At 42.6% G+C, this 72,089-nt stretch overlaps 3 protein-coding genes across 5 annotated transcripts; all 3 read right to left on the reverse strand.

The window, feature by feature from the left end:
• Nucleotides 1–11,300: 11,300 nt before the first annotated feature.
• LOC115768413 lies at nucleotides 11,301–12,805 on the reverse strand. Of its 2 annotated transcripts, XM_030712983.1 has the most exons (3): nucleotides 11,820–12,805; nucleotides 11,536–11,732; nucleotides 11,301–11,482 (listed from the first exon to the last, which is right to left on the reverse strand). In XM_030712983.1, exons 1-3 carry the CDS (start codon nucleotides 11,897–11,899, stop codon nucleotides 11,427–11,429), a joined length of 333 nt encoding a protein of 110 aa, XP_030568843.1. In that variant the 5' UTR covers nucleotides 11,900–12,805; the 3' UTR covers nucleotides 11,301–11,426. The 2 variants fall into 2 exon arrangements, 1 of the variants encoding a protein (XP_030568843.1); XR_004018539.1 differs by having other exon boundaries at nucleotides 11,301–11,708.
• Nucleotides 12,806–24,810: 12,005 nt separating this feature from the next.
• On the reverse strand, nucleotides 24,811–26,315 carry LOC115768414. Of its 2 annotated transcripts, XM_030712984.1 has the most exons (3): nucleotides 25,330–26,315; nucleotides 25,046–25,242; nucleotides 24,811–24,992 (listed from the first exon to the last, which is right to left on the reverse strand). In XM_030712984.1, exons 1-3 carry the CDS (start codon nucleotides 25,407–25,409, stop codon nucleotides 24,937–24,939), a joined length of 333 nt encoding a protein of 110 aa, XP_030568844.1. In that variant the 5' UTR covers nucleotides 25,410–26,315; the 3' UTR covers nucleotides 24,811–24,936. The 2 variants fall into 2 exon arrangements, 1 of the variants encoding a protein (XP_030568844.1); XR_004018540.1 differs by having other exon boundaries at nucleotides 24,811–25,218.
• A 6,919-nt stretch (nucleotides 26,316–33,234) lies between these two features.
• Nucleotides 33,235–33,769, reverse strand: LOC115768421. The gene is made up of 2 exons (XM_030712989.1): nucleotides 33,385–33,769; nucleotides 33,235–33,317 (listed from the first exon to the last, which is right to left on the reverse strand). The coding sequence occupies exons 1-2, from the start codon at nucleotides 33,752–33,754 to the stop codon at nucleotides 33,286–33,288; spliced, it is 402 nt and encodes a 133-aa protein (XP_030568849.1). The 5' UTR covers nucleotides 33,755–33,769; the 3' UTR covers nucleotides 33,235–33,285.
• Between the last annotated feature and the right edge of the window lie 38,320 nt (nucleotides 33,770–72,089).

Genomic DNA, 72,089 nt, shown 5'->3' on the forward strand with positions numbered 1-72,089 from the left:
GAAAAATTAATAAAATAAAGTATTTAAATAAATCAAAGACGGCCAATCAGCATTTTTAAATGCTAAACAATAAAATAAAATAAATAAATAAAATATATAAGAAATTATAAATTGTGTGCTGTATATAGACTTATATACAGCAGAGCAGCAACATATTGTTAATTGTATTAACAAAAGAAGCCAACACGGACGAGATACCTGACGACAGCGAGGGAAAACTACGCCAAAAACCCATAAATATATACATAATGCTATGTATATAAGGCAAAAAGGGCAAGTACATAAGGAAAAAATGCGCGAAACGGCGGCGTCCAAGCCGGCGGCCATTGCTGCATCCAAAGCTACAAAAGCTATAGCCCCCCCCCATACCCCGGCACCTGTTGCTGAAAATGTCGCCATTGGCGCACCAATACAGCTGCAGCATCAGCAGCAGCAGCTTATAGCTCAACACCAGCAACGGCACCAGCTATCCAAGCAGCAGCAACAACATCAACACCAGCTGAAACGGAGAAAGCCGAAGCCGAAGCACAAGAGAGCGCCAATGCTCTCTACGGCTCAGTCGCTGTCGGCGCTTGCGTCGGCAGAAGCGCCAATCGAGCGTTTGAGTGTCGGCAGCAGAGCGGCATCGAACTTGAGCAAATTCAGCAGCAGCAGCAGCAGCAGCTATGAACGTAGTGAGAGCGATCATGGCAACATGTTCGTCTCGAGCTGCGAACAAAATGTTGAGAGCAATAATATGGGGCTACAGCAACATGTTGTTAGAGCGCAAGTTCATAGCAACATGCTTGCTGATAGCCCAACCAATTCTGACTCAGAATTTATCTGTGTCACAAATAGCCAGGAAATGGAGAAAATTAATAAAAATAAAAATAATAATAAAAATAATACCGATGCTGCTCCATCGGCTAGCCAATTAATTCCTAATAATTATGCGGGAATGATGCCAGCTGAAATTATGCAAGTTTCAGAAAATGAACTAGAGGCGAGTGGGCAACAATCACTACCAATAAATGAGTATATGTTGGGTACTAGAATCTGTGGATCACCCAAAGTCAATACGGTCATTAAACGACCTATTAAGCGCAAAATTTCACCAACTATGCCAGCGAATAAGAGTGACAAGCGTGCTCTATTATTAGCGTACGCTGAGTATATTACGAACGCAGACAGTGTCAGGGATACTCCTTCGTATTCTGATTTCTTTAAAACAAATACAGCCATTAAAGTATCGGACAATCAGCCAAGCGACAATAATATACCAGCAGCAAAAGCTAGAAAGAGCACAGAGACAAATAATGGCACGAATGTTGGCAATACCAACAATGCTACATTCGCTGCTAACGACAACAACAACGAGGACAGTGATGACACTGACATCATGGAAGTTGAAGATGAGGCAACAGATTGCAATCCAAATGCAATCTCTGGTCAGACAATGCAGCTGAATCTAGCTCAACGGGTCAAGGTGCCCACTATATACCTGCCCAATATTGATGATATCCAACGAGTTATCAAAGATATCACAAATAATGTGGGTGCCAATAAGTTTGCTACTAAAAGTACGCAGACAGGTGGTGTGAGAGTGCAATGTGTGGACATTGAGGCATACAATGCAACAATTGCGTTGCTTGATGCCTCCAATGTTCACCGGCACACCCATCAAATGCGCAATGAGCGCGGATTTAGAATAATTATTCGCCATTTACACCACACAACTCCATGCGACTGGGTACGCATGGAATTGCGAAGATTGGGGCATCAGGTTAGGTATGTGGGCGTGATAAAACAACGCTTTACTGCCAAACCGATCAACACGTTCGAAATTGAGCTAGAGAAAAACGAGAATAACACTAAGATACTGGAGTTGAAACAACTAGGCAGCCAGGAAATCAAAGTGGAGAAACAGCGGAAGCGCACTGATCCTGTCCAGTGCCACCGTTGCCAGGCATACGGGCATAGTAAAAACTATTGCCGACGACCATTTGTATGCCTTAAATGCGGACAAGGACACCCGACCACGACATGCTCCAAGACAAGAGGCGCGCCTCCAAAGTGCGCCAATTGTCAAGGTCAGCATGTAGCCAATTATAAGGCTGCAAAGCTTTTAAAGATGAGCGAGCTAAGCTATCAGCAAACCGGGCACGAGTCATGCCCATCCAGCACGAGCAACAGCAGCCATCAGTCAATAAGCGTCAACATGGAACGCTAAACGTGGTGTCCAAGCAGGACCGACAAACATCAGCAGCAGAAGAACCAGAAGATGCAAAGCAACATTGCCAACTCGACTATGACTTATAGTCAGGTGACCAGCGGGCGAGTCAATACTGGTCGGGTGCATAATCCGGCCATGCAACACCTACTCAAGTTCCAGAAGAAGCTTCAGATGGAACAAGAGGAAGAGCGCCAGAAAAAACAATCAGGAGCAGCGGCCCAATTGAATATTATGTATTCTTGCCATTCACACGACAGCATTGCCAGCTGATCGTGCAGAAATTTCCCCCAGCTAACTGACCTACGACAAAATGCTAATCGAACAGAGTCTGTTATGTTATGTTTATGTTTAAATGTAGGTCAGTCGAGATTAAATGTTAAATGTATCTCTTGTCATGTCCCAAAAAATGTTCTAAAATTTCTGTTTGCAAAACCAATATGTAGAAATGAGCAACAATAAAAATCTCTCTGTGGCGGTCGAGGCGAGCGGACGTGTTTGCGGACGGCGCCCGGTCGGACTACAGACGAACAACTAAAAAAAAATGCGTCAGCGGCCTGCTCAGCACAAATGGAAGCCAGCGAAACGTCATCCACTCGACGCCGAGTGGCCAGACACAGCGCCACCCGTACGTGCAAAAATGATGCAGCGCAGGCTGCATATCACTCAGCCTTCGGGCATAAACAGGCGTGAAAATACGGCGATCCGCTATCCATGCATCCTGGGTGTGTGGTTAGCGTTGTCCATTGCCAGTCATCCGCTCCAGCAGCTAAAGTTATGCCCATCCAAAGCGATGCAAACTCCAGCAGATGTAGCGGCAGCCATCACACAATGCAAATTGCAAATTTATGCGACATTAAGTCGGCCAGGTAGCCGGTGGAAGCCAATTGTCCACCGGAAGGCCAGAGGCAGACGGCCAGCGCATCGTAAGGCGGTGCGATACAAAATAAATTAATTTATTAGTTATACTTAGCCACAAAATTGTTAAATTTAAAATAATTTTCCACTTACATGTCTTTAGCGTGCCCAATTGAATATTATGTATTCTTGCCATTCACACGACAGCATTGCCAGCTGATCGTGCAGAAATTTCCCCCAGCTAACTGACCTACGACAAAATGCTAATCGAACAGAGTCTGTTATGTTATGTTTATGTTTAAATGTAGGTCAGTCGAGATTAAATGTTAAATGTATCTCTTGTCATGTCCCTCTCCACCTTGCAAACTGGAGAACGTTGCATATTTTTAAGTGCTCCCAAAAAATGTTCTAAAATTTCTGTTTGCAAAACCAATATGTAGAAATGAGCAACAATAAAAATCTCTCTGTGGCGGTCGAGGCGAGCGGACGTGTTTGCGGACGGCGCCCGGTCGGACTACAGACGAACAACTAAAAAAAAAAATAAAGGCTGCAAAGCTTTTAAAGATGAGCGAGCTAAGCTATCAGCAAACCGGGCACGAGTCATGCCCATCCAGCACGAGCAACAGCAGCCATCAGTCAATAAGCGTCAACATGGAACGCTAAACGTGGTGTCCAAGCAGGACCGACAACAACATCAGCAGCAGAAGAACCAGAAGATGCAAAGCAACATTGCCAACTCGACTATGACTTATAGTCAGGTGACCAGCGGGCGAGTCAATACTGGTCGGGTGCATAATCCGGCCATGCAACACCTACTCAAGTTCCAGAAGAAGCTTCAGATGGAACAAGAGGAAGAGCGCCAGAAAAAACAATCAGGAGCAGCGAATGCTTCAAACACAACAGGCGCCAGGTATCAACAACAGCAGCAGCAGCAAAAGCAACAGAAAAACAAGCAACGGCAACAAAAAGAAAGCCAAGAGCCTGTCGATAATGCAGCCATTGATGCTTTAAATAGCAACATGGCTGCAATTATGCAAATGACCATGAAATTGGATCAAGTAGTTGAACTACTTTTGAAAATAGTGGCCAAAAATAATACTAATGCATATCCTGCAACTAAATTGCCCGGAACAGCCACTAGGACGCTAGCTAGATTAACTGCTAGTAGCTCCTCAGACGCCAATGATACTCGAAATGATTAAAAAAAAAAGAGACACAATGATAAACGGCCAGCGAGTGAGGGGGTACATGAAAAACTCTCGGAACATACAAACAGTCACTAATTTAGAAACAGACATAGCCGCAATCTATCCCTTAAAACAAGGTAATCGGCTACCTGCGTTTAATTTTGCAAACATCGGCAATTATGCCAACGATCAACAACTGGCTATCGGCCAGCCCACCAATAAGGCGAACAATAAAAAACGCTATCTAGAATATACAGAATCAATCGACGAAATAAACAATCATATATATAATGATATGCAAGCAGCCTTGGAGTTCGAATTTGATTTCAACTCTGAGGATGCAATCGAATTTTTAAATGATTTATTTAATCATAATCAACATGCCACTCCCCCACTCAGCCGTAGCCAAAAAGGCAAATCATATGTCAAACAATATAGAGGGCACACGCTGCTACGCGCACCTATAGCGCGTAGTAAAAATAAATACAGCGTGCCCAAAACTAATAGGCAGTCTACTCAGGTGTCCAACTTAGAATGGACACCGAAAGATAACAAAGTTCAACTATCAACTACACAACAGACACTCATGCACAATTTGCAACAAAATCTACTGACTGATGACCTAGTAATTGACATGCAGCCAGCTGACCCACTAGTCGAACATATCTTTAACGTCTTAGAGAAAAAACTTGTACGGGACGTAGATAATACGGACCCGCATGAAATACTATTGCTAGAGAACCTGTTGCAGGGTATGATGCAACTAGGCAACAATGACGAAGCTAAACGACCACTAACTGATAGCGAACACTGTCGGACAGAACAATACAAACTGACAAATTCGGACTCGACCACGGACAGAAACTCTAATTCAAATTTGAAAACATTTCAGAATCCACTTACCCAATATTGGCCTATTCAGCGGCCTGAAGGGCATCCACATCACCAACAACTCCATTCGGCGAAGCAGCAGCCGATAGCATCCGCCATGCCCTCCTTTGGTCACCAGCAGCAGCCGCAAAATACGCAGCCTCTCCTATGGGGGCAGCAGAACTTGCAGCGCTGGTCAAATGGAGCCACCATGCCCTCCTCTGGGCACCAGCAGCACCCGCAAAATACGCAGCCTCTCCTATGGGGGCAGCAGAACTTGCAGCGCTGGTCAAATGGAGCCACCATGCCCTCCTCTGGGCACCAGCAGCATCCGCAAAATCCGCAGCCTCTCCTATGGGGGCAGCAGAACTTGCAGCGCTGGCCAAATGGAGCCACCATGCCCTCCTCTGGGCACCAGCAGCAGCCGCAAAATACGCAGCCTCTCCTATGGGGGCAGCAGAACTTGCAGCGCTGGCCAAATGGAGCCACCATGCCCTCCTCTGGGCACCAGCAGCAGCCGCAAAATACGCAGCCTCTCCTATGGGGGCAGCAGAACTTGCAGCGCTGGTCAAATGGAGCCAACATGCCCTCCTCTGGGCACCAGCAGCATCCGCAAAATCCGCAGATTCTCCTATGGGGGCAGCAAGCACAGCAGCGCTGGTCAATTGAAGCCACCAGTGCCTCCTGTGATCACCAGCAGCAGTTGCAAAATCCTCAGTCTGTGCCATGGGGACAGCTGAGCAGGCAGCAACAGCCGTTGATAGCCACCATGCCCTCCTCTGGGCACCTGCAACGCCCGCTAAATCCGCAGCCTGTCCTTTTGGGGCAGCAAGCACAGCAGCGATGGCTAACAGGATCCTCCGATGCCCCCTATGGTCACCAGCAACGCCTGCCAAATCTGCAGCCTGTCCTGCGAGAGCAGCCGAACGCGCAACAGCAGCCGACGACAGCCGCCACGCCCACCTACGAGCACATACACGAGCTGCAAATTGCACAAACTGTACCTGAGTACAGGCAGGCACAACAGCATCAGCCGACGGCGTCCTCGCTGGACTCCATTGGCACGAAAAAGCAGCCTCTTATTGAGCATCCAGTCCTTAAGGGGCAGCAGCTTCTCCAGCAATGGGACAATGTTGTCAAAACGGCCTCCCTTGGCCAGACGCAGCGACTCCAAATTGAGCAGAATGCCCAGCCGGACATTCAGCTGCATAACATGCACCGCACGACGGTGGTCACTACGGCAAATAAATGCCACCAAATCCAGCTGAAAATGGCGCAAACTGCCAAATTGGAGCGGCGACGAAGATGCAGGCGAAGGATGGCTACCCAGAGGCCATCTATCCAGCCCAGCATACGCCGTACCTGTAAGCAATACAAAAACTTAAAAAAATGCAAATTACAAAAAATTCCACGCACCAACTTACCTGCACAACTGGACCAGCGAATGCGTCAGCGGCCTGCTCAGCACAAATGGAAGCCAGCGAAACGTCATCCACTCGACGCCGAGTGGCCAGACACAGCGCCACCCGTACGTGCAAAAATGATGCAGCGCAGGCTGCATATCACTCAGCCTTCGGGCATAAACAGGCGTGAAAATACGGCGATCCGCTATCCATGCATCCTGGGTGTGTGGTTAGCGTTGTCCATTGCCAGTCATCCGCTCCAGCAGCTAAAGTTATGCCCATCCAAAGCGATGCAAACTCCAGCAGATGTAGCGGCAGCCATCACACAATGCAAATTGCAAATTTATGCGACATTAAGTCGGCCAGGTAGCCGGTGGAAGCCAATTGTCCACCGGAAGGCCAGAGGCAGACGGCCAGCGCATCGTAAGGCGGTGCGATACAAAATAAATTAATTTATTAGTTATACTTAGCCACAAAATTGTTAAATTTAAAATAATTTTCCACTTACATGTCTTTAGCGTGCCCAATTGAATATTATGTATTCTTGCCATTCACACGACAGCATTGCCAGCTGATCGTGCAGAAATTTCCCCCAGCTAACTGACCTACGACAAAATGCTAATCGAACAGAGTCTGTTATGTTATGTTTATGTTTAAATGTAGGTCAGTCGAGATTAAATGTTAAATGTATCTCTTGTCATGTCCCTCTCCACCTTGCAAACTGGAGAACGTTGCATATTTTTAAGTGCTCCCAAAAAATGTTCTAAAATTTCTGTTTGCAAAACCAATATGTAGAAATGAGCAACAATAAAAATCTCTCTGTGGCGGTCGAGGCGAGCGGACGTGTTTGCGGACGGCGCCCGGTCGGACTACAGACGAACAACTAAAAAAAAAAACAGGCGCATTCAACAAATGATTGAGGCCAAGAGGCTGATTAAACGCCACATACAGGCATACCACAACCCGGCTGCTAGGCAAGCACACAACAGATTAGCCAACAACATTAGCCGGGAAATCAAGCATGCCAAGGCGAGAAGACTTGATGAGTTGCTGGAATCTATCGATGCAAGGGATAGATACAGTATGCAAAAGTTATGGCGGCTAACGGGGAACATCAAAAGGCAGCCCGCACCTAATTTACCAGTGAGGAAGCACACTGAGGGAGCTGGGACTTCCCAGTGGTGCAAGACCACCGAAGAAAAAGCCGAAGCCTTTGCGCAGCACCTTGAACAAAGGTTTAGGCCAATGATCACCACGCTGCCCTCTGACAAGAGCCATGTCGAGATGCAAGTATCGCTACCTGTGGCCCAAGGTGAACTCTGCTTCCCTCCAGTCACGCTAGGGGAAGTACAAGCTATAATCAAAATGCTGCAAACAAAAAAGTCTCCGGGGATTGACCGAATCGATAATCGCACGATCAAGGAACTGCCACAGTCAGCTGTACTGTACCTAGTGCTTATTTTTAACGGTATCCTACGCTTTGGACACTTTCCTTGCAAGTGGAAATGTGCCAAAATAACAATGATCCAAAAGCCAGGCAAGCCCTCTGATCAGCTTGGATCATACAGGCCAATAAGCTTGCTCGCTGGCTTTTCAAAAATCTTTGAGCGACTGCTGCTGCGCCGGATGTTCCAATTGGACAACATCATCAATGCAATTCCGAGCCACCAATTCGGTTTCAGACGTGAGCATGCTGCTGAACAACAATTGGGTCGAGTTACGCAGTTTATACTAGAAGCGTACGAGGACAATAAATACTGCTCTGCGGTCTATATGGACATACAGGAGGCGTTTGATCGTGTCTGGCATGACGGACTGCGATTCAAGCTCAAACAGCTATTGCCGGAAGTCCTCTACCGAGTTATGAATAGCTATCTAAGCGAACGCACATTCATTGTGGACTGCTGTGGAGGTACGCATTCCAGCCTAAAAGAAATCTGCGCCGGCGTTCCGCAGGGTAGTGTTTTAGGGCCTGTACTGTACACCCTATACACATCCGACATGCCCCTACCTGCACCGCTACGACACGGCAAACTGATGCTGGCAACTTATGCCGATGACACGGCCATCTTGTCATCGGCAAACTTGCAAGAAGATGCCATTGCCAATTTGGATCTGTTCCTTGCCACCATTACAACATGGACACAAAAGTGGAGCATTAGCATCAACATTACCAAAACCAAGCACATAATGCACACTTGGAGAAGCTTGCAGATGCCAATTCTTTCCCCAAGAATTTTGGATCAACGGCTCACCACAGAAGAAAGGATTTCATACCTGGGAGTGCAAGTCGATAAAAAGCTTCTTTTGAGCAGCCACGTCACCACCATTGTCGCCAGGGTTAGAGACAGGGCCAAAAAGCTGCACTGGCTAATATCAGAAAGGAGCAAGCTACCATTAAAATGCAAAGTATCACTCTACAAGCAGCTCATAGCCCCAATATGGCAGTTCGCACTTCCGGTCTGGGGATCACTTCTAGGCGAAGGCCAATTTGAACGGATTCAAGTTGCGCAAAACAAGATATTGCGAACCATTGCTGGAGCACCTTGGTACGTGCGAAACCAAAGCATCCACACTGATCTGAAGGTCGTGCCGGTGGAAAAAATGTATCAGGATGCTTGCTCCAGGTACTGGGCTCGGCTCAGCAACCACAGCAACGATGAAGCCAAAAATATTGCCCTTAAAGCAAGACTCCCACAACGTCACCTAGGTGTCAGAAGAAGATACGCTGAAATGCTTCGGAAGCACCTACCTCTGGGTCGCCTAGCACAGCAGCAGCGGTCACAGCAGGGCCAGCTACCTTCTCATGGGCAGCCACGTCCGCTCCCACGACCACCCAGTCTCAGAGACTACCTTGTATTTGACATACAAGAACTGCTAAGTCAAACAGTGGTGCAGCCCAACTACCTCCAGGATAGACGAAACAGCCCGTCTCATATACAGCTGTGCTCAACTCTCGCTACCACTACAAGGCCAGGAGCTCTCATTCCTCCCAGTCCAGAGACACCAAGCTCGCATCCAAATCCACAGACGCAGCGGGACGTGGCCACCAGTGCGGATCAAGAAGCAGTGTGCAACACCATGTGCACACTTGCTACACTGTTCATGATGGCAGCCAACCTCTATGTACTTGTACCACAGCGAGGGCCTAAGACTAGGACTACTTGCAGGACACGGCAACTCATCCAATTGCGACTGGCTGAAAGGCAGATAAAGCAAAGATTGCGTTACGCTAACGAACCAATCAGATGGCTTCATACAACTCGTTGCCAAAGGGTTGCCTACTTACAGAAATTCAGACTGCGACATCCCATACAATGGAAAAAGGCCTTGATGCTACGTCTCTCAAGCACCCACACCAATGGCATCTGGCGGCAGGATCAACGGTGGTCACGCTGGCGGCTCCAGCTCATCCAGATGCAACGGCTATCAGACTGGGTAGCTTCCAGACAATTGGGGATTTTCCCAATCCTCAAATAATTAATTTGACAGCAATCCCCATGCCAAGGCTGGGAAACTTCACTTGAATTGTATATAACATGTCACTTAATTCATTGTAAGTACTCTAGGTATTAAATGAATAAAAAAAAAAAACAGTCTGGATCCCAGTCCCCACTTCTCTGTCTGTCAACCAGGCATGGAGCTGGGCTCTGGAATCCAGACCGACATTGCGTTTGTTCCCTTGTGTCGAACGGTAAACAAAAAATCTTATATATATCATCGCAACAGGCAGATATATATTGTAAAAAAAAAAAAAACAACGTCACCTAGGTGTCAGAAGAAGATACGCTGAAATGCTTCGGAAGCACCTACCTCTGGGTCGCCTAGCACAGCAGCAGCGGTCACAGCAGGGCCAGCTACCTTCTCATGGGCAGCCACGTCCGCTCCCACGACCACCCAGTCTCAGAGACTACCTTGTATTTGACATACAAGAACTGCTAAGTCAAACAGTGGTGCAGCCCAACTACCTCCAGGATAGACGAAACAGCCCGTCTCATATACAGCTGTGCTCAACTCTCGCTACCACTACAAGGCCAGGAGCTCTCATTCCTCCCAGTCCAGAGACACCAAGCTCGCATCCAAATCCACAGACGCAGCGGGACGTGGCCACCAGTGCGGATCAAGAAGCAGTGTGCAACACCATGTGCACACTTGCTACACTGTTCATGATGGCAGCCAACCTCTATGTACTTGTACCACAGCGAGGGCCTAAGACTAGGACTACTTGCAGGACACGGCAACTCATCCAATTGCGACTGGCTGAAAGGCAGATAAAGCAAAGATTGCGTTACGCTAACGAACCAATCAGATGGCTTCATACAACTCGTTGCCAAAGGGTTGCCTACTTACAGAAATTCAGACTGCGACATCCCATACAATGGAAAAAGGCCTTGATGCTACGTCTCTCAAGCACCCACACCAATGGCATCTGGCGGCAGGATCAACGGTGGTCACGCTGGCGGCTCCAGCTCATCCAGATGCAACGGCTATCAGACTGGGTAGCTTCCAGACAATTGGGGATTTTCCCAATCCTCAAATAATTAATTTGACAGCAATCCCCATGCCAAGGCTGGGAAACTTCACTTGAATTGTATATAACATGTCACTTAATTCATTGTAAGTACTCTAGGTATTAAATGAATAAAAAAAAAAAACAGTCTGGATCCCAGTCCCCACTTCTCTGTCTGTCAACCAGGCATGGAGCTGGGCTCTGGAATCCAGACCGACATTGCGTTTGTTCCCTTGTGTCGAACGGTAAACAAAATTATCAGGAGCGAGAAACTCGGCAAGTGATAGCACATCCTGCAGAAGCGCGCCAGCAACACAGGAGCCGCAGCCGCAGCTCACCGCGAACTGCATACCCGCGAGATGACCTCAGCCGAAAACTTGATCAGCTGATCAACATAATGGTTGAACAACAAAGGAGCGCAATTGCCCCTGCCAATAACAGCAACCTGGAAAGTAAAATTGACAGATTAGTTGATCTAATGACGAGTATGATGGCTACCGTAAGCACTCTCATGTCTACCATGGAGCGCGTCAATGGTAACCAAAATGTCTAGCCACGACGCCAACTCCATCACTTCCTCCTCAGAGAGAAATGGGCATAACATATATGCCAGACTCAACACCAACGCCCTTAAAATTGTAGCCTGGAATGCAGCAGGACTACACAATAAACTGGAAGAGATGGAGTTATTTATGCTGCAAAACGAAATCGACATAATGTTAATAGCTGAAAGCTACCTACGGGATGCAGAAACTATTGATATAAGGGGATACCACACTTACCTGGCAAACCACCCATCTAACAACCGCCGTGGAGGTGCAGCCATCCTAGTAAAGCGCACAATCCAACACATAGCGCTCATGCCGACAACCCTGGAGAAAATTCAGTGTGCGCCAGTTGCAATTACACTGCTAAATGGCTCAGTCATTAATGTTGCGGCCATATACTGCCCCCCGCGGGAACATTGGCTGGTTCAAGACTTCAACTACGTATTTAGACAGCTTGGTGCTAAATTTATTGCTGCTGGTGACTGGAATGCCAGAAGTTATTGGTGGGGCAACAGCAGATCAAATCGCAGGGGTAATATACTCCTTGAAAGTGTGCAGCAGCAAAACCTTGACATTCTGGCAACTGGCTCGTCAACGCGCTTTCCAAATAATGCGCGGCAGTCCCCGACAGCCATTGACTTCGCAGTATATAAAGGTGTGCAGTATGGTCTGCTAAAAATAAGCACATCCAATGACTTAGGATCGGATCACCTGCCGCTGCTGATTGAACTACTGAGTAAGCCAGCAGAAGGCGAACCCAAGTGTCATCTTCTTCCAGCAAATGCGAGCATACCCAAATTTCAATTGTGGCTAAACATGCACATCAATTTGAACACTGAGCTTCACTGTGGCGAAGATATTGACGATGCGGTAGACATACTGGAAAATAATATCCACTCTGCAGCGAAATTTGCAACAAACCTAACTCACCAGCCTTACCGAGGGCAACCAAAATATAACTACACAATCAACAGGCGCATTCAACAAATGATTGAGGCCAAGAGGCTGATTAAACGCCACATACAGGCATACCACAACCCGGCTGCTAGGCAAGCACACAACAGATTAGCCAACAACATTAGCCGGGAAATCAAGCATGCCAAGGCGAGAAGACTTGATGAGTTGCTGGAATCTATCGATGCAAGGGATAGATACAGTATGCAAAAGTTATGGCGGCTAACGGGGAACATCAAAAGGCAGCCCGCACCTAATTTACCAGTGAGGAAGCACACTGAGGGAGCTGGGACTTCCCAGTGGTGCAAGACCACCGAAGAAAAAGCCGAAGCCTTTGCGCAGCACCTTGAACAAAGGTTTAGGCCAATGATCACCACGCTGCCCTCTGACAAGAGCCATGTCGAGATGCAAGTATCGCTACCTGTGGCCCAAGGTGAACTCTGCTTCCCTCCAGTCACGCTAGGGGAAGTACAAGCTATAATCAAAATGCTGCAAACAAAAAAGTCTCCGGGGATTGACCGAATCGATAATCGCACGATCAAGGAACTGCCACAGTCAGCTGTACTGTACCTAGTGCTTATTTTTAACGGTATCCTACGCTTTGGACACTTTCCTTGCAAGTGGAAATGTGCCAAAATAACAATGATCCAAAAGCCAGGCAAGCCCTCTGATCAGCTTGGATCATACAGGCCAATAAGCTTGCTCGCTGGCTTTTCAAAAATCTTTGAGCGACTGCTGCTGCGCCGGATGTTCCAATTGGACAACATCATCAATGCAATTCCGAGCCACCAATTCGGTTTCAGACGTGAGCATGCTGCTGAACAACAATTGGGTCGAGTTACGCAGTTTATACTAGAAGCGTACGAGGACAATAAATACTGCTCTGCGGTCTATATGGACATACAGGAGGCGTTTGATCGTGTCTGGCATGACGGACTGCGATTCAAGCTCAAACAGCTATTGCCGGAAGTCCTCTACCGAGTTATGAATAGCTATCTAAGCGAACGCACATTCATTGTGGACTGCTGTGGAGGTACGCATTCCAGCCTAAAAGAAATCTGCGCCGGCGTTCCGCAGGGTAGTGTTTTAGGGCCTGTACTGTACACCCTATACACATCCGACATGCCCCTACCTGCACCGCTACGACACGGCAAACTGATGCTGGCAACTTATGCCGATGACACGGCCATCTTGTCATCGGCAAACTTGCAAGAAGATGCCATTGCCAATTTGGATCTGTTCCTTGCCACCATTACAACATGGACACAAAAGTGGAGCATTAGCATCAACATTACCAAAACCAAGCACATAATGCACACTTGGAGAAGCTTGCAGATGCCAATTCTTTCCCCAAGAATTTTGGATCAACGGCTCACCACAGAAGAAAGGATTTCATACCTGGGAGTGCAAGTCGATAAAAAGCTTCTTTTGAGCAGCCACGTCACCACCATTGTCGCCAGGGTTAGAGACAGGGCCAAAAAGCTGCACTGGCTAATATCAGAAAGGAGCAAGCTACCATTAAAATGCAAAGTATCACTCTACAAGCAGCTCATAGCCCCAATATGGCAGTTCGCACTTCCGGTCTGGGGATCACTTCTATGCGAAGGCCAATTTGAACGGATTCAAGTTGCGCAAAACAAGATATTGCGAACCATTGCTGGAGCACCTTGGTACGTGCGAAACCAAAGCATCCACACTGATCTGAAGGTCGTGCCGGTGGAAAAAATGTATCAGGATGCTTGCTCCAGGTACTGGGCTCGGCTCAGCAACCACAGCAACGATGAAGCCAAAAATATTGCCCTTAAAGCAAGACTCCCACAACGTCACCTAGGTGTCAGAAGAAGATACGCTGAAATGCTTCGGAAGCACCTACCTCTGGGTCGCCTAGCACAGCAGCAGCGGTCACAGCAGGGCCAGCTACCTTCTCATGGGCAGCCACGTCCGCTCCCACGACCACCCAGTCTCAGAGACTACCTTGTATTTGACATACAAGAACTGCTAAGTCAAACAGTGGTGCAGCCCAACTACCTCCAGGATAGACGAAACAGCCCGTCTCATATACAGCTGTGCTCAACTCTCGCTACCACTACAAGGCCAGGAGCTCTCATTCCTCCCAGTCCAGAGACACCAAGCTCGCATCCAAATCCACAGACGCAGCGGGACGTGGCCACCAGTGCGGATCAAGAAGCAGTGTGCAACACCATGTGCACACTTGCTACACTGTTCATGATGGCAGCCAACCTCTATGTACTTGTACCACAGCGAGGGCCTAAGACTAGGACTACTTGCAGGACACGGCAACTCATCCAATTGCGACTGGCTGAAAGGCAGATAAAGCAAAGATTGCGTTACGCTAACGAACCAATCAGATGGCTTCATACAACTCGTTGCCAAAGGGTTGCCTACTTACAGAAATTCAGACTGCGACATCCCATACAATGGAAAAAGGCCTTGATGCTACGTCTCTCAAGCACCCACACCAATGGCATCTGGCGGCAGGATCAACGGTGGTCACGCTGGCGGCTCCAGCTCATCCAGATGCAACGGCTATCAGACTGGGTAGCTTCCAGACAATTGGGGATTTTCCCAATCCTCAAATAATTAATTTGACAGCAATCCCCATGCCAAGGCTGGGAAACTTCACTTGAATTGTATATAACATGTCACTTAATTCATTGTAAGTACTCTAGGTATTAAATGAATAAAAAAAAAAAACAGTCTGGATCCCAGTCCCCACTTCTCTGTCTGTCAACCAGGCATGGAGCTGGGCTCTGGAATCCAGACCGACATTGCGTTTGTTCCCTTGTGTCGAACGGTAAACAAAATCGAGAACTAATCGCTCTCAACAATAAACTCCAAGAAACAGAACGACTACTAGCATCCTTTCCTGCGCAAGCTGAGAGTGCACCCCAGCAGCAACAAAAACCGCTTACACAGCCACAACAAATTTCTGTGCAACCAGCACTTAGCCCCCTAGATGATACACTACCACTAACACTATAATCTAACCAATCTAACCAACAACAATAACCATAAAACTGCATACACCATATAAGTATGCTATGCTTAATCTATATAAACACCAAGCCATACTCACCAGTAACACAGTTAAAACTGCCTAGCCTAATTAACAAATATATGGCAAACTAAAAACCAAAATAAAAACACATCATACTTACCAGTAGCACAATGATAACAAACCAAGAAAACTGCCTAGCCTAGTGGGTCAGCATATAGTGATGAAATATAATGATAAGAGCATCTCACGCTATCACTATCATTATCTCTGACAATGCTGACCCATACCCCCCCTGGCCTGTTCACCAATCAGAACCCCCCCCTAATAGCACTAACAAACAACCAACTGCTCGACCTAAGTGAGCTTAAACAAAACCTAGCCAAGTCATACTGTGAGCCAAATAAAAGTGCCACATATGAATAAGTTGCTTAGACCACAGAAACCAAGCCACACTCACCAAGAAACACATAAATATTAACTGCATACACCAACCACAAATGCCAATCACTAACACAACTAACACAACCAAGACAAGGCACCAATGCTTAGCACAAACAACAAATGCCAAACTCTAAGCCACACTCACCAATGACACTACAGTCCCAACACCCCAACCCGGGAGACTGGCCAAAGAATGCAAATCCAAAAAGAAAAATCCAAAAATACTGCCTAGTCAAATGGATCAGCATAAAGTGAAGAAATATAATGATACAAGCACCTTGTGCTTCACTATCATTAACCCTGATCTTGCTGATCCAAACACCATGGCCAATCCAATTACTCAATTTAAAATAACTAACTCAAACCAAATAACAATTATATAAATATTAACTGCCAAACCAAACAATGGCCAAATAAAGAACAACCAAACACACAACCAAATTACACTGTGTATTAATACCATAATCCAATAGTCTATGCAAACATGCAACAAACTTCAAACTGCTGAACAAACTTAACCACCAAAATATCCAGCCATAGCATATTGTGCACTTACAATTCGCACAAACTGCACTCCCAATTCTCAGTGCCAGAATTACCATATGACCAATTCAACTAACAATAATACTAACCCATTAATATGCAAGTCATTCAGTTTGTCAGAATAGAGACTGAGAAGAGACCCTAAAGTGTATGTTCTTAGACAAGCAGACGACAACCAAGTTGCATGTTAACGTTCATACCAGACAAACAAAAACAAACCCAATTTGCTCAATAGCAACAGGAGACCCATACACACCAAAAGTGACCCAAACAACAATCCAATATTCGGATATATCACACCCCTAATAAATCTGCACCGCCTAAATTCCAGTGCCTAGAACAGTCATATCAGACTTCTAAAAACTGCTTAGCTTGGGTACCTGGAGCTCTGTCCTTCCGGACATGTGTAAACCAGGTGAGTGAGCAGTTATAGATTAAAAACAGCACAACAATATCCCAGTGCCTAAACTGCTTTGCTTGGGTGCCTGGAGCTCTGCCCTTCTGGGTATGTGTAAACCAGGTGAGTGAGCAGTGATAAAGAATCAAATCTGCACAACCTCAGTGCCTTAACTGCTTTGCTTGGGTGCCTGGAGCTCTGCCCTTCTGGGTATGTGTAAACCAGGTGAGTGAGCAGTGATAAAGAATCAAATCTGCACAACCTCAGTGCCTTAACTGCTTTGCTTGGGTGCCTGGAGCTCTGCCCTTCTGGGTATGTGTAAACCAGGTGAGTGAGCAGTGACCATGAAACCCCAAGAAAACAATGCTAGCCGGCACAACTCCTATGCCAAACAGCTCAACAAACCTCAAAAACCTGAACTGTCCCACCAGACTTCAAAACTAATCCACAACTAACCACCAACCTGGCGCAAACACTAACCACAACTAACAACCTCAATATGCTCTACACTTCCAAGGCTAGCCACCAAAGCCACAATAGCGTATTGACCAACCACCAATAAAAACAATCCGTGCTTCACCCAGCGCAACAAGCTCCAACCTGAGCAACACCTAAGCGCCAAAAACAAGAGCTATACCTAGCCATAATCTGCAATACCAACAATTGCCTCCCAAGAAAACGACCGATTCCGCGTGGTCCGCTAAGCGGCGCAGTGCGGTAAACTTGTCCAGATCCAGCCATTACACGGATCTGGGCCACCAGCCGTATGTACTGAGTAATAGACCAGTACATACTACAAAAAAAAAAAAAAAAAAAAACCAATCAGAACCCCCCCCTAATAGCACTAACAAACAACCAACTGCTCGACCTAAGTGAGCTTAAACAAAACCTAGCCAAGTCATACTGTGAGCCAAATAAAAGTGCCACATATGAATAAGTTGCTTAGACCACAGAAACCAAGCCACACTCACCAAGAAACACATAAATATTAACTGCATACACCAACCACAAATGCCAATCACTAACACAACTAACACAACCAAGACAAGGCACCAATGCTTAGCACAAACAACAAATGCCAAACTCTAAGCCACACTCACCAATGACACTACAGTCCCAACACCCCAACCCGGGAGACTGGCCAAAGAATGCAAATCCAAAAAGAAAAATCCAAAAATACTGCCTAGTCAAATGGATCAGCATAAAGTGAAGAAATATAATGATACAAGCACCTTGTGCTTCACTATCATTAACCCTGATCTTGCTGATCCAAACACCATGGCCAATCCAATTACTCAATTTAAAATAACTAACTCAAACCAAATAACAATTATATAAATATTAACTGCCAAACCAAACAATGGCCAAATAAAGAACAACCAAACACACAACCAAATTACACTGTGTATTAATACCATAATCCAATAGTCTATGCAAACATGCAACAAACTTCAAACTGCTGAACAAACTTAACCACCAAAATATCCAGCCATAGCATATTGTGCACTTACAATTCGCACAAACTGCACTCCCAATTCTCAGTGCCAGAATTACCATATGACCAATTCAACTAACAATAATACTAACCCATTAATATGCAAGTCATTCAGTTTGTCAGAATAGAGACTGAGAAGAGACCCTAAAGTGTATGTTCTTAGACAAGCAGACGACAACCAAGTTGCATGTTAACGTTCATACCAGACAAACAAAAACAAACCCAATTTGCTCAATAGCAACAGGAGACCCATACACACCAAAAGTGACCCAAACAACAATCCAATATTCGGATATATCACACCCCTAATAAATCTGCACCGCCTAAATTCCAGTGCCTAGAACAGTCATATCAGACTTCTAAAAACTGCTTAGCTTGGGTACCTGGAGCTCTGTCCTTCCGGACATGTGTAAACCAGGTGAGTGAGCAGTTATAGATTAAAAACAGCACAACAATATCCCAGTGCCTAAACTGCTTTGCTTGGGTGCCTGGAGCTCTGCCCTTCTGGGTATGTGTAAACCAGGTGAGTGAGCAGTGATAAAGAATCAAATCTGCACAACCTCAGTGCCTTAACTGCTTTGCTTGGGTGCCTGGAGCTCTGCCCTTCTGGGTATGTGTAAACCAGGTGAGTGAGCAGTGATAAAGAATCAAATCTGCACAACCTCAGTGCCTTAACTGCTTTGCTTGGGTGCCTGGAGCTCTGCCCTTCTGGGTATGTGTAAACCAGGTGAGTGAGCAGTGACCATGAAACCCCAAGAAAACAATGCTAGCCGGCACAACTCCTATGCCAAACAGCTCAACAAACCTCAAAAACCTGAACTGTCCCACCAGACTTCAAAACTAATCCACAACTAACCACCAACCTGGCGCAAACACTAACCACAACTAACAACCTCAATATGCTCTACACTTCCAAGGCTAGCCACCAAAGCCACAATAGCGTATTGACCAACCACCAATAAAAACAATCCGTGCTTCACCCAGCGCAACAAGCTCCAACCTGAGCAACACCTAAGCGCCAAAAACAAGAGCTATACCTAGCCATAATCTGCAATACCAACAATTGCCTCCCAAGAAAACGACCGATTCCGCGTGGTCCGCTAAGCGGCGCAGTGCGGTAAACTTGTCCAGATCCAGCCATTACACGGATCTGGGCCACCAGCCGTATGTACTGAGTAATAGACCAGTACATACTACAAAAAAAAAAAAAAAAAAAAATCACCACGCTGCCCTCTGACAAGAGCCATGTCGAGATGCAAGTATCGCTACCTGTGGCCCAAGGTGAACTCTGCTTCCCTCCAGTCACGCTAGGGGAAGTACAAGCTATAATCAAAATGCTGCAAACAAAAAAGTCTCCGGGGATTGACCGAATCGATAATCGCACGATCAAGGAACTGCCACAGTCAGCTGTACTGTACCTAGTGCTTATTTTTAACGGTATCCTACGCTTTGGACACTTTCCTTGCAAGTGGAAATGTGCCAAAATAACAATGATCCAAAAGCCAGGCAAGCCCTCTGATCAGCTTGGATCATACAGGCCAATAAGCTTGCTCGCTGGCTTTTCAAAAATCTTTGAGCGACTGCTGCTGCGCCGGATGTTCCAATTGGACAACATCATCAATGCAATTCCGAGCCACCAATTCGGTTTCAGACGTGAGCATGCTGCTGAACAACAATTGGGTCGAGTTACGCAGTTTATACTAGAAGCGTACGAGGACAATAAATACTGCTCTGCGGTCTATATGGACATACAGGAGGCGTTTGATCGTGTCTGGCATGACGGACTGCGATTCAAGCTCAAACAGCTATTGCCGGAAGTCCTCTACCGAGTTATGAATAGCTATCTAAGCGAACGCACATTCATTGTGGACTGCTGTGGAGGTACGCATTCCAGCCTAAAAGAAATCTGCGCCGGCGTTCCGCAGGGTAGTGTTTTAGGGCCTGTACTGTACACCCTATACACATCCGACATGCCCCTACCTGCACCGCTACGACACGGCAAACTGATGCTGGCAACTTATGCCGATGACACGGCCATCTTGTCATCGGCAAACTTGCAAGAAGATGCCATTGCCAATTTGGATCTGTTCCTTGCCACCATTACAACATGGACACAAAAGTGGAGCATTAGCATCAACATTACCAAAACCAAGCACATAATGCACACTTGGAGAAGCTTGCAGATGCCAATTCTTTCCCCAAGAATTTTGGATCAACGGCTCACCACAGAAGAAAGGATTTCATACCTGGGAGTGCAAGTCGATAAAAAGCTTCTTTTGAGCAGCCACGTCACCACCATTGTCGCCAGGGTTAGAGACAGGGCCAAAAAGCTGCACTGGCTAATATCAGAAAGGAGCAAGCTACCATTAAAATGCAAAGTATCACTCTACAAGCAGCTCATAGCCCCAATATGGCAGTTCGCACTTCCGGTCTGGGGATCACTTCTATGCGAAGGCCAATTTGAACGGATTCAAGTTGCGCAAAACAAGATATTGCGAACCATTGCTGGAGCACCTTGGTACGTGCGAAACCAAAGCATCCACACTGATCTGAAGGTCGTGCCGGTGGAAAAAATGTATCAGGATGCTTGCTCCAGGTACTGGGCTCGGCTCAGCAACCACAGCAACGATGAAGCCAAAAATATTGCCCTTAAAGCAAGACTCCCACAACGTCACCTAGGTGTCAGAAGAAGATACGCTGAAATGCTTCGGAAGCACCTACCTCTGGGTCGCCTAGCACAGCAGCAGCGGTCACAGCAGGGCCAGCTACCTTCTCATGGGCAGCCACGTCCGCTCCCACGACCACCCAGTCTCAGAGACTACCTTGTATTTGACATACAAGAACTGCTAAGTCAAACAGTGGTGCAGCCCAACTACCTCCAGGATAGACGAAACAGCCCGTCTCATATACAGCTGTGCTCAACTCTCGCTACCACTACAAGGCCAGGAGCTCTCATTCCTCCCAGTCCAGAGACACCAAGCTCGCATCCAAATCCACAGACGCAGCGGGACGTGGCCACCAGTGCGGATCAAGAAGCAGTGTGCAACACCATGTGCACACTTGCTACACTGTTCATGATGGCAGCCAACCTCTATGTACTTGTACCACAGCGAGGGCCTAAGACTAGGACTACTTGCAGGACACGGCAACTCATCCAATTGCGACTGGCTGAAAGGCAGATAAAGCAAAGATTGCGTTACGCTAACGAACCAATCAGATGGCTTCATACAACTCGTTGCCAAAGGGTTGCCTACTTACAGAAATTCAGACTGCGACATCCCATACAATGGAAAAAGGCCTTGATGCTACGTCTCTCAAGCACCCACACCAATGGCATCTGGCGGCAGGATCAACGGTGGTCACGCTGGCGGCTCCAGCTCATCCAGATGCAACGGCTATCAGACTGGGTAGCTTCCAGACAATTGGGGATTTTCCCAATCCTCAAATAATTAATTTGACAGCAATCCCCATGCCAAGGCTGGGAAACTTCACTTGAATTGTATATAACATGTCACTTAATTCATTGTAAGTACTCTAGGTATTAAATGAATAAAAAAAAAAAACAGTCTGGATCCCAGTCCCCACTTCTCTGTCTGTCAACCAGGCATGGAGCTGGGCTCTGGAATCCAGACCGACATTGCGTTTGTTCCCTTGTGTCGAACGGTAAACAAACGGGAAATCAAGCATGCCAAGGCGAGAAGACTTGATGAGTTGCTGGAATCTATCGATGCAAGGGATAGATACAGTATGCAAAAGTTATGGCGGCTAACGGGGAACATCAAAAGGCAGCCCGCACCTAATTTACCAGTGAGGAAGCACACTGAGGGAGCTGGGACTTCCCAGTGGTGCAAGACCACCGAAGAAAAAGCCGAAGCCTTTGCGCAGCACCTTGAACAAAGGTTTAGGCCAATGATCACCACGCTGCCCTCTGACAAGAGCCATGTCGAGATGCAAGTATCGCTACCTGTGGCCCAAGGTGAACTCTGCTTCCCTCCAGTCACGCTAGGGGAAGTACAAGCTATAATCAAAATGCTGCAAACAAAAAAGTCTCCGGGGATTGACCGAATCGATAATCGCACGATCAAGGAACTGCCACAGTCAGCTGTACTGTACCTAGTGCTTATTTTTAACGGTATCCTACGCTTTGGACACTTTCCTTGCAAGTGGAAATGTGCCAAAATAACAATGATCCAAAAGCCAGGCAAGCCCTCTGATCAGCTTGGATCATACAGGCCAATAAGCTTGCTCGCTGGCTTTTCAAAAATCTTTGAGCGACTGCTGCTGCGCCGGATGTTCCAATTGGACAACATCATCAATGCAATTCCGAGCCACCAATTCGGTTTCAGACGTGAGCATGCTGCTGAACAACAATTGGGTCGAGTTACGCAGTTTATACTAGAAGCGTACGAGGACAATAAATACTGCTCTGCGGTCTATATGGACATACAGGAGGCGTTTGATCGTGTCTGGCATGACGGACTGCGATTCAAGCTCAAACAGCTATTGCCGGAAGTCCTCTACCGAGTTATGAATAGCTATCTAAGCGAACGCACATTCATTGTGGACTGCTGTGGAGGTACGCATTCCAGCCTAAAAGAAATCTGCGCCGGCGTTCCGCAGGGTAGTGTTTTAGGGCCTGTACTGTACACCCTATACACATCCGACATGCCCCTACCTGCACCGCTACGACACGGCAAACTGATGCTGGCAACTTATGCCGATGACACGGCCATCTTGTCATCGGCAAACTTGCAAGAAGATGCCATTGCCAATTTGGATCTGTTCCTTGCCACCATTACAACATGGACACAAAAGTGGAGCATTAGCATCAACATTACCAAAACCAAGCACATAATGCACACTTGGAGAAGCTTGCAGATGCCAATTCTTTCCCCAAGAATTTTGGATCAACGGCTCACCACAGAAGAAAGGATTTCATACCTGGGAGTGCAAGTCGATAAAAAGCTTCTTTTGAGCAGCCACGTCACCACCATTGTCGCCAGGGTTAGAGACAGGGCCAAAAAGCTGCACTGGCTAATATCAGAAAGGAGCAAGCTACCATTAAAATGCAAAGTATCACTCTACAAGCAGCTCATAGCCCCAATATGGCAGTTCGCACTTCCGGTCTGGGGATCACTTCTATGCGAAGGCCAATTTGAACGGATTCAAGTTGCGCAAAACAAGATATTGCGAACCATTGCTGGAGCACCTTGGTACGTGCGAAACCAAAGCATCCACACTGATCTGAAGGTCGTGCCGGTGGAAAAAATGTATCAGGATGCTTGCTCCAGGTACTGGGCTCGGCTCAGCAACCACAGCAACGATGAAGCCAAAAATATTGCCCTTAAAGCAAGACTCCCACAACGTCACCTAGGTGTCAGAAGAAGATACGCTGAAATGCTTCGGAAGCACCTACCTCTGGGTCGCCTAGCACAGCAGCAGCGGTCACAGCAGGGCCAGCTACCTTCTCATGGGCAGCCACGTCCGCTCCCACGACCACCCAGTCTCAGAGACTACCTTGTATTTGACATACAAGAACTGCTAAGTCAAACAGTGGTGCAGCCCAACTACCTCCAGGATAGACGAAACAGCCCGTCTCATATACAGCTGTGCTCAACTCTCGCTACCACTACAAGGCCAGGAGCTCTCATTCCTCCCAGTCCAGAGACACCAAGCTCGCATCCAAATCCACAGACGCAGCGGGACGTGGCCACCAGTGCGGATCAAGAAGCAGTGTGCAACACCATGTGCACACTTGCTACACTGTTCATGATGGCAGCCAACCTCTATGTACTTGTACCACAGCGAGGGCCTAAGACTAGGACTACTTGCAGGACACGGCAACTCATCCAATTGCGACTGGCTGAAAGGCAGATAAAGCAAAGATTGCGTTACGCTAACGAACCAATCAGATGGCTTCATACAACTCGTTGCCAAAGGGTTGCCTACTTACAGAAATTCAGACTGCGACATCCCATACAATGGAAAAAGGCCTTGATGCTACGTCTCTCAAGCACCCACACCAATGGCATCTGGCGGCAGGATCAACGGTGGTCACGCTGGCGGCTCCAGCTCATCCAGATGCAACGGCTATCAGACTGGGTAGCTTCCAGACAATTGGGGATTTTCCCAATCCTCAAATAATTAATTTGACAGCAATCCCCATGCCAAGGCTGGGAAACTTCACTTGAATTGTATATAACATGTCACTTAATTCATTGTAAGTACTCTAGGTATTAAATGAATAAAAAAAAAAAACAGTCTGGATCCCAGTCCCCACTTCTCTGTCTGTCAACCAGGCATGGAGCTGGGCTCTGGAATCCAGACCGACATTGCGTTTGTTCCCTTGTGTCGAACGGTAAACAAAATTATCAGGAGCGAGAAACTCGGCAAGTGATAGCACATCCTGCAGAAGCGCGCCAGCAACACAGGAGCCGCAGCCGCAGCTCACCGCGAACTGCATACCCGCGAGATGACCTCAGCCGAAAACTTGATCAGCTGATCAACATAATGGTTGAACAACAAAGGAGCGCAATTGCCCCTGCCAATAACAGCAACCTGGAAAGTAAAATTGACAGATTAGTTGATCTAATGACGAGTATGATGGCTACCGTAAGCACTCTCATGTCTACCATGGAGCGCGTCAATGGTAACCAAAATGTCTAGCCACGACGCCAACTCCATCACTTCCTCCTCAGAGAGAAATGGGCATAACATATATGCCAGACTCAACACCAACGCCCTTAAAATTGTAGCCTGGAATGCAGCAGGACTACACAATAAACTGGAAGAGATGGAGTTATTTATGCTGCAAAACGAAATCGACATAATGTTAATAGCTGAAAGCTACCTACGGGATGCAGAAACTATTGATATAAGGGGATACCACACTTACCTGGCAAACCACCCATCTAACAACCGCCGTGGAGGTGCAGCCATCCTAGTAAAGCGCACAATCCAACACATAGCGCTCATGCCGACAACCCTGGAGAAAATTCAGTGTGCGCCAGTTGCAATTACACTGCTAAATGGCTCAGTCATTAATGTTGCGGCCATATACTGCCCCCCGCGGGAACATTGGCTGGTTCAAGACTTCAACTACGTATTTAGACAGCTTGGTGCTAAATTTATTGCTGCTGGTGACTGGAATGCCAGAAGTTATTGGTGGGGCAACAGCAGATCAAATCGCAGGGGTAATATACTCCTTGAAAGTGTGCAGCAGCAAAACCTTGACATTCTGGCAACTGGCTCGTCAACGCGCTTTCCAAATAATGCGCGGCAGTCCCCGACAGCCATTGACTTCGCAGTATATAAAGGTGTGCAGTATGGTCTGCTAAAAATAAGCACATCCAATGACTTAGGATCGGATCACCTGCCGCTGCTGATTGAACTACTGAGTAAGCCAGCAGAAGGCGAACCCAAGTGTCATCTTCTTCCAGCAAATGCGAGCATACCCAAATTTCAATTGTGGCTAAACATGCACATCAATTTGAACACTGAGCTTCACTGTGGCGAAGATATTGACGATGCGGTAGACATACTGGAAAATAATATCCACTCTGCAGCGAAATTTGCAACAAACCTAACTCACCAGCCTTACCGAGGGCAACCAAAATATAACTACACAATCAACAGGCGCATTCAACAAATGATTGAGGCCAAGAGGCTGATTAAACGCCACATACAGGCATACCACAACCCGGCTGCTAGGCAAGCACACAACAGATTAGCCAACAACATTAGCCGGGAAATCAAGCATGCCAAGGCGAGAAGACTTGATGAGTTGCTGGAATCTATCGATGCAAGGGATAGATACAGTATGCAAAAGTTATGGCGGCTAACGGGGAACATCAAAAGGCAGCCCGCACCTAATTTACCAGTGAGGAAGCACACTGAGGGAGCTGGGACTTCCCAGTGGTGCAAGACCACCGAAGAAAAAGCCGAAGCCTTTGCGCAGCACCTTGAACAAAGGTTTAGGCCAATGATCACCACGCTGCCCTCTGACAAGAGCCATGTCGAGATGCAAGTATCGCTACCTGTGGCCCAAGGTGAACTCTGCTTCCCTCCAGTCACGCTAGGGGAAGTACAAGCTATAATCAAAATGCTGCAAACAAAAAAGTCTCCGGGGATTGACCGAATCGATAATCGCACGATCAAGGAACTGCCACAGTCAGCTGTACTGTACCTAGTGCTTATTTTTAACGGTATCCTACGCTTTGGACACTTTCCTTGCAAGTGGAAATGTGCCAAAATAACAATGATCCAAAAGCCAGGCAAGCCCTCTGATCAGCTTGGATCATACAGGCCAATAAGCTTGCTCGCTGGCTTTTCAAAAATCTTTGAGCGACTGCTGCTGCGCCGGATGTTCCAATTGGACAACATCATCAATGCAATTCCGAGCCACCAATTCGGTTTCAGACGTGAGCATGCTGCTGAACAACAATTGGGTCGAGTTACGCAGTTTATACTAGAAGCGTACGAGGACAATAAATACTGCTCTGCGGTCTATATGGACATACAGGAGGCGTTTGATCGTGTCTGGCATGACGGACTGCGATTCAAGCTCAAACAGCTATTGCCGGAAGTCCTCTACCGAGTTATGAATAGCTATCTAAGCGAACGCACATTCATTGTGGACTGCTGTGGAGGTACGCATTCCAGCCTAAAAGAAATCTGCGCCGGCGTTCCGCAGGGTAGTGTTTTAGGGCCTGTACTGTACACCCTATACACATCCGACATGCCCCTACCTGCACCGCTACGACACGGCAAACTGATGCTGGCAACTTATGCCGATGACACGGCCATCTTGTCATCGGCAAACTTGCAAGAAGATGCCATTGCCAATTTGGATCTGTTCCTTGCCACCATTACAACATGGACACAAAAGTGGAGCATTAGCATCAACATTACCAAAACCAAGCACATAATGCACACTTGGAGAAGCTTGCAGATGCCAATTCTTTCCCCAAGAATTTTGGATCAACGGCTCACCACAGAAGAAAGGATTTCATACCTGGGAGTGCAAGTCGATAAAAAGCTTCTTTTGAGCAGCCACGTCACCACCATTGTCGCCAGGGTTAGAGACAGGGCCAAAAAGCTGCACTGGCTAATATCAGAAAGGAGCAAGCTACCATTAAAATGCAAAGTATCACTCTACAAGCAGCTCATAGCCCCAATATGGCAGTTCGCACTTCCGGTCTGGGGATCACTTCTATGCGAAGGCCAATTTGAACGGATTCAAGTTGCGCAAAACAAGATATTGCGAACCATTGCTGGAGCACCTTGGTACGTGCGAAACCAAAGCATCCACACTGATCTGAAGGTCGTGCCGGTGGAAAAAATGTATCAGGATGCTTGCTCCAGGTACTGGGCTCGGCTCAGCAACCACAGCAACGATGAAGCCAAAAATATTGCCCTTAAAGCAAGACTCCCACAACGTCACCTAGGTGTCAGAAGAAGATACGCTGAAATGCTTCGGAAGCACCTACCTCTGGGTCGCCTAGCACAGCAGCAGCGGTCACAGCAGGGCCAGCTACCTTCTCATGGGCAGCCACGTCCGCTCCCACGACCACCCAGTCTCAGAGACTACCTTGTATTTGACATACAAGAACTGCTAAGTCAAACAGTGGTGCAGCCCAACTACCTCCAGGATAGACGAAACAGCCCGTCTCATATACAGCTGTGCTCAACTCTCGCTACCACTACAAGGCCAGGAGCTCTCATTCCTCCCAGTCCAGAGACACCAAGCTCGCATCCAAATCCACAGACGCAGCGGGACGTGGCCACCAGTGCGGATCAAGAAGCAGTGTGCAACACCATGTGCACACTTGCTACACTGTTCATGATGGCAGCCAACCTCTATGTACTTGTACCACAGCGAGGGCCTAAGACTAGGACTACTTGCAGGACACGGCAACTCATCCAATTGCGACTGGCTGAAAGGCAGATAAAGCAAAGATTGCGTTACGCTAACGAACCAATCAGATGGCTTCATACAACTCGTTGCCAAAGGGTTGCCTACTTACAGAAATTCAGACTGCGACATCCCATACAATGGAAAAAGGCCTTGATGCTACGTCTCTCAAGCACCCACACCAATGGCATCTGGCGGCAGGATCAACGGTGGTCACGCTGGCGGCTCCAGCTCATCCAGATGCAACGGCTATCAGACTGGGTAGCTTCCAGACAATTGGGGATTTTCCCAATCCTCAAATAATTAATTTGACAGCAATCCCCATGCCAAGGCTGGGAAACTTCACTTGAATTGTATATAACATGTCACTTAATTCATTGTAAGTACTCTAGGTATTAAATGAATAAAAAAAAAAAAACAGTCTGGATCCCAGTCCCCACTTCTCTGTCTGTCAACCAGGCATGGAGCTGGGCTCTGGAATCCAGACCGACATTGCGTTTGTTCCCTTGTGTCGAACGGTAAACAAACAAAGTGTGCAGTATGGTCTGCTAAAAATAAGCACATCCAATGACTTAGGATCGGATCACCTGCCGCTGCTGATTGAACTACTGAGTAAGCCAGCAGAAGGCGAACCCAAGTGTCATCTTCTTCCAGCAAATGCGAGCATACCCAAATTTCAATTGTGGCTAAACATGCACATCAATTTGAACACTGAGCTTCACTGTGGCGAAGATATTGACGATGCGGTAGACATACTGGAAAATAATATCCACTCTGCAGCGAAATTTGCAACAAACCTAACTCACCAGCCTTACCGAGGGCAACCAAAATATAACTACACAATCAACAGGCGCATTCAACAAATGATTGAGGCCAAGAGGCTGATTAAACGCCACATACAGGCATACCACAACCCGGCTGCTAGGCAAGCACACAACAGATTAGCCAACAACATTAGCCGGGAAATCAAGCATGCCAAGGCGAGAAGACTTGATGAGTTGCTGGAATCTATCGATGCAAGGGATAGATACAGTATGCAAAAGTTATGGCGGCTAACGGGGAACATCAAAAGGCAGCCCGCACCTAATTTACCAGTGAGGAAGCACACTGAGGGAGCTGGGACTTCCCAGTGGTGCAAGACCACCGAAGAAAAAGCCGAAGCCTTTGCGCAGCACCTTGAACAAAGGTTTAGGCCAATGATCACCACGCTGCCCTCTGACAAGAGCCATGTCGAGATGCAAGTATCGCTACCTGTGGCCCAAGGTGAACTCTGCTTCCCTCCAGTCACGCTAGGGGAAGTACAAGCTATAATCAAAATGCTGCAAACAAAAAAGTCTCCGGGGATTGACCGAATCGATAATCGCACGATCAAGGAACTGCCACAGTCAGCTGTACTGTACCTAGTGCTTATTTTTAACGGTATCCTACGCTTTGGACACTTTCCTTGCAAGTGGAAATGTGCCAAAATAACAATGATCCAAAAGCCAGGCAAGCCCTCTGATCAGCTTGGATCATACAGGCCAATAAGCTTGCTCGCTGGCTTTTCAAAAATCTTTGAGCGACTGCTGCTGCGCCGGATGTTCCAATTGGACAACATCATCAATGCAATTCCGAGCCACCAATTCGGTTTCAGACGTGAGCATGCTGCTGAACAACAATTGGGTCGAGTTACGCAGTTTATACTAGAAGCGTACGAGGACAATAAATACTGCTCTGCGGTCTATATGGACATACAGGAGGCGTTTGATCGTGTCTGGCATGACGGACTGCGATTCAAGCTCAAACAGCTATTGCCGGAAGTCCTCTACCGAGTTATGAATAGCTATCTAAGCGAACGCACATTCATTGTGGACTGCTGTGGAGGTACGCATTCCAGCCTAAAAGAAATCTGCGCCGGCGTTCCGCAGGGTAGTGTTTTAGGGCCTGTACTGTACACCCTATACACATCCGACATGCCCCTACCTGCACCGCTACGACACGGCAAACTGATGCTGGCAACTTATGCCGATGACACGGCCATCTTGTCATCGGCAAACTTGCAAGAAGATGCCATTGCCAATTTGGATCTGTTCCTTGCCACCATTACAACATGGACACAAAAGTGGAGCATTAGCATCAACATTACCAAAACCAAGCACATAATGCACACTTGGAGAAGCTTGCAGATGCCAATTCTTTCCCCAAGAATTTTGGATCAACGGCTCACCACAGAAGAAAGGATTTCATACCTGGGAGTGCAAGTCGATAAAAAGCTTCTTTTGAGCAGCCACGTCACCACCATTGTCGCCAGGGTTAGAGACAGGGCCAAAAAGCTGCACTGGCTAATATCAGAAAGGAGCAAGCTACCATTAAAATGCAAAGTATCACTCTACAAGCAGCTCATAGCCCCAATATGGCAGTTCGCACTTCCGGTCTGGGGATCACTTCTATGCGAAGGCCAATTTGAACGGATTCAAGTTGCGCAAAACAAGATATTGCGAACCATTGCTGGAGCACCTTGGTACGTGCGAAACCAAAGCATCCACACTGATCTGAAGGTCGTGCCGGTGGAAAAAATGTATCAGGATGCTTGCTCCAGGTACTGGGCTCGGCTCAGCAACCACAGCAACGATGAAGCCAAAAATATTGCCCTTAAAGCAAGACTCCCACAACGTCACCTAGGTGTCAGAAGAAGATACGCTGAAATGCTTCGGAAGCACCTACCTCTGGGTCGCCTAGCACAGCAGCAGCGGTCACAGCAGGGCCAGCTACCTTCTCATGGGCAGCCACGTCCGCTCCCACGACCACCCAGTCTCAGAGACTACCTTGTATTTGACATACAAGAACTGCTAAGTCAAACAGTGGTGCAGCCCAACTACCTCCAGGATAGACGAAACAGCCCGTCTCATATACAGCTGTGCTCAACTCTCGCTACCACTACAAGGCCAGGAGCTCTCATTCCTCCCAGTCCAGAGACACCAAGCTCGCATCCAAATCCACAGACGCAGCGGGACGTGGCCACCAGTGCGGATCAAGAAGCAGTGTGCAACACCATGTGCACACTTGCTACACTGTTCATGATGGCAGCCAACCTCTATGTACTTGTACCACAGCGAGGGCCTAAGACTAGGACTACTTGCAGGACACGGCAACTCATCCAATTGCGACTGGCTGAAAGGCAGATAAAGCAAAGATTGCGTTACGCTAACGAACCAATCAGATGGCTTCATACAACTCGTTGCCAAAGGGTTGCCTACTTACAGAAATTCAGACTGCGACATCCCATACAATGGAAAAAGGCCTTGATGCTACGTCTCTCAAGCACCCACACCAATGGCATCTGGCGGCAGGATCAACGGTGGTCACGCTGGCGGCTCCAGCTCATCCAGATGCAACGGCTATCAGACTGGGTAGCTTCCAGACAATTGGGGATTTTCCCAATCCTCAAATAATTAATTTGACAGCAATCCCCATGCCAAGGCTGGGAAACTTCACTTGAATTGTATATAACATGTCACTTAATTCATTGTAAGTACTCTAGGTATTAAATGAATAAAAAAAAAAAACAGTCTGGATCCCAGTCCCCACTTCTCTGTCTGTCAACCAGGCATGGAGCTGGGCTCTGGAATCCAGACCGACATTGCGTTTGTTCCCTTGTGTCGAACGGTAAACAAAAAAACAAACAAAAACAAACAAACAAAAACAAACAAAAAATAAAAATCTGAAAAACAAAAATAAAAATATTCTAAGGACAAAAATCAACAAAATTTTGCCGACGCTACATACGGGCAATCTGCCCCCGTCCCGTGCCTTTCCAAAAGGTGAAAGCATGGGTATCAAGCTAAAAGAAATTGGAAACGTAAAATCTGGAAGTTCCTCTGACTGGGACGACGATGAGTTCATAAGGAGACTCGGTGCTGCAAACGCTCAGGCCGTCGCGAGTGGAACAGATGCCTCTGTGTCGGCTAGATCTAGCAAGACATCGTCACTTAGAGAAAACTATCTAAAAGCACGACAAGAGGAGACTTGTCAAAAAGTGCAGCGAAAACGTCGTGTCACTGGTGGTGAAAGCCCTAGGACACAGAAGAAAAAAGCCAATGAAGATGAAAATGTTGAAACTGTGTCCTTGGAAGATGAAGATGTGGACGTTGAAGCAATGGACGTTACCCCTCAGCCGATTATAAACCCAAATCCTGAAACAGATGCTGAGGACATCGCTACTATCAATATGAATGCCAGGCCTGAGGGACCACAACATATACCCCCACTTATGCCTACCAATAACTCTAACGCAGAACCCAATGTTCCAGACGTTGCCAGTAATGTTAAGATCAGGCCTGAACCGCTCTACGTGCCTGGACTTAACGGTAATATTGTCCCATTCCTAAAGGACATTGATGACTTAATTGGAGAGGGTAACTACCACACCAAACCGACTTCGGATCGCGGACTTCGTATTCAGTGCAACGACATTAGCTCATACCGCGCACTAGTAAGATTCTTTGAAGAATGTAGTGTTGAGTCCCATACTTACCAACTGAGCAGTGACCGTGGCTTCAGAGTAGTAATTAGACACCTTCACCGAGCTACTCCTAATGACTGGATCAAGCAGAAGCTTAGTGACAAGGGACACAACGTTCGATTTGTAAATGTTATCAAGAAGCGTTTCTCTGGCGAGCCTCTTGATCTCTTTCAAGTTGAGCTTGAGCCTAAAAAGAACAATAACGAAATTTTCGACTTAACAGTCCTGGGAGGCCAGCGAGTCAAAGTCGAAAAGCCAATAAGAAATACGGATGTTGTGCAGTGCCACCGTTGCCAACAGATTGGACACACAAAAAATTACTGTCGCCGCATATTTAGATGCGTAAAGTGCGGACAAGAGCACCCATCAACACTCTGTGAAAAGGCGCCTAGTGCAGAAGCGAAATGTGCTAATTGTAAGGGCCCACATGCTGCTAGTTACAGGGGCTGCATCTTCTTCAAAAACAATGCTAAAAAGAGGGAACCTGCCGTTCTACAAAGAGCCAATAGATTGCTATTTCAGCTTGGAGAACCCACCATTCCAATTAGCTCTGGTAGGCAACAGGGACGACCAAAGCAGCAACCGCTTCGGCCTCCAGTTGTTCAGGGCCAGCAGGCACAACAGCAGCAACCACAGCGGCCCTCTGAGCAGCAGAAGCAGCCGCAGCACAACCCATTCCGTCAGCAAGTGCAACACCAGCAGCCAATGCCTCAAGCTGCAAGCAGCTATGCAGCCGCCCTTAAAACTGGCCTGCCAGATGAGCGCTCCCGAAAGCAGAAGCAGACCGCACAGCGCCAAACAACTCGACAGCAGCCTCAACATGATTCGAGATTGCAGCACAACAATCAGCCGCCTCAGCGCCACCAGCATTATCAGGAGCGAGAAACTCGGCAAGTGATAGCACATCCTGCAGAAGCGCGCCAGCAACACAGGAGCCGCAGCCGCAGCTCACCGCGAACTGCATACCCGCGAGATGACCTCAGCCGAAAACTTGATCAGCTGATCAACATAATGGTTGAACAACAAAGGAGCGCAATTGCCCCTGCCAATAACAGCAACCTGGAAAGTAAAATTGACAGATTAGTTGATCTAATGACGAGTATGATGGCTACCGTAAGCACTCTCATGTCTACCATGGAGCGCGTCAATGGTAACCAAAATGTCTAGCCACGACGCCAACTCCATCACTTCCTCCTCAGAGAGAAATGGGCATAACATATATGCCAGACTCAACACCAACGCCCTTAAAATTGTAGCCTGGAATGCAGCAGGACTACACAATAAACTGGAAGAGATGGAGTTATTTATGCTGCAAAACGAAATCGACATAATGTTAATAGCTGAAAGCTACCTACGGGATGCAGAAACTATTGATATAAGGGGATACCACACTTACCTGGCAAACCACCCATCTAACAACCGCCGTGGAGGTGCAGCCATCCTAGTAAAGCGCACAATCCAACACATAGCGCTCATGCCGACAACCCTGGAGAAAATTCAGTGTGCGCCAGTTGCAATTACACTGCTAAATGGCTCAGTCATTAATGTTGCGGCCATATACTGCCCCCCGCGGGAACATTGGCTGGTTCAAGACTTCAACTACGTATTTAGACAGCTTGGTGCTAAATTTATTGCTGCTGGTGACTGGAATGCCAGAAGTTATTGGTGGGGCAACAGCAGATCAAATCGCAGGGGTAATATACTCCTTGAAAGTGTGCAGCAGCAAAACCTTGACATTCTGGCAACTGGCTCGTCAACGCGCTTTCCAAATAATGCGCGGCAGTCCCCGACAGCCATTGACTTCGCAGTATATAAAGGTGTGCAGTATGGTCTGCTAAAAATAAGCACATCCAATGACTTAGGATCGGATCACCTGCCGCTGCTGATTGAACTACTGAGTAAGCCAGCAGAAGGCGAACCCAAGTGTCATCTTCTTCCAGCAAATGCGAGCATACCCAAATTTCAATTGTGGCTAAACATGCACATCAATTTGAACACTGAGCTTCACTGTGGCGAAGATATTGACGATGCGGTAGACATACTGGAAAATAATATCCACTCTGCAGCGAAATTTGCAACAAACCTAACTCACCAGCCTTACCGAGGGCAACCAAAATATAACTACACAATCAACAGGCGCATTCAACAAATGATTGAGGCCAAGAGGCTGATTAAACGCCACATACAGGCATACCACAACCCGGCTGCTAGGCAAGCACACAACAGATTAGCCAACAACATTAGCCGGGAAATCAAGCATGCCAAGGCGAGAAGACTTGATGAGTTGCTGGAATCTATCGATGCAAGGGATAGATACAGTATGCAAAAGTTATGGCGGCTAACGGGGAACATCAAAAGGCAGCCCGCACCTAATTTACCAGTGAGGAAGCACACTGAGGGAGCTGGGACTTCCCAGTGGTGCAAGACCACCGAAGAAAAAGCCGAAGCCTTTGCGCAGCACCTTGAACAAAGGTTTAGGCCAATGATCACCACGCTGCCCTCTGACAAGAGCCATGTCGAGATGCAAGTATCGCTACCTGTGGCCCAAGGTGAACTCTGCTTCCCTCCAGTCACGCTAGGGGAAGTACAAGCTATAATCAAAATGCTGCAAACAAAAAAGTCTCCGGGGATTGACCGAATCGATAATCGCACGATCAAGGAACTGCCACAGTCAGCTGTACTGTACCTAGTGCTTATTTTTAACGGTATCCTACGCTTTGGACACTTTCCTTGCAAGTGGAAATGTGCCAAAATAACAATGATCCAAAAGCCAGGCAAGCCCTCTGATCAGCTTGGATCATACAGGCCAATAAGCTTGCTCGCTGGCTTTTCAAAAATCTTTGAGCGACTGCTGCTGCGCCGGATGTTCCAATTGGACAACATCATCAATGCAATTCCGAGCCACCAATTCGGTTTCAGACGTGAGCATGCTGCTGAACAACAATTGGGTCGAGTTACGCAGTTTATACTAGAAGCGTACGAGGACAATAAATACTGCTCTGCGGTCTATATGGACATACAGGAGGCGTTTGATCGTGTCTGGCATGACGGACTGCGATTCAAGCTCAAACAGCTATTGCCGGAAGTCCTCTACCGAGTTATGAATAGCTATCTAAGCGAACGCACATTCATTGTGGACTGCTGTGGAGGTACGCATTCCAGCCTAAAAGAAATCTGCGCCGGCGTTCCGCAGGGTAGTGTTTTAGGGCCTGTACTGTACACCCTATACACATCCGACATGCCCCTACCTGCACCGCTACGACACGGCAAACTGATGCTGGCAACTTATGCCGATGACACGGCCATCTTGTCATCGGCAAACTTGCAAGAAGATGCCATTGCCAATTTGGATCTGTTCCTTGCCACCATTACAACATGGACACAAAAGTGGAGCATTAGCATCAACATTACCAAAACCAAGCACATAATGCACACTTGGAGAAGCTTGCAGATGCCAATTCTTTCCCCAAGAATTTTGGATCAACGGCTCACCACAGAAGAAAGGATTTCATACCTGGGAGTGCAAGTCGATAAAAAGCTTCTTTTGAGCAGCCACGTCACCACCATTGTCGCCAGGGTTAGAGACAGGGCCAAAAAGCTGCACTGGCTAATATCAGAAAGGAGCAAGCTACCATTAAAATGCAAAGTATCACTCTACAAGCAGCTCATAGCCCCAATATGGCAGTTCGCACTTCCGGTCTGGGGATCACTTCTATGCGAAGGCCAATTTGAACGGATTCAAGTTGCGCAAAACAAGATATTGCGAACCATTGCTGGAGCACCTTGGTACGTGCGAAACCAAAGCATCCACACTGATCTGAAGGTCGTGCCGGTGGAAAAAATGTATCAGGATGCTTGCTCCAGGTACTGGGCTCGGCTCAGCAACCACAGCAACGATGAAGCCAAAAATATTGCCCTTAAAGCAAGACTCCCACAACGTCACCTAGGTGTCAGAAGAAGATACGCTGAAATGCTTCGGAAGCACCTACCTCTGGGTCGCCTAGCACAGCAGCAGCGGTCACAGCAGGGCCAGCTACCTTCTCATGGGCAGCCACGTCCGCTCCCACGACCACCCAGTCTCAGAGACTACCTTGTATTTGACATACAAGAACTGCTAAGTCAAACAGTGGTGCAGCCCAACTACCTCCAGGATAGACGAAACAGCCCGTCTCATATACAGCTGTGCTCAACTCTCGCTACCACTACAAGGCCAGGAGCTCTCATTCCTCCCAGTCCAGAGACACCAAGCTCGCATCCAAATCCACAGACGCAGCGGGACGTGGCCACCAGTGCGGATCAAGAAGCAGTGTGCAACACCATGTGCACACTTGCTACACTGTTCATGATGGCAGCCAACCTCTATGTACTTGTACCACAGCGAGGGCCTAAGACTAGGACTACTTGCAGGACACGGCAACTCATCCAATTGCGACTGGCTGAAAGGCAGATAAAGCAAAGATTGCGTTACGCTAACGAACCAATCAGATGGCTTCATACAACTCGTTGCCAAAGGGTTGCCTACTTACAGAAATTCAGACTGCGACATCCCATACAATGGAAAAAGGCCTTGATGCTACGTCTCTCAAGCACCCACACCAATGGCATCTGGCGGCAGGATCAACGGTGGTCACGCTGGCGGCTCCAGCTCATCCAGATGCAACGGCTATCAGACTGGGTAGCTTCCAGACAATTGGGGATTTTCCCAATCCTCAAATAATTAATTTGACAGCAATCCCCATGCCAAGGCTGGGAAACTTCACTTGAATTGTATATAACATGTCACTTAATTCATTGTAAGTACTCTAGGTATTAAATGAATAAAAAAAAAAACAGTCTGGATCCCAGTCCCCACTTCTCTGTCTGTCAACCAGGCATGGAGCTGGGCTCTGGAATCCAGACCGACATTGCGTTTGTTCCCTTGTGTCGAACGGTAAACAAACAAAAAGCCATTACACGGATCTGGGCCACCAGCCGTATGTACTGAGTAATAGACCAGTACATACTACAAAAAAAAAAAAAAAAAAAGGACCAGATCAACAGCTCGGCCAATTAGAGACAATATATCACCCAATAACTGCATAGCCAAAGTAAATATGCCTCAAAGCCAGCACAAAGTTGCACCAATCACGCCTTCAATTTGATCTGCTCAGCCAACATGAGCCATCACTTTCACAGCCGATTTACATTGTGATCCAAGCAGCCAGTGTAGAAGGCACCAGTATAATACCTCTACCTGCTCCACCAAGATGAGCCAAAAAGCAACTACAATAAATTAATGTTGCAAACTAGGCAAATATTTCATCGAAATATCGTACTGCCTGTGACAAATCTGCACAAACTCATTACCAGTTCAACAGCTCCACCACGAGCCAAAGCAACCAAAATGCCATACAAATGCCATACTAACACTATTATTAAAACAGCTCAGCCAATTGAGCCAATAACTGCACAACCGAGTTACACTGTGCCAAGCCAGAATAGTAATCTATTTCTCTCACCCAAGATCCAGCAAACCATCGCTTGCAACTGTCCACAATCCCAAATTTGGAATCACCGCATAAAATAACCCATAACAACTGCGTGGATTTGCTAAGGACTTGATCCAGCAAACCATCGCTTGCAACTGTCCACAATCCCAAATTTGGAATCACCGCATTAATAACCCATAACAACTCCGGGGAATCGCTAAGGACCACCAGGTTAGTCTAAGTTGGGACTCTTTGCCCAACACTACTTACATTTCATGAACCATTAATCACCTCGTTTGAAAGTATTTAGATTGTCCTATAGAGCAGCATATATTGCCATCAACGACCAGCAGTAATTTCAAATATGGATATATTTGCCCGCCGCTGATCAGTTTTATGCATGTGTGTAAAATGTACGCACTTTCATACTGTGTCAATACCCAGTGCTCCAACGGTGAACATCTGATGCCAGCCTCTGATTCGACTGTGCCAGTGCCAACCGCCCAAAGGACTCCAATCTTAAACATAAATACAAATAGGTTCCCAAATTGGGAAGATAGTCAGACTAGTATGCTTAAGATTGTTAATTCAAATCCATGTCTCCTAGTGGCCAATGCCAAGCTTTCCAAACAATATGTCAAATTTAAAATTCCAAATTCTAAATCAATTGTATTTTTACTCATACATATACACCAATCAGGTGGCCTATGCCAAATATTCCTAAACAATATTGTTAAATTCCAAATTTTAAACCAATTGTCTCTGTATGCATTATGTACACTAATCTGATGGCCAATGCCATATACATAAACAATATTGTCAATTCCAAATTCAAATACCAATTGTATTCGAATGCACTAAGTGCACCAACCTAATGGCCATTACCAAGACTTCTAATCAATATTGCAAATTCCAAATTTAAATACCAATTGTATTTGTACACATTATGTACACCAGTCTGATGGCCAATGCCATGCTTATAGCTGATATTATAAATTCCAAATTTATATACCAATTCATTTGTGCACATTATGTTCACCAGTCCACTGGCCATTGCCAAGTATTCCTAAACAATATTGTTAAATTCCAAATTTAAATACCAATCATATTTGTACACACTATGTCCACCAGTCTGATGGCCAATGCCATGTTTATAGCCAATATTAAAAATTCCAAACTTATATGCCAATTGCATCAGTGCGCATATACGCGCAAGCATAGTTATCTCCAGAATTAATTACAGGCTCGACCAATATGAGACATGGCCAATTTACAATAACATAATATCCAGATTCTCTATGCTAACACGCATAAACGTTAAAGTTTAACACTATCAAGTGATCATCGATACATCGATACACTGATCTGGACACGATATTTGTCTCTCTCCGCCTCTAAGCGATATTCTTTAAATCGTCATAAGCTGCGAGTTGTCTCTGCAAAGTAAATGCGAAAGTGAAACTGGCGGGAGCTGAAAATACCATCGTGCGCGAAAAACTTGTAAAACTTATAAAAAACTCATAAAAACTCTGAAAGTAAAAGCATTAATTGCTAATACAAAGACAAAGTGTGTGAAAATAACGAATTTAGCGATTTAAATAAAAGTAAGTCTCAGGAAAATTTAAGTGTCCATAAAAGTCCCAAATAGCCGGTGTCTGCCTGTGTGTGTATGGCCACAAGTGCCAGTATAAGCAATTAATATTAAATAATTGCAAGTCAAATTTAAATCAAAGCCACACTTAAGTGGAATATTGATCAAATTCTCTCTCTGTCCATAATAATTCCCAAAATAAGTGCGCGCAAAATTAAGTCATAATTAATCCACAATAGTTGAAATCAAATGGTGTCCGTCTACCAAAATAATTCCATATATTGCAATAATAATTAAATCCAGTGAATATATAACCAATTCAAGCTAGTCAAACTCCAGAAATTTCCAAAGGAGTCTCAAAATAGTGCGCGAATAATTATTTCACAATTTGTGAATCTGGCCGATGGGTGTCTGTGAATTATCTGGGGAAATTAATTGAAAGCCTAACATCCAACTTAAATAGTGGAAAGCGCTAAATCAAGTCAGAATTCCATAATTTTCGGGGTAAGTCTCGTACCAAAATTTTATGTCCAAAGAAGTCTCAAGATGGCGTCCACAAAAATTTTACCAGAAGCGTTACTGTACACGCACACTCGCAGCTGTAGACGTCTATGATTTTTGGCGACGGCCTTGTTGGCGCCAGCCCAAGCCGACGCGTATGTACATACATACACATAACCTTGCTTTGAATTCTCTCTTGCTGCCCGGCATTGCCAGGCCGAATTATAAACTCAACTTCATACTACATATATTTATATTTCTATATTTATATACCTATTTTTAAGCCTTTTTACAAATTAATGCATACACCCAAAAGTATGCTTTCAAATTTTGAGAGTTCACCCATGTCCATACACACATAAGTGCAGCTGCGTACGCTTTGATTTTTGGCGGCCACTGCTGACACTTATGCACATACCCACTCAGTTTTCTCAATATTCTTTGCCATTCTCTGCATTACCAAAATAAGAACAATTATGATTTAGGGTCTCTGGGGGAATTTAGTAGTCCGTCCGTAATTGACTAAATTACTTATCCCAATAAGTAAAGTATTGACTAGTTAAAACCTGTCGTGAGTCCAGCAATTAAACCGGACCAGATCAACAGCTCGGCCAATTAGAGACAATATATCACCCAATAACTGCATAGCCAAAGTAAATATGCCTCAAAGCCAGCACAAAGTTGCACCAATCACGCCTTCAATTTGATCTGCTCAGCCAACATGAGCCATCACTTTCACAGCCGATTTACATTGTGATCCAAGCAGCCAGTGTAGAAGGCACCAGTATAATACCTCTACCTGCTCCACCAAGATGAGCCAAAAAGCAACTACAATAAATTAATGTTGCAAACTAGGCAAATATTTCATCGAAATATCGTACTGCCTGTGACAAATCTGCACAAACTCATTACCAGTTCAACAGCTCCACCACGAGCCAAAGCAACCAAAATGCCATACAAATGCCATACTAACACTATTATTAAAACAGCTCAGCCAATTGAGCCAATAACTGCACAACCGAGTTACACTGTGCCAAGCCAGAATAGTAATCTATTTCTCTCACCCAAGATCCAGCAAACCATCGCTTGCAACTGTCCACAATCCCAAATTTGGAATCACCGCATTAATAACCCATAACAACTGCGTGGATTTGCTAAGGACTTGATCCAGCAAACCACCGCTTGCAACTGTCCACAATCCCAAATTTGGAATCACCGCATTAATAACCCATAACAACTGCGTGGATTTGCTAAGGACTTGATCCAGCAAACCACCGCTTGCAACTGTCCACAATCCCAAATTTGGAATCACCGCATTAATAACCCATAACAACTCCGTGGATGTGCTAAGGACCACCAGGTTAGTCTAAGTTGGGACTCTTTGCCCAACACTACTTACATTTCATGAACCATTAATCATCTCGTTATAAAGTACTTAGATTGTCCTATGGAACAGCATATATTGCCATCAACGACCAGCAGTAATTTCAAATATGGATATATTTGCCCGCCGCTGATCAGTTTTATGCATGTGTGTAAAATGTACACACTTTCATACTGTGTCAATACCCAGTGCTCCAACGGTGAACATCTGATGCCAGCCTCCGATTCGACTGTGCCAGTGCCAACCGCCCAAAGGACTCCAATCTTAAACATAAATACAAATAGGTTCCCAAATTGGGAAGATAGTCAGACTTGTATGCTTAAGATTATTAATCCAAATCCATGTCTCCTAGTGGCCAATGCCAAGCTTTCCAAACAATATGTCAAATTTAAAATTCCAAATTCTAAATCAATTGTATTTTTACTCATACATATACACCAATCAGGTGGCCTATGCCAAATATTCCTAAACAATATTGTTAAATTCCAAATTTTAAACCAATTGTCTCTGTATGCATTATGTACACTAATCTGATGGCCAATGCCATATACATAAACAATATTGTCAATTCCAAATTCAAATACCAATTGTATTCGAATGCACTAAGTGCACCAACCTAATGGCCATTACCAAGACTTCTAATCAATATTGCAAATTCCAAATTTAAATACCAATTGTATTTGTACACATTATGTACACCAGTCTGATGGCCAATGCCATGCTTATAGCTGATATTATAAATTCCAAATTTATATACCAATTCATTTGTGCACATTATGTTCACCAGTCCACTGGCCATTGCCAAGTATTCCTAAACAATATTGTTAAATTCCAAATTTAAATACCAATCATATTTGTACACACTATGTCCACCAGTCTGATGGCCAATGCCATGTTTATAGCCAATATTAAAAATTCCAAACTTATATGCCAATTGCATCAGTGCGCATATACGCGCAAGCATAGTTATCTCCAGAATTAATTACAGGCTCGACCAATATGAGACATGGCCAATTTACAATAACATAATATCCAGATTCTCTATGCTAACACGCATAAACGTTAAAGTTTAACACTATCAAGTGATCATCGATACATCGATACACTGATCTGGACACGATATTTGTCTCTCTCCGCCTCTAAGCGATATTCTTTAAATCGTCATAAGCTGCGAGTTGTCTCTGCAAAGTAAATGCGAAAGTGAAACTGGCGGGAGCTGAAAATACCATCGTGCGCGAAAAACTTGTAAAACTTATAAAAAACTCATAAAAACTCTGAAAGTAAAAGCATTAATTGCTAATACAAAGACAAAGTGTGTGAAAATAACGAATTTAGCGATTTAAATAAAAGTAAGTCTCAGGAAAATTTAAGTGTCCATAAAAGTCCCAAATAGCCGGTGTCTGCCTGTGTGTGTATGGCCACAAGTGCCAGTATAAGCAATTAATATTAAATAATTGCAAGTCAAATTTAAATCAAAGCCACACTTAAGTGGAATATTGATCAAATTCTCTCTCTGTCCATAATAATTCCCAAAATAAGTGCGCGCAAAATTAAGTCATAATTAATCCACAATAGTTGAAATCAAATGGTGTCCGTCTACCAAAATAATTCCATATATTGCAATAATAATTAAATCCAGTGAATATATAACCAATTCAAGCTAGTCAAACTCCAGAAATTTCCAAAGGAGTCTCAAAATAGTGCGCGAATAATTATTTCACAATTTGTGAATCTGGCCGATGGGTGTCTGTGAATTATCTGGGAAATTAATTGAAAGCCTAACATCCAACTTAAATAGTGGAAAGCGCTAAATCAAGTCAGAATTCCATAATTTTCGGGGTAAGTCTCGTACCAAAATTTTATGTCCAAAGAAGTCTCAAGATGGCGTCCACAAAAATTTTACCAGAAGCGTTACTGTACACGCACACTCGCAGCTGTAGACGTCTATGATTTTTGGCGACGGCCTTGTTGGCGCCAGCCCAAGCCGACGCGTATGTACATACATACACATAACCTTGCTTTGAATTCTCTCTTGCTGCCCGGCATTGCCAGGCCGAATTATAAACTCAACTTCATACTACATATATTTATATTTCTATATTTATATACCTATTTTTAAGCCTTTTTACAAATTAATGCATACACCCAAAAGTATGCTTTCAAATTTTGAGAGTTCACCCATGTCCATACACACATAAGTGCAGCTGCGTACGCTTTGATTTTTGGCGGCCACTGCTGACACTTATGCACATACCCACTCAGTTTTCTCAATATTCTTTGCCATTCTCTGCATTACCAAAATAAGAACAATTATGATTTAGGGTCTCTGGGGGAATTTAGTAGTCCGTCCGTAATTGACTAAATTACTTATCCCAATAAGTAAAGTATTGACTAGTTAAAACCTGTCGTGAGTCCAGCAATTAAACCGGACCAGATCAACAGCTCGGCCAATTAGAGACAATATATCACCCAATAACTGCATAGCCAAAGTAAATATGCCTCAAAGCCAGCACAAAGTTGCACCAATCACGCCTTCATTTAGATCTGCTCAGCCAACATGAGCCATCACTTTCACAGCCGATTTACATTGTGATCCAAGCAGCCAGTGTAGAAGACACCAGTATAATACCTTTACCTGCTCCACCAAGATGAGCCAAAAAGCAACTTACGTTGCAAACTAGGCAAATATTTCATCGAAATATCGTACTGCCAGTGACAAATTTGCACAAACTCATTACCAGTTCAACAGCTCCACCACGAGCCAAAGCAACCAAAACGCTATAATGCCATACTAACACTATTATTACAACAGCTCAGCCAACAAGAGCCAATAACTGCACAACCGATTTACACTGTGCCAAGCCAAAATAGTAACCTATTTCTCTCACCCAAGATCCAGCAAACCATCGCTTGCAACTGTCCACAATCCCAAACTTGGAATCACCGCATAAAATAACCCATAACAACTGCGTGGATTTGCTAAGGACTTGATCCAGCAAACCATCGCTTGCAACTGTCCACAATCCCAAATTTGGAATCACCGCATTAGTAACCCATAACAACTCCGTGGATGTGCTAAGGACCACCAGGTTAGTCTAAGTTGGGACTCTTTGCCCAACACTACTTACATTTCATGAACCATTAATCACCTCGTTTGAAAGTATTTAGATTGTCCTATAGAGCAGCATATATTGCCATCAACGACCAGCAGTAATTTCAAATATGGATATATTTGCCCGCCGCTGATCAGTTTTATGCATGTGTGTAAAATGTACGCACTTTCATACTGTGTCAATACCCAGTGCTCCAACGGTGAACATCTGATGCCAGCCTCTGATTCGACTGTGCCAGTGCCAACCGCCCAAAGGACTCCAATCTCTAACATAAATACAAACAGGTTCCCAAATTGGGAAGATAGTCAGACTTGTATGCTTAAGATTATTAATCCAAATCCATGTCTCCTAGTGGCCAATGCCAAGCTTTCCAAACAATATGTCAAATTTAAAATTCCAAATTCTAAATCAATTGTATTTTTACTCATACATATACACCAATCAGGTGGCCTATGCCAAATATTCCTAAACAATATTGTTAAATTCCAAATTTTAAACCAATTGCCTCTGTATGCATTATGTACACTAATCTGATGGCCAATGCCATATACATAAACAATATTGTCAATTCCAAATTCAAATACCAATTGTATTCGAATGCACTAAGTGCACCAACCTAATGGCCATTACCAAGACTTCTAATCAATATTGCAAATTCCAAATTTAAATACCAATTGTATTTGTACACATTATGTACACCAGTCTGATGGCCAATGCCATGCTTATAGCTGATATTATAAATTCCAAATTTATATACCAATTCATTTGTGCACATTATGTTCACCAGTCCACTGGCCATTGCCAAGTATTCCTAAACAATATTGTTAAATTCCAAATTTAAATACCAATCATATTTGTACACACTATGTCCACCAGTCTGATGGCCAATGCCATGTTTATAGCCAATATTAAAAATTCCAAACTTATATGCCAATTGCATCAGTGCGCATATACGCGCAAGCATAGTTATCTCCAGAATTAATTACAGGCTCGACCAATATGAGACATGGCCAATTTACAATAACATAATATCCAGATTCTCTATGCTAACACGCATAAACGTTAAAGTTTAACACTATCAAGTGATCATCGATACATCGATACACTGATCTGGACACGATATTTGTCTCTCTCCGCCTCTAAGCGATATTCTTTAAATCGTCATAAGCTGCGAGTTGTCTCTGCAAAGTAAATGCGAAAGTGAAACTGGCGGGAGCTGAAAATACCATCGTGCGCGAAAAACTTGTAAAACTTATAAAAAACTCATAAAAACTCTGAAAGTAAAAGCATTAATTGCTAATACAAAGACAAAGTGTGTGAAAATAACGAATTTAGCGATTTAAATAAAAGTAAGTCTCAGGAAAATTTAAGTGTCCATAAAAGTCCCAAATAGCCGGTGTCTGCCTGTGTGTGTATGGCCACAAGTGCCAGTATAAGCAATTAATATTAAATAATTGCAAGTCAAATTTAAATCAAAGCCACACTTAAGTGGAATATTGATCAAATTCTCTCTCTGTCCATAATAATTCCCAAAATAAGTGCGCGCAAAATTAAGTCATAATTAATCCACAATAGTTGAAATCAAATGGTGTCCGTCTACCAAAATAATTCCATATATTGCAATAATAATTAAATCCAGTGAATATATAACCAATTCAAGCTAGTCAAACTCCAGAAATTTCCAAAGGAGTCTCAAAATAGTGCGCGAATAATTATTTCACAATTTGTGAATCTGGCCGATGGGTGTCTGTGAATTATCTGGGGAAATTAATTGAAAGCCTAACATCCAACTTAAATAGTGGAAAGCGCTAAATCAAGTCAGAATTCCATAATTTTCGGGGTAAGTCTCGTACCAAAATTTTATGTCCAAAGAAGTCTCAAGATGGCGTCCACAAAAATTTTACCAGAAGCGTTACTGTACACGCACACTCGCAGCTGTAGACGTCTATGATTTTTGGCGACGGCCTTGTTGGCGCCAGCCCAAGCCGACGCGTATGTACATACATACACATAACCTTGCTTTGAATTCTCTCTTGCTGCCCGGCATTGCCAGGCCGAATTATAAACTCAACTTCATACTACATATATTTATATTTCTATATTTATATACCTATTTTTAAGCCTTTTTACAAATTAATGCATACACCCAAAAGTATGCTTTCAAATTTTGAGAGTTCACCCATGTCCATACACACATAAGTGCAGCTGCGTACGCTTTGATTTTTGGCGGCCACTGCTGACACTTATGCACATACCCACTCAGTTTTCTCAATATTCTTTGCCATTCTCTGCATTACCAAAATAAGAACAATTATGATTTAGGGTCTCTGGGGGAATTTAGTAGTCCGTCCGTAATTGACTAAATTACTTATCCCAATAAGTAAAGTATTGACTAGTTAAAACCTGTCGTGAGTCCAGCAATTAAACCGGACCAGATCAACAGCTCGGCCAATTAGAGACAATATATCACCCAATAACTGCATAGCCAAAGTAAATATGCCTCAAAGCCAGCACAAAGTTGCACCAATCACGCCTTCAATTTGATCTGCTCAGCCAACATGAGCCATCACTTTCACAGCCGATTTACATTGTGATCCAAGCAGCCAGTGTAGAAGGCACCAGTATAATACCTCTACCTGCTCCACCAAGATGAGCCAAAAAGCAACTACAATAAATTAATGTTGCAAACTAGGCAAATATTTCATCGAAATATCGTACTGCCTGTGACAAATCTGCACAAACTCATTACCAGTTCAACAGCTCCACCACGAGCCAAAGCAACCAAAATGCCATACAAATGCCATACTAACACTATTATTAAAACAGCTCAGCCAATTGAGCCAATAACTGCACAACCGAGTTACACTGTGCCAAGCCAGAATAGTAATCTATTTCTCTCACCCAAGATCCAGCAAACCATCGCTTGCAACTGTCCACAATCCCAAATTTGGAATCACCGCATTAATAACCCATAACAACTGCGTGGATTTGCTAAGGACTTGATCCAGCAAACCACCGCTTGCAACTGTCCACAATCCCAAATTTGGAATCACCGCATTAATAACCCATAACAACTGCGTGGATTTGCTAAGGACTTGATCCAGCAAACCACCGCTTGCAACTGTCCACAATCCCAAATTTGGAATCACCGCATTAATAACCCATAACAACTCCGTGGATGTGCTAAGGACCACCAGGTTAGTCTAAGTTGGGACTCTTTGCCCAACACTACTTACATTTCATGAACCATTAATCATCTCGTTATAAAGTACTTAGATTGTCCTATGGAACAGCATATATTGCCATCAACGACCAGCAGTAATTTCAAATATGGATATATTTGCCCGCCGCTGATCAGTTTTATGCATGTGTGTAAAATGTACACACTTTCATACTGTGTCAATACCCAGTGCTCCAACGGTGAACATCTGATGCCAGCCTCCGATTCGACTGTGCCAGTGCCAACCGCCCAAAGGACTCCAATCTTAAACATAAATACAAATAGGTTCCCAAATTGGGAAGATAGTCAGACTTGTATGCTTAAGATTATTAATCCAAATCCATGTCTCCTAGTGGCCAATGCCAAGCTTTCCAAACAATATGTCAAATTTAAAATTCCAAATTCTAAATCAATTGTATTTTTACTCATACATATACACCAATCAGGTGGCCTATGCCAAATATTCCTAAACAATATTGTTAAATTCCAAATTTTAAACCAATTGTCTCTGTATGCATTATGTACACTAATCTGATGGCCAATGCCATATACATAAACAATATTGTCAATTCCAAATTCAAATACCAATTGTATTCGAATGCACTAAGTGCACCAACCTAATGGCCATTACCAAGACTTCTAATCAATATTGCAAATTCCAAATTTAAATACCAATTGTATTTGTACACATTATGTACACCAGTCTGATGGCCAATGCCATGCTTATAGCTGATATTATAAATTCCAAATTTATATACCAATTCATTTGTGCACATTATGTTCACCAGTCCACTGGCCATTGCCAAGTATTCCTAAACAATATTGTTAAATTCCAAATTTAAATACCAATCATATTTGTACACACTATGTCCACCAGTCTGATGGCCAATGCCATGTTTATAGCCAATATTAAAAATTCCAAACTTATATGCCAATTGCATCAGTGCGCATATACGCGCAAGCATAGTTATCTCCAGAATTAATTACAGGCTCGGCCAATATGAGACATGGCCAATTTACAATAACATAATATCCAGATTCTCTATTTCTTATGCTAACACGCATAAACGTTAAAGTTTAACACTATCAAGTGATCATCGATACATCGATACACTGATCTAGACACGATATTTGTCTCTCTCCGCCTCTAAGCGATATTCTTTAAATCGTCATAAGCTGCGAGTTGTCTCTACAAAGAATTGGCGGGAGCTGAAAACACCAGCGTGCGCGAAAAACTTATAAAACTTAAAAACTCTGAAAGTAAAAGCATTAATTGCTAATACAAAGATAAAGTGCGTGAAAATAACGAATTTAGCGATTTAAATAAAAGTAAGTCTCAGAAAAACTCAAGTGTCCATAAAAGTCCCAAATAGCCGGTGTCTGTCTGTGTGTGTATGACCACAAGTGCCAGTATAAGCAATTAATATTAAATAATTGCAAGTTAAATTTAAACCAAAGCCACATTTAAGTGGAATATTGATCAAATTCTCTCTCTGTCCATAATAATTCCCAAAATAGTGCGCGCAAAATTAATTCATAATTAATCCACAATAGTTGAAATCAAATGGTGTCCGTCTGCAAGAATAAGTTCATATATCGCAACATAAATTGAATCCAGTGAATATATAACCAATTCAAGCTAGTCAAACTCCAAGAATTTCCAAAGGAGTCTCAAAATAGTGCGCGAATAATTATTTCACAATCTGTGAATCTGGCCGATGGGTGTCTGTGAATTATCTGGGGAAATTAATTGAAAGCCTAACATCCAACTTAAATAGTGGAAAGCGCTAAATCAAGTCAGAATTCCATAATTTTCGGGGTAAGTCTCGTACCAAAATTTTATGTCCAAAGAAGTCTCAAGATGGCGTCCACAAAAATTTTACCAGAAGCGTTACTGTACACGCACACTCGCAGCTGTAGACGTCTATGATTTTTGGCGACGGCCTTGTTGGCGCCAGCCCAAGCCGACGCGTATGTACATACATACACATAACCTTGCTTTGAATTCTCTCTTGCTGCCCGGCATTGCCAGGCCGAATTATAAACTCAACTTCATACTACATATATTTATATTTCTATATTTATATACCTATTTTTAAGCCTTTTTACAAATTAATGCATACACCCAAAAGTATGCTTTCAAATTTTGAGAGTTCACCCATGTCCATACACACATAAGTGCAGCTGCGTACGCTTTGATTTTTGGCGGCCACTGCTGACACTTATGCACATACCCACTCAGTTTTCTCAATATTCTTTGCCATTCTCTGCATTACCAAAATAAGAACAATTATGATTTAGGGTCTCTGGGGGAATTTAGTAGTCCGTCCGTAATTGACTAAATTACTTATCCCAATAAGTAAAGTATTGACTAGTTAAAACCTGTCGTGAGTCCAGCAATTAAACCGGACCAGATCAACAGCTCGGCCAATTAGAGACAATATATCACCCAATAACTGCATAGCCAAAGTAAATATGCCTCAAAGCCAGCACAAAGTTGCACCAATCACGCCTTCATTTAGATCTGCTCAGCCAACATGAGCCATCACTTTCACAGCCGATTTACATTGTGATCCAAGCAGCCAGTGTAGAAGACACCAGTATAATACCTTTACCTGCTCCACCAAGATGAGCCAAAAAGCAACTTACGTTGCAAACTAGGCAAATATTTCATCGAAATATCTTACTGCCTGTGACAAATTTGCACAAACTCATTACCAGTTCAACAGCTCCACCACGAGCCAAAAGCAACCAAAACGCTATAATGCCATACTAACACTATAATTACAACAGCTCAGCCAACAAGAGCCAATAACTGCACAACCGATTTACACTGTGCCAAGCCAAAATAGTAACCTATTTCTCTCACCCAAGATCCAGCAAACCATCGCTTGCAACTGTCCACAATCCCAAACTTGGAATCACCGCATAAAATAACCCATAACAACTCCGGGGAATCGCTAAGGACCACCAGTATTTAGATTGTCCTATGGAGCAGCATATATTGCCATCAACGACCAGCAGTAATTTCAAATATGGATATATTTGCCCGCCGCTGATCTGTTTTATGCATGTGTGTAAAATGTACGCACTTTCATACTGTGTCAATACCCAGTGCTCCAACGGTGAACATCTGATGCCAGCCTCCGATTCGACTGTGCCAGTGCCAACCGCCCAAAGGACTCCAATCTTAAACATAAATACAAATAGGTTCCCAAATTGGGAAGATAGTCAGACTTGTATGCTTAAGATTATTAATCCAAATCCATGTCTCCTAGTGGCCAATGCCAAGCTTTCCAAACAATATGTCAAATTTAAAATTCCAAATTCTAAATCAATTGTATTTTTACTCATACATATACACCAATCAGGTGGCCTATGCCAAATATTCCTAAACAATATTGTTAAATTCCAAATTTTAAACCAATTGTCTCTGTATGCATTATGTACACTAATCTGATGGCCAATGCCATATACATAAACAATATTGTCAATTCCAAATTCAAATACCAATTGTATTCGAATGCACTAAGTGCACCAACCTAATGGCCATTACCAAGACTTCTAATCAATATTGCAAATTCCAAATTTAAATACCAATTGTATTTGTACACATTATGTACACCAGTCTGATGGCCAATGCCATGCTTATAGCTGATATTATAAATTCCAAATTTATATACCAATTCATTTGTGCACATTATGTTCACCAGTCCACTGGCCATTGCCAAGTATTCCTAAACAATATTGTTAAATTCCAAATTTAAATACCAATCATATTTGTACACACTATGTCCACCAGTCTGATGGCCAATGCCATGTTTATAGCCAATATTAAAAATTCCAAACTTATATGCCAATTGCATCAGTGCGCATATACGCGCAAGCATAGTTATCTCCAGAATTAATTACAGGCTCGACCAATATGAGACATGGCCAATTTACAATAACATAATATCCAGATTCTCTATGCTAACACGCATAAACGTTAAAGTTTAACACTATCAAGTGATCATCGATACATCGATACACTGATCTGGACACGATATTTGTCTCTCTCCGCCTCTAAGCGATATTCTTTAAATCGTCATAAGCTGCGAGTTGTCTCTGCAAAGTAAATGCGAAAGTGAAACTGGCGGGAGCTGAAAATACCATCGTGCGCGAAAAACTTGTAAAACTTATAAAAAACTCATAAAAACTCTGAAAGTAAAAGCATTAATTGCTAATACAAAGACAAAGTGTGTGAAAATAACGAATTTAGCGATTTAAATAAAAGTAAGTCTCAGGAAAATTTAAGTGTCCATAAAAGTCCCAAATAGCCGGTGTCTGCCTGTGTGTGTATGGCCACAAGTGCCAGTATAAGCAATTAATATTAAATAATTGCAAGTCAAATTTAAATCAAAGCCACACTTAAGTGGAATATTGATCAAATTCTCTCTCTGTCCATAATAATTCCCAAAATAAGTGCGCGCAAAATTAAGTCATAATTAATCCACAATAGTTGAAATCAAATGGTGTCCGTCTACCAAAATAATTCCATATATTGCAATAATAATTAAATCCAGTGAATATATAACCAATTCAAGCTAGTCAAACTCCAGAAATTTCCAAAGGAGTCTCAAAATAGTGCGCGAATAATTATTTCACAATTTGTGAATCTGGCCGATGGGTGTCTGTGAATTATCTGGGAAATTAATTGAAAGCCTAACATCCAACTTAAATAGTGGAAAGCGCTAAATCAAGTCAGAATTCCATAATTTTCGGGGTAAGTCTCGTACCAAAATTTTATGTCCAAAGAAGTCTCAAGATGGCGTCCACAAAAATTTTACCAGAAGCGTTACTGTACACGCACACTCGCAGCTGTAGACGTCTATGATTTTTGGCGACGGCCTTGTTGGCGCCAGCCCAAGCCGACGCGTATGTACATACATACACATAACCTTGCTTTGAATTCTCTCTTGCTGCCCGGCATTGCCAGGCCGAATTATAAACTCAACTTCATACTACATATATTTATATTTCTATATTTATATACCTATTTTTAAGCCTTTTTACAAATTAATGCATACACCCAAAAGTATGCTTTCAAATTTTGAGAGTTCACCCATGTCCATACACACATAAGTGCAGCTGCGTACGCTTTGATTTTTGGCGGCCACTGCTGACACTTATGCACATACCCACTCAGTTTTCTCAATATTCTTTGCCATTCTCTGCATTACCAAAATAAGAACAGCTATGATTTAGGGTCTCTGAGGGAATTTAGTAGTCCGTCCGTAATAGACTAAATTACTTATCCCAATAAGTAAAGTATTGACTAGTTAAACCTGTCGTGAGTCCAGCGCTTAAACGTACCAGATCAACAGCTCGGCCAATTAGAGACAATATATCACCTAAAAACTGCATAGCCAATTAATCATGCCTCAAAACCTGCACAAAGTTGCACCAATCACGCCTTCAATTTGATCTGCTCAGCCAACATGAGCCATCACTTTCACAGCCGATTTACATTGTGATCCAAGCAGCCAGTGTAGAAGACACCAGTATAATACCTTTACCTGCTCCACCAAGATGAGCCAAAAAGCAACTTACGTTGCAAACTAGGCAAATATTTCATCGAAATATCGTACTGCCAGTGACAAATTTGCACAAACTCATTACCAGTTCAACAGCTCCACCACGAGCCAAAGCAACCAAAACGCTATAATGCCATACTAACACTATTATTACAACAGCTCAGCCAACAAGAGCCAATAACTGCACAACCGATTTACACTGTGCCAAGCCAAAATAGTAATCTATTTCTCTCACCCAAGATCCAGCAAACCATCGCTTGCAACTGTCCACAATCCCAAATTTGGAATCACCGCATTAATAACCCATAACAACTGCGTGGATTTGCTAAGGACTTGATCCAGCAAACCACCGCTTGCAACTGTCCACAATCCCAAATTTGGAATCACTGCATTAATAACCCATAACAACTCCGTGGATGTGCTAAGGACCACCAAGTTAGTATAAGTTGGGACTCATTGCCCAACACTACTTACACTTCATGAACCATTAATCATCTTGTTCGAAAGTATTTAGTTTGTCCTATGGAGCAGCATATATTGCCATCAACGACCAGCAGTAATTTCAAATATGGATATATTTGCCCGCCGCTGATCAGTTTTATGCATGTGTGTAAAATGTACGCACTTTCATACTGTGTCAATACCCAGTGCTCCAACGGTGAACATCTGATGCCAGCCTCCGATTCGACTGTGCCAGTGCCAACCGCCCAAAGGACTCCAATCTTAAACATAAATACAAATAGGTTCCCAAATTGGGAAGATAGTCAGACTAGTATGCTTAAGATTGTTAATTCAAATCCATGTCTCCTAGTGGCCAATGCCAAGCTTTCCAAACAATATGTCAAATTTAAAATTCCAAATTCTAAATCAATTGTATTTTTACTCATACATATACACCAATCAGGTGGCCTATGCCAAATATTCCTAAACAATATTGTTAAATTCCAAATTTTAAACCAATTGTCTCTGTATGCATTATGTACACTAATCTGATGGCCAATGCCATATACATAAACAATATTGTCAATTCCAAATTCAAATACCAATTGTATTCGAATGCACTAAGTGCACCAACCTAATGGCCATTACCAAGACTTCTAATCAATATTGCAAATTCCAAATTTAAATACCAATTGTATTTGTACACATTATGTACACCAGTCTGATGGCCAATGCCATGCTTATAGCTGATATTATAAATTCCAAATTTATATACCAATTCATTTGTGCACATTATGTTCACCAGTCCACTGGCCATTGCCAAGTATTCCTAAACAATATTGTTAAATTCCAAATTTAAATACCAATCATATTTGTACACACTATGTCCACCAGTCTGATGGCCAATGCCATGTTTATAGCCAATATTAAAAATTCCAAACTTATATGCCAATTGCATCAGTGCGCATATACGCGCAAGCATAGTTATCTCCAGAATTAATTACAGGCTCGGCCAATATGAGACATGGCCAATTTACAATAACATAATATCCAGATTCTCTATTTCTTATGCTAACACGCATAAACGTTAAAGTTTAACACTATCAAGTGATCATCGATACATCGATACACTGATCTAGACACGATATTTGTCTCTCTCCGCCTCTAAGCGATATTCTTTAAATCGTCATAAGCTGCGAGTTGTCTCTGCAAAGTAAATGCGAAAGTGAAACTGGCGGGAGCTGAAAATACCATCGTGCGCGAAAAACTTGTAAAACTTATAAAAAACTCATAAAAACTCTGAAAGTAAAAGCATTAATTGCTAATACAAAGACAAAGTGTGTGAAAATAACGAATTTAGCGATTTAAATAAAAGTAAGTCTCAGGAAAATTTAAGTGTCCATAAAAGTCCCAAATAGCCGGTGTCTGCCTGTGTGTGTATGGCCACAAGTGCCAGTATAAGCAATTAATATTAAATAATTGCAAGTCAAATTTAAATCAAAGCCACACTTAAGTGGAATATTGATCAAATTCTCTCTCTGTCCATAATAATTCCCAAAATAAGTGCGCGCAAAATTAAGTCATAATTAATCCACAATAGTTGAAATCAAATGGTGTCCGTCTACCAAAATAATTCCATATATTGCAATAATAATTAAATCCAGTGAATATATAACCAATTCAAGCTAGTCAAACTCCAGAAATTTCCAAAGGAGTCTCAAAATAGTGCGCGAATAATTATTTCACAATTTGTGAATCTGGCCGATGGGTGTCTGTGAATTATCTGGGAAATTAATTGAAAGCCTAACATCCAACTTAAATAGTGGAAAGCGCTAAATCAAGTCAGAATTCCATAATTTTCGGGGTAAGTCTCGTACCAAAATTTTATGTCCAAAGAAGTCTCAAGATGGCGTCCACAAAAATTTTACCAGAAGCGTTACTGTACACGCACACTCGCAGCTGTAGACGTCTATGATTTTTGGCGACGGCCTTGTTGGCGCCAGCCCAAGCCGACGCGTATGTACATACATACACATAACCTTGCTTTGAATTCTCTCTTGCTGCCCGGCATTGCCAGGCCGAATTATAAACTCAACTTCATACTACATATATTTATATTTCTATATTTATATACCTATTTTTAAGCCTTTTTACAAATTAATGCATACACCCAAAAGTATGCTTTCAAATTTTGAGAGTTCACCCATGTCCATACACACATAAGTGCAGCTGCGTACGCTTTGATTTTTGGCGGCCACTGCTGACACTTATGCACATACCCACTCAGTTTTCTCAATATTCTTTGCCATTCTCTGCATTACCAAAATAAGAACAATTATGATTTAGGGTCTCTGGGGGAATTTAGTAGTCCGTCCGTAATTGACTAAATTACTTATCCCAATAAGTAAAGTATTGACTAGTTAAAACCTGTCGTGAGTCCAGCAATTAAACCGGACCAGATCAACAGCTCGGCCAATTAGAGACAATATATCACCCAATAACTGCATAGCCAAAGTAAATATGCCTCAAAGCCAGCACAAAGTTGCACCAATCACGCCTTCAATTTGATCTGCTCAGCCAACATGAGCCATCACTTTCACAGCCGATTTACATTGTGATCCAAGCAGCCAGTGTAGAAGGCACCAGTATAATACCTCTACCTGCTCCACCAAGATGAGCCAAAAAGCAACTACAATAAATTAATGTTGCAAACTAGGCAAATATTTCATCGAAATATCGTACTGCCTGTGACAAATCTGCACAAACTCATTACCAGTTCAACAGCTCCACCACGAGCCAAAGCAACCAAAATGCCATACAAATGCCATACTAACACTATTATTAAAACAGCTCAGCCAATTGAGCCAATAACTGCACAACCGAGTTACACTGTGCCAAGCCAGAATAGTAATCTATTTCTCTCACCCAAGATCCAGCAAACCATCGCTTGCAACTGTCCACAATCCCAAATTTGGAATCACCGCATTAATAACCCATAACAACTGCGTGGATTTGCTAAGGACTTGATCCAGCAAACCACCGCTTGCAACTGTCCACAATCCCAAATTTGGAATCACCGCATTAATAACCCATAACAACTGCGTGGATTTGCTAAGGACTTGATCCAGCAAACCACCGCTTGCAACTGTCCACAATCCCAAATTTGGAATCACCGCATTAATAACCCATAACAACTCCGTGGATGTGCTAAGGACCACCAGGTTAGTCTAAGTTGGGACTCTTTGCCCAACACTACTTACATTTCATGAACCATTAATCATCTCGTTATAAAGTACTTAGATTGTCCTATGGAACAGCATATATTGCCATCAACGACCAGCAGTAATTTCAAATATGGATATATTTGCCCGCCGCTGATCAGTTTTATGCATGTGTGTAAAATGTACACACTTTCATACTGTGTCAATACCCAGTGCTCCAACGGTGAACATCTGATGCCAGCCTCCGATTCGACTGTGCCAGTGCCAACCGCCCAAAGGACTCCAATCTTAAACATAAATACAAATAGGTTCCCAAATTGGGAAGATAGTCAGACTTGTATGCTTAAGATTATTAATCCAAATCCATGTCTCCTAGTGGCCAATGCCAAGCTTTCCAAACAATATGTCAAATTTAAAATTCCAAATTCTAAATCAATTGTATTTTTACTCATACATATACACCAATCAGGTGGCCTATGCCAAATATTCCTAAACAATATTGTTAAATTCCAAATTTTAAACCAATTGTCTCTGTATGCATTATGTACACTAATCTGATGGCCAATGCCATATACATAAACAATATTGTCAATTCCAAATTCAAATACCAATTGTATTCGAATGCACTAAGTGCACCAACCTAATGGCCATTACCAAGACTTCTAATCAATATTGCAAATTCCAAATTTAAATACCAATTGTATTTGTACACATTATGTACACCAGTCTGATGGCCAATGCCATGCTTATAGCTGATATTATAAATTCCAAATTTATATACCAATTCATTTGTGCACATTATGTTCACCAGTCCACTGGCCATTGCCAAGTATTCCTAAACAATATTGTTAAATTCCAAATTTAAATACCAATCATATTTGTACACACTATGTCCACCAGTCTGATGGCCAATGCCATGTTTATAGCCAATATTAAAAATTCCAAACTTATATGCCAATTGCATCAGTGCGCATATACGCGCAAGCATAGTTATCTCCAGAATTAATTACAGGCTCGGCCAATATGAGACATGGCCAATTTACAATAACATAATATCCAGATTCTCTATTTCTTATGCTAACACGCATAAACGTTAAAGTTTAACACTATCAAGTGATCATCGATACATCGATACACTGATCTAGACACGATATTTGTCTCTCTCCGCCTCTAAGCGATATTCTTTAAATCGTCATAAGCTGCGAGTTGTCTCTACAAAGAATTGGCGGGAGCTGAAAACACCAGCGTGCGCGAAAAACTTATAAAACTTAAAAACTCTGAAAGTAAAAGCATTAATTGCTAATACAAAGATAAAGTGCGTGAAAATAACGAATTTAGCGATTTAAATAAAAGTAAGTCTCAGAAAAACTCAAGTGTCCATAAAAGTCCCAAATAGCCGGTGTCTGTCTGTGTGTGTATGACCACAAGTGCCAGTATAAGCAATTAATATTAAATAATTGCAAGTTAAATTTAAACCAAAGCCACATTTAAGTGGAATATTGATCAAATTCTCTCTCTGTCCATAATAATTCCCAAAATAGTGCGCGCAAAATTAATTCATAATTAATCCACAATAGTTGAAATCAAATGGTGTCCGTCTGCAAGAATAAGTTCATATATCGCAACATAAATTGAATCCAGTGAATATATAACCAATTCAAGCTAGTCAAACTCCAAGAATTTCCAAAGGAGTCTCAAAATAGTGCGCGAATAATTATTTCACAATCTGTGAATCTGGCCGATGGGTGTCTGTGAATTATCTGGGGAAATTAATTGAAAGCCTAACATCCAACTTAAATAGTGGAAAGCGCTAAATCAAGTCAGAATTCCATAATTTTCGGGGTAAGTCTCGTACCAAAATTTTATGTCCAAAGAAGTCTCAAGATGGCGTCCACAAAAATTTTACCAGAAGCGTTACTGTACACGCACACTCGCAGCTGTAGACGTCTATGATTTTTGGCGACGGCCTTGTTGGCGCCAGCCCAAGCCGACGCGTATGTACATACATACACATAACCTTGCTTTGAATTCTCTCTTGCTGCCCGGCATTGCCAGGCCGAATTATAAACTCAACTTCATACTACATATATTTATATTTCTATATTTATATACCTATTTTTAAGCCTTTTTACAAATTAATGCATACACCCAAAAGTATGCTTTCAAATTTTGAGAGTTCACCCATGTCCATACACACATAAGTGCAGCTGCGTACGCTTTGATTTTTGGCGGCCACTGCTGACACTTATGCACATACCCACTCAGTTTTCTCAATATTCTTTGCCATTCTCTGCATTACCAAAATAAGAACAATTATGATTTAGGGTCTCTGGGGGAATTTAGTAGTCCGTCCGTAATTGACTAAATTACTTATCCCAATAAGTAAAGTATTGACTAGTTAAAACCTGTCGTGAGTCCAGCAATTAAACCGGACCAGATCAACAGCTCGGCCAATTAGAGACAATATATCACCCAATAACTGCATAGCCAAAGTAAATATGCCTCAAAGCCAGCACAAAGTTGCACCAATCACGCCTTCATTTAGATCTGCTCAGCCAACATGAGCCATCACTTTCACAGCCGATTTACATTGTGATCCAAGCAGCCAGTGTAGAAGACACCAGTATAATACCTTTACCTGCTCCACCAAGATGAGCCAAAAAGCAACTTACGTTGCAAACTAGGCAAATATTTCATCGAAATATCGTACTGCCAGTGACAAATTTGCACAAACTCATTACCAGTTCAACAGCTCCACCACGAGCCAAAGCAACCAAAACGCTATAATGCCATACTAACACTATTATTACAACAGCTCAGCCAACAAGAGCCAATAACTGCACAACCGATTTACACTGTGCCAAGCCAAAATAGTAACCTATTTCTCTCACCCAAGATCCAGCAAACCATCGCTTGCAACTGTCCACAATCCCAAACTTGGAATCACCGCATAAAATAACCCATAACAACTGCGTGGATTTGCTAAGGACTTGATCCAGCAAACCATCGCTTGCAACTGTCCACAATCCCAAATTTGGAATCACCGCATTAGTAACCCATAACAACTCCGTGGATGTGCTAAGGACCACCAGGTTAGTCTAAGTTGGGACTCTTTGCCCAACACTACTTACATTTCATGAACCATTAATCACCTCGTTTGAAAGTATTTAGATTGTCCTATAGAGCAGCATATATTGCCATCAACGACCAGCAGTAATTTCAAATATGGATATATTTGCCCGCCGCTGATCAGTTTTATGCATGTGTGTAAAATGTACGCACTTTCATACTGTGTCAATACCCAGTGCTCCAACGGTGAACATCTGATGCCAGCCTCTGATTCGACTGTGCCAGTGCCAACCGCCCAAAGGACTCCAATCTCTAACATAAATACAAACAGGTTCCCAAATTGGGAAGATAGTCAGACTTGTATGCTTAAGATTATTAATCCAAATCCATGTCTCCTAGTGGCCAATGCCAAGCTTTCCAAACAATATGTCAAATTTAAAATTCCAAATTCTAAATCAATTGTATTTTTACTCATACATATACACCAATCAGGTGGCCTATGCCAAATATTCCTAAACAATATTGTTAAATTCCAAATTTTAAACCAATTGCCTCTGTATGCATTATGTACACTAATCTGATGGCCAATGCCATATACATAAACAATATTGTCAATTCCAAATTCAAATACCAATTGTATTCGAATGCACTAAGTGCACCAACCTAATGGCCATTACCAAGACTTCTAATCAATATTGCAAATTCCAAATTTAAATACCAATTGTATTTGTACACATTATGTACACCAGTCTGATGGCCAATGCCATGCTTATAGCTGATATTATAAATTCCAAATTTATATACCAATTCATTTGTGCACATTATGTTCACCAGTCCACTGGCCATTGCCAAGTATTCCTAAACAATATTGTTAAATTCCAAATTTAAATACCAATCATATTTGTACACACTATGTCCACCAGTCTGATGGCCAATGCCATGTTTATAGCCAATATTAAAAATTCCAAACTTATATGCCAATTGCATCAGTGCGCATATACGCGCAAGCATAGTTATCTCCAGAATTAATTACAGGCTCGACCAATATGAGACATGGCCAATTTACAATAACATAATATCCAGATTCTCTATGCTAACACGCATAAACGTTAAAGTTTAACACTATCAAGTGATCATCGATACATCGATACACTGATCTGGACACGATATTTGTCTCTCTCCGCCTCTAAGCGATATTCTTTAAATCGTCATAAGCTGCGAGTTGTCTCTGCAAAGTAAATGCGAAAGTGAAACTGGCGGGAGCTGAAAATACCATCGTGCGCGAAAAACTTGTAAAACTTATAAAAAACTCATAAAAACTCTGAAAGTAAAAGCATTAATTGCTAATACAAAGACAAAGTGTGTGAAAATAACGAATTTAGCGATTTAAATAAAAGTAAGTCTCAGGAAAATTTAAGTGTCCATAAAAGTCCCAAATAGCCGGTGTCTGCCTGTGTGTGTATGGCCACAAGTGCCAGTATAAGCAATTAATATTAAATAATTGCAAGTCAAATTTAAATCAAAGCCACACTTAAGTGGAATATTGATCAAATTCTCTCTCTGTCCATAATAATTCCCAAAATAAGTGCGCGCAAAATTAAGTCATAATTAATCCACAATAGTTGAAATCAAATGGTGTCCGTCTACCAAAATAATTCCATATATTGCAATAATAATTAAATCCAGTGAATATATAACCAATTCAAGCTAGTCAAACTCCAGAAATTTCCAAAGGAGTCTCAAAATAGTGCGCGAATAATTATTTCACAATTTGTGAATCTGGCCGATGGGTGTCTGTGAATTATCTGGGGAAATTAATTGAAAGCCTAACATCCAACTTAAATAGTGGAAAGCGCTAAATCAAGTCAGAATTCCATAATTTTCGGGGTAAGTCTCGTACCAAAATTTTATGTCCAAAGAAGTCTCAAGATGGCGTCCACAAAAATTTTACCAGAAGCGTTACTGTACACGCACACTCGCAGCTGTAGACGTCTATGATTTTTGGCGACGGCCTTGTTGGCGCCAGCCCAAGCCGACGCGTATGTACATACATACACATAACCTTGCTTTGAATTCTCTCTTGCTGCCCGGCATTGCCAGGCCGAATTATAAACTCAACTTCATACTACATATATTTATATTTCTATATTTATATACCTATTTTTAAGCCTTTTTACAAATTAATGCATACACCCAAAAGTATGCTTTCAAATTTTGAGAGTTCACCCATGTCCATACACACATAAGTGCAGCTGCGTACGCTTTGATTTTTGGCGGCCACTGCTGACACTTATGCACATACCCACTCAGTTTTCTCAATATTCTTTGCCATTCTCTGCATTACCAAAATAAGAACAATTATGATTTAGGGTCTCTGGGGGAATTTAGTAGTCCGTCCGTAATTGACTAAATTACTTATCCCAATAAGTAAAGTATTGACTAGTTAAAACCTGTCGTGAGTCCAGCAATTAAACCGGACCAGATCAACAGCTCGGCCAATTAGAGACAATATATCACCCAATAACTGCATAGCCAAAGTAAATATGCCTCAAAGCCAGCACAAAGTTGCACCAATCACGCCTTCAATTTGATCTGCTCAGCCAACATGAGCCATCACTTTCACAGCCGATTTACATTGGGATCCAAGCAGCCAGTGTAAAAGACACCAGTATAATACCTTTACCTGCTCCACCAAGATGAGCCAAAAAGCAACTTACGTTGCAAACTAGGCAAATATTTCATCGAAATATCGTACTGCCAGTGACAAATTTGCACAAACTCATTACCAGTTCAACAGCTCCACCACGAGCCAAAGCAACCAAAACGCTATACAAATGCCATACTAACATCATAATACCAACAGCTCAGCCAACAAGAGCCAATAACTGCACAACCGATTTACACTGTGCCAAGCCAAAATAGTAATCTATTTCTCTCACCCAAGATCCAGCAAACCATCGCTTGCAACTGTCCACAATCCCAAATTTGGAATCACCGCATTAATAACCCATAACAACTGCGTGGATTTGCTAAGGACTTGACCCAGCAAACCACCGCTTGCAACTGTCCACAATCCCAAATTTGGAATCACCGCATTAGTAACCCATAACAACTCCGGGGAATCGCTAAGGACCACCAGGTTAGTCTAAGTTGGGACTCTTTGCCCAACACTACTTACATTTCATGAACCATTAATCACCTCGTTTGAAAGTATTTAGATTGTCCTATAGAGCAGCATATATTGCCATCAACGACCAGCAGTAATTTCAAATATGGATATATTTGCCCGCCGCTGATCAGTTTTATGCATGTGTGTAAAATGTACGCACTTTCATACTGTGTCAATACCCAGTGCTCCAACGGTGAACATCTGATGCCAGCCTCCGATTCGACTGTGCCAGTGCCAACCGCCCAAAGGACTCCAATCTTAAACATAAATACAAATAGGTTCCCAAATTGGGAAGATAGTCAGACTAGTATGCTTAAGATTGTTAATTCAAATCCATGTCTCCTAGTGGCCAATGCCAAGCTTTCCAAACAATACGTCAAATTTAAAAATTCCAAATTCTAAATCAACTGTATTTATACTCATGCATATACACCAGTCAGGTGGCCAATGCCATGTTTATAAACAATATTATTAATTCCAAATACCAATTGTATTTGTGAGCACTATGTACACCAGTCCGCTGGCCATTGCCAAGTATTCCTAAACAATATTGTTAAATTCCAAAATACCAATTATATTTGTACACACTATGTACACCAGTCTGATGGCCAATGCCAAGTATTCCTAAACAATATTGTTAAATTCCAAATTTAAATACCAATCATATTTGTACACACTATGTCCACCAGTCTGATGGCCAATGCCATGATTATAGCCAATTTTGTTAATTCCAAATACCAATTGTATTCGAATGCACTAAGTGCACCAGCCTAATGGCCATTACCAAGTCTTCTAATCAATATTGCAAATTCCAAATTTAAATACCAATTGTATTTGTAAGCACTATGTGCACCAGTCCGCTGGCCATTGCCAAGTATTCCTAAACAATATTGTTAAATTCCAAATTTATATACCAATTCATTTGTACACATTATGTACATCAGTCTGCTGGCCATAGTTAGTATTCCCAAATAATGTTGTTAAGCTCCAAATTTATATACCAATTCATGTGTACACATTATGTACACCAGTCTGATGGCCAATGCCATGTGTATAGCTGATATTATAAATTCCAAATTTATATACCAATCCATTTGTACACATCATGTACACCAGTCTGCAGGCCATCACCAAGCGTGTGAACATGAGCTGTCAAACCCTAGATTATGAACTAATTGTATTCATACACATATGCGTACACTAATCTCTGGACAAATGCTCACATCAGTCTGTACAAAAATGGGTTTTTATACCGTGAAGTAATTTCCTGTCCATATACCCAAATTAAATAGCCACGTCTCCAAAATTAATTACAAGCCCGGCCAGCATGAGCCATAGTCAACACACAACAATGTTACATTCAGACTTCTTCTTATGCTAACATCTTGCTAGGCGATCATCGATATCTATAGCATAAAGAAGCCCATCAATGCTTGGCACAGCCAAGCGAATTAATTAATAACCCTATATTATAATACTACAACCCTTATATTACAAATTTTTATAATACAATTCTTACACCTAAGTATATACAATCATATAACCATCTCTGGGTAAAACACCGTGTCCGCTCTTGCGCTGTGCATATAACAATATACAATAAACCCCATAATAAGTGAAAAACAAAACACAGTGACCAATAAATTAACAAATAAATTAAACGCAACCTAACTAAATAATACCAATATTAAAACCTATAACCAAATAAATACAAAACAAAAAACGGAAAATAAACCAAAATAAATTAAAACATCTCAACACACCTCAACGCCTGACCAACCTGTCACACAAATAAATAAAAGCTGCATCCTCCAAAGTCAGATGCCACCTATCCCTTAGCCATTCTCTTGCATCCACCAAGTTAGATGCCAATAAGTACTCAAATACCCATAAAAAGAGACTCACCTGTCCACAAACAAAGACAAATAAGTCTCTCTTTAAACAAATACCACAGCTTATCCAACCAAAGCACTTAGAAACAAACTAAAACTTAAACTAACCAAAAATATATACAAAACCAAAACAACTTACCTGTTAAAATTAGCACAACTTACCTGTAAAAATTAGCACAACTTACCTGTTAAGATTATCACAACTTACCTGTTAAAACTATCACAACTTACCTGTTCATGAACATCAATGATATAACATTATCTTTATACTAATACAAATCTTTACCATCTCTATTCCAATTAAACAGCTCAGCCAACATGAGCGCAACCGGCGACCAAAACACCCCAGCACCATATATAATAGTCCCAAATGTTAAAAACGCGGGTAAACTCATAAGAATGGCAGAAATAGAAATGGGTGAAACCAGTTTTCACACCACTACCACAAAAAATGACGGCATAAGATTCCAATGCGATACCATGGCAAACCACAAGGACCTATTAACATTCTGCACCAAACTATATAGCAATACATATGTCATAAACAGTCTGCAGGAGCCAAAAAGATACAGAATCATTATAAAAGGGCTCCATCCCACCACAGCCCCAGACTGGATAAAATGCAAGCTTGCAGCACACGGACACACAGTTTTATATGCCAAAAACATAATTGGCCAAACATCACAAGCCCCAACAAATTCTTTTCGAGTCGACCTCGAACACAAAACAAACAACAACGAAATAATGGACATAAACAGAATTGGCACCTACATTGTAAAAATTGAAAAATGCATTCCACACACCATCACCATAAACCAATGCCACAAATGCCAAAAATTCGACCACAAAATTGAAGACTGCAGAAACCGGGAATTCATCTGCTACAAATGCGCAGGTAAACACCACTCAACAGAATGCCCAAAACCCAGACACATCGAGGGCAAATGCGCAAACTGCGGTGGAAACCATATTGCCACTTATAGAGGATGCCCAAGCTATAAGGAAGCGCTCCAAAATTATGAGTCTCCGCCCAACTCACCAAAAACACAGGAAAACAAACCAGAGGACAACACCACTACACACACGTTCTCACTAAGACCCAAAAATATGCCTGCCAGAGAACTCATAGACGCAAAAGCCGTAATGGAATACCTGACAGCAATGCAACTCTACGAACAAAGTGAACGAAAAGAGGAAATCCTGGACAAATACCTTAGTAAAGAAATAAACAAACGAACCAACAACTAACCAACTAAACATCAAAATACACACATAAATAAATTAACAAATACTCAACTGTAACAAATACTTACCTGTAAGAACTAAGAAACAAAATGAAATAATGAATAAATAATGAATAAATAAATATAAATAAGCATCAAAATACACATATAAATAAATTAACAAATACCTAACTCTAACAAATACTTAACTGTAAGAACTTAGAAATAAAATGAAACAATGAATAAATAACTAATAAATAAATACAAATAAACATCAAAATACCCATATAAATAAATTAACAAATACCTAAATATAACAAATACTTACCTGTAAGAACTAAGAAACAAAATGAAATAATGAATAAATAACGAATAAATAAATATAAATAAACATCAAAATACACATATAAATAAATTAACAAATACCTAACTAACAAATACTTACCTGTAAGAACTAAGAAACAAAATGAAATAATGAATAAATAACGAATAAATAAATATAAATAAACATCAAAATACACATATAAATAAATTAACAAATACCTAACTAACAAATACTTACCTGTAAGAACTAAGAAATAAAAATTAAATAATGAATAAATAACGAATAAATAAATACATATACATATGTATTATAACTTAAAATCAAACCAGTCTTTCCTTTAAGCACACTAGAGCCCACTTCTCTTACAGCATCCACCAACCCGATGCCTACAACCGTTATGCATACTTAACACCAACAAAACAATCATAACTTACCAGTTATTATCTTTCCTATTCTTTTTATTTTTATTTTTTCTTTCCCCAATCTCTTCTCAAAAAAAAAAAAAAAAAAAAAACAAAAAAAAAAAAACAGCTCCAGCCAAAATGAGCAAACAAATAAAAAGGAAATCTACGCCTGCCAAAAATAAGGCCAAAGAAATAACACCCACAAGCTCGCCACCAGAAAAGGCCATCATAATTGCAAACAAGCAAATATGTCCACCAAATTCTGACCAGGCTCAAAAGGTGCTTGAGGAAATTCAACAACAATCCCAAATATATAAAACAATACCAAAATCGACACCAGTCACCAGAAGCCCAGCCACCCTAGGCCTGAACAACGACAACAACAACAATATACCCAAACTAGCAACAACAAACAAAAGTCCAAGTACCAACTCAAACACAGATACAGACTCTGAAGAAGAAGTATCAATAATATCTGATGAAACCAACAACCAAGCAGAATCCAACGAAAATCTGGCCCCAAACGAACAAAAGCCATATCGAGTACTGGTACCAGAAACTAAGGATGCCAATAAACTAATCCAAAAGGCAATAGACACCATTGGAATAGGATCCTTTACCACCAGTGCCAATGCTGGAAAAGGAATAATCTTTGAATGCGAAACAATCAAGAAGCAAAAGGAATTGCTAGAACTCTTTGCAGAACTTAACTGCAATGCTCGCACCCACAACAAAACTGAATCCAAATATAAAATCATTATAAAAGGATTACACTCATCCACACCCCATAATTGGATCATAGAACAACTGGCTGCACTAGGCTACACTGCATGTCATGTAAACAACATAATTGGATATATCTCCAAATCCCCAACTAACTCCTTCAAAGTGGAACTGCTTACAGACCATAATGCTAGCAACAACAACAAGGACATCCTTAAAATCACCACACTAGGAACATACAAAGTTCAAATTGAACAGCCAACTCGCCCCAATAAAATTCAGCAATGCCATAATTGCCAACGCTTCGGACACCTCTATGAAAACTGCAAGTACAAAACCCCCACTTGCTTCAAATGCGCTGGATCTCACCCATCCAGTGAATGCACCAAGCCAAGACATGTAAATGGCAAATGTGCTAACTGTGGAGATAACCATGTTGCTACCTACAAAGGCTGCCCAGTCTATAGGGAGGTATTCAGGAAACACTCCAATAGCTTCACAAAACGAGCCACACAAGCACTAGAATCCCTTAACTGGACCAATGAACCAATATACAGAAACGCTATGACTAGCATTACTTACAACCAGCCAGAAAGGCAGAGCTCACAATACAACCCACTGACAAGACCAAACAGGGACAACATAAGCCCATATGTCCCAACATACCAATACGGTGCCCCTTGGCCAGCACAACTAGGATATAGTGTACCCATCGCTCAAAACTTCATACCAGTGAGCGCAGCAAACCAAACTTATGCCATACAGGAACCTGGAATGGAAAACATAGTGAACCAAAGGAAACACTACCAACAAAACCGGGACCTAAACCAAAACAACAACCAATAACAAAATAAAACCAAAAATAATAACAAATAAACCATAACACAAAAAAAAAAAAAAAAAAAAAAAAAAAAAAAAAGAAGAAAATGAAACAAGCTAAAACATTGCACACAAGGGGATTACTAAAATAAATTGAATAAATAATTACAGTCGTCCCCAATAATCCCAAAACGCACTTATAAATTTTAAATTTTATTTCTATTTTTCTTACAATATTAATTTCAATCTTATTTTTAAAATATTTAATTTCAATTTACAATTTTAATTTTCTTAAACATACATAAATACTCTAATGCAAAATGAAAACGCATTGAAGGATACCCTTCAATAAATTAACCATAATTAATTTAAGCCCACCCCAAAAAATACTTAACAATATTAATATCACACATTTACTATACTTATTACAATACCTTACATTATATTATCTTATACTATATAACAATGTATTACTTACCAGTGATACTTACCCAATACATAAAGAAATAAACAGCTGCCATATAAGCCAAAATTAAAACCAAAAACTTATACACTATACTCAACTGTTAGTAAAATATCCAAACAACCTACCTCAAATATCTTAAATCCTTATCATCCACATACAATACAATCTACTATCAAGAACCCAACTGACACTAAAAACTAATACAAACCGCAATTATAAAATCCACATTTTTCTCTAGCAAACCCTATTACATATATACTCTTCCCCCCCCAAAACAGACAAACCCACAATCTTGGATAGAATCACTAAAACTCAATTCACAAGCACTATGTCCAATAATATACAAACCCATGATCTCAGAATCATCAGCTGGAACTCAGCCGGAATCTTAAACAAAATCTCTGAACTAGAATCACACATTCACGAAAATAGCATTGATATAGTCCTAATATCTGAAACCCATCTAATTGACACGGACATAGATACCATAACAATTGAAGGATACGACCTATACATAGCCAACCATCCAACCAATCGAAGAAGAGGAGGCTCTGCTATTATAGTCAATAGAAAAATTGAGCACATTGCTCTCCCAACAATAATCACACAGGCCATACAATTGACCCCAATCAGTGTCACCCTCAAAGACCAACCGCTAATTAATATAGCTGCCATTTACTGCCCGCCACTAAAGGGCCTTACTTCCAAAGCTTTTGAAACTATATTTAAACTCTTTGAACCAAGATTCATAATAGCCGGTGATTGGAATGCCAAACACCGTTGGTGGGGCAACAATCGTGCCTGTAATCGAGGCAATGAGCTCATAAACTGCATCAGGACACATAGCTACAATATATTAGCCACTGGCTCACCCACTCACTATCCCCATGATCATCGAAAAAGACCCTCAGCCATTGATTTCGCCATTTATTGTGGCATACAACACAATCGTTTACAAATTGAATCCTCATTAGATCTAGACTCAGATCACCTTCCACTTCGTATCCACCTACTAAATAAGCCAATGATTGTATCTCACAAGAAACCAGTTTTAACTCCAAACTCTAATATCAAAAAATTCCATCACTGGCTAAATCAAAGCATTCATCTCAACACTGAGATAACAAGTGGTCAAGACATAAACGATGCAGTTGATATCCTAACCAGAAATATCCATCAAGCCGCTATCTATGCAACAAATTTGCCCCCAAATCTCCCAGCAAATAGCCGTTTTCGTACATACCATACCCCAAATAGACGTATCCAAAATATGCTTATTGTAAAAAGATACTTCAAATACAATCATCTCGTCCTTAGAGACAGCTCAGCCAAAAGACCTCATAAATTAACAGCTAATCGAATCAAAAAAGCACTCCAAGATAGAAAAGCACAACGCCTAGACAGATCACTTCTAGCCATTGATCCTAAGGATCGATATAGTTTACAAAAACTTTGGAAGTTCACCAAGCAAATTAAAAGACAACCAATGCCAAACTTACCCGTAAGGCAACATACAATACAAACTAACACAAATACTCCGGACAAAGAAAGTAGCTGGTGTAAAACTAATATAGAAAAAGCTGAAGCATTTGCTCAGCATCTTGAAACTAGATTCAGACCAAACCTAATAAATAGTCCAGAAGAAAGATCTTTCATTGAAAATCAAATTGCACCCCAGCAAATGCCTAACAACCCCATATTCAAACCAATTACACTAGCTGAAGTTAAAACCCAAATCAAGAAACTCCCAAATAACAAAGCCCCAGGACTAGACAGAATTGACAACTATACAATCAAAGCATTACCAGACTCTGCCTTAATATACCTTATATTAATTTTTAACAACTCACTTCGACTAGGCCATTTTCCACAACAATGGAAAATGGCTGTTGTCACAATGATACCCAAACCGGGTAAGCCGACCGAGCAACTCGCCTCATATAGACCTATTAGCCTACTTTCTGGCCTGTCAAAAATACTAGAAAAACTTCTTCTAAGCCGCATGTTCAAATCCAAAACCTTCATATCCTATATACCAAGTCACCAATTCGGATTTCGCTACGAGCATAGCACTGAGCAACAATTGGCAAGAGTCACCCAATTTATACTCAGAGCTTATGAAAGAAATCAATTCTGTTCAGCTGTCTTTATCGACATACAAGAGGCCTTTGATCGTGTCTGGCATCCAGGACTATTTTTCAAACTCAAACCACTAATACCTCATACGCTATACGCAGTCATTAGACACTATCTTTCAAACAGAACTTTCATGGTTGAATGCCATGAGGGTGCCAGATCGACCCCAAAAACAATTTCGGCCGGAGTGCCACAAGGTAGCGTTTTGGGACCAATTCTGTACACCATCTATACAGCAGACATGCCTACCCCAGATAAAGTCTACACCAATATCCCACGCAACTCAGCATCCTTACTTGCAACCTATGCTGATGACACTGTCGTCATGTTTGCCAACGAATCGGCTATAACAGCCATTGAGCAAGTTAACATAATGCTGGAGACCCTAGAAAAATGGACCAATAAATGGTGTATAAAAATAAATGCCAGCAAAACGGCACACATACTATTCCATCTAAAAGAAAACTATGAACTCATACTACCCATAATTTCACCAAAAA

The sequence above is a fragment of the Drosophila novamexicana genome, unplaced genomic scaffold (genome assembly GCF_003285875.2).
Source record: "Drosophila novamexicana strain 15010-1031.04,08,12 unplaced genomic scaffold, DnovRS2.1 tig00001768-arrow-arrow-pilon, whole genome shotgun sequence".
NCBI classification, from domain to species: domain Eukaryota; kingdom Metazoa; phylum Arthropoda; class Insecta; order Diptera; family Drosophilidae; genus Drosophila; species Drosophila novamexicana.

Excerpts from the sequence above, each read along its gene's own strand:
- LOC115768413 (XM_030712983.1), bottom strand. The coding sequence starts at position 11,899 with ATGAGCGCTATGTGTTGGATTGTGCGCTTTACTAGGATGGCTGCACCT. Across the intron at positions 11,733-11,819 it reads TTAGATGGGTGGTTTGCCAG|CATAAATAACTCCATCTCTT; the intron begins GTAAGTGTGGTA and ends TTCGTTTTGCAG. Across the intron at positions 11,483-11,535 it reads TAGACATGAGAGTGCTTACG|GTTGCTGTTATTGGCAGGGG; the intron begins GTAGCCATCATA and ends TTTACTTTCCAG.
- LOC115768414 (XM_030712984.1), bottom strand. The coding sequence starts at position 25,409 with ATGAGCGCTATGTGTTGGATTGTGCGCTTTACTAGGATGGCTGCACCT. Across the intron at positions 25,243-25,329 it reads TTAGATGGGTGGTTTGCCAG|CATAAATAACTCCATCTCTT; the intron begins GTAAGTGTGGTA and ends TTCGTTTTGCAG. Across the intron at positions 24,993-25,045 it reads TAGACATGAGAGTGCTTACG|GTTGCTGTTATTGGCAGGGG; the intron begins GTAGCCATCATA and ends TTTACTTTCCAG.
- LOC115768421 (XM_030712989.1), bottom strand. The coding sequence starts at position 33,754 with ATGTGCTATCACTTGCCGAGTTTCTCGCTCCTGATAATGCTGGTGGCG. Across the intron at positions 33,318-33,384 it reads TACCAGAGCTAATTGGAATG|CATTGTTTTTGAAGAAGATG; the intron begins GTGGGTTCTCCA and ends CCCTCTTTTTAG.